Raw genomic sequence first — 72,089 nt, forward strand, 5'->3', positions numbered from 1 at the left:
AATCTCCCCCTTTTTGATGATGACAAAAACATATATAAATGATATGAATTTGCGATCAGAAAGAGCAGACGGCAAAAGACAAATTACACAGCTATAGCATAAGCATGTGAATATGTCTCCCCCTGAGATTAACAATCTCCCCCTGAGATAAATAATCTCCCCCTGAAATAAATACTCGAAGAACTTTAATAAAAGACTTCCCTGATTATTTCGGTAGAGACGATCACATAAGCTTTTGTCTTCAGAGAATTCATAGCTTCTGACTACTGCTTCCATTGGACAGCTTCAGAACTTGAATTTCTTTAGATCCCTAGAACACTCACAGCTTCTAATTCCTGCTTCCATTCAGGACAGCTTCAGAACTTGAATTTCTTTGATCTTCAGAACATTCACAACTTCTGATTCCTGCTTCCATCTAGGACAGCTTCAGAACTTGAATTTCTTTGATCTTCAGAACATTCACAGCTTCTGATTTCTGCTTCCATTTAGGACAGCTTCAGAACTTGAGTTTTCTGGATCTTTAGAACATTCACAGCTTCTGATTTCTGCTTCCCTCGGATAGCTTCAGAGCTTTGAATTTCTACCAACATCACTTCATGCTAGATTTGTATCAGAACATTGTTGAATGTACCAGAGCATCATCAGAGCATCTCTACATCCTGAAATGTTACAGAACAAAAACTAAACGACAAAAGTCAGCATGAACGAGTCAGAACATAAAATGTATTTTAGAACACATGATATGTATCAGAGCCATATAGGCTAAAATAATGTATCAGAGCAAATAGAATTTTGTCAAAGCAAATAGACAAATTTTGGATCAAATTCTATTATCAGTGCTTCTGATTCTGAAGCTTGACAGCACTCAGCTTGCTTCAGTTTCCATAAGCTTATTCTTTTTACAGAATAACGCTTCTTATGGTTTTGCTTCTTGTGTTTGCTATGAAGATTTTCTTCACTTCTTTATACCTGCAAAACACTTAAACCATATAGAACTTGCAGTTCTTGTTAGTGAATGTGTGGGAGCTTTACCCAGCAACTGATAGATTAATCAAATCATTTATCATTTATCTTCTCCCCCTTTTTGTCATAACATCAAAAAGAATATTCTAAAAGATTCAGATGTATAAAACGACAAATAAAATCACTGGAATGTAAAAAACAAAGAAACTTTTCATTGATAATCAAAAGATATTACAAAGGTTCTTATGTTTAACAAGATGAGAAACATTCCTAGCAAATACATAAAAAGTCATCCCAAGAGGAAATGACTACAAAAATTAAAAACAAAACCCTAGCAAGACACATTCTGTGTCAACCCATCAAGAATCCCTGTGGTCTTCTTGTCTTTTCAGACTAGAACCTCCACTGTAGGAGAGATTCAAGAGACCAGAGAGGAAGTGAGGGACAGTTCACAGACAGGGAGCTAATGTTGCAAACGGGCTCCAGTGACTCAAGAAGGTCTTCTTCCTTTGGATAAATGTTGATAACAGCATTGAAGAAGAGATCTGTCTTGAAAGAGACTTGGAGAGCCATCCCAAGATATGCTTCACATCCGGTAACTGAGTAACCCTTCCGTCCGTTCTCATTGAGTTGAAAGGATTCATGATGAACGCTAGGTTTGAACTAGGATTTTTTTTTTTTTTAAAGAGGAAAAAACTTTGTTTGAGCAAGAAAGGAAATAGAAGAGAGAGAGGAAAACTTGATGAGGAATGCAAAGGAACGGAGGATTTAAATAGACAAAAAAAATGAAAAAGTACTATAGAAAAATGTAAGAGGGAAGGAGAAGCGTTTGAAGAGTATTTAAAATAAAATGAAACAAATGATGGATAGCATTTAATGTTACGTGACAAGAGGAGAGATAATAAAGACAGATGAAGTGACTAGCACAGTTACCTATGGTCGGCGTCCCTTCAACTGCACGCGCGCTTATCCATGAACAGTAAAGACAGGTTTACCATCCCGAGATAAAACGTTACAGCTGTTTTGCTTTTAAAGAGGTTCTGAATCAACTTAGACAATGAAACGTTAGTAATAACTGAATCATAATTTCTAATTGATTTTCAATCAGAACTTATGATTAAAAATAATCCACTTTCATTTCAGAAGATACTCATACATAAGAACTTCTCATCTTCTCATTCTGGGCATAAATCCATACTGATGTTCTTCAGAATGAACTTAAACCTATCTTCAGCCAGGGGTTTTGTAAAGATATCAACCCATTGATGGTCTGTATCCACAAAGTTTAAAGATAGAACACCCTTCTGAACATAGTCCCTTATGAAATGATGTTTAATCTCAATATGTTTAGCTTTTGAATGAAGAATAGGATTCTTAGATAAACATATAGCAGAAGTATTATCACAGAATATAGGAATGTTACTCTCATATATCTGATAATCTTCTAGCTGACTCTTCATCCAGAGCATTTGTGTACTGCAACCAGCAGCAGCGACATATTCTGCTTCTGTTGTTGATAGAGCAATAGTTGCTTGCTTCTTGCTATACCAGGAGATCAAATGACTTCCAAGAAATTGGCAACTTCCTGAAGTACTCTTTCTTTCGATTCTGTCTCCAGCATAGTCAGCATCGCAGAATCCTACTAAGTTGTATTCTTTAGATTTTCTGTAAACTAAGCCAACATTAGTAGTACCTTTCAGATACCTTAGAATTCTCTTAACAGCAGTTAAATGAGATTCTCTAGGGTCTGATTGGAATCTAGCACACAAACAAACACTGAAAAGAATGTCAGGTCTAGAAGCAGTCAAATATAGAAGAGATCCAATCATACCTCTGTATAACTTCTGATCTACCTTCTTACTTACCTCATCCTTACCTAGGATGCATGTTGGATGCATAGGAGTTTTGGCTTCTTTGCAGTCTAGAAGATTAAACTTCTTCAGAAGTTCCTTCACATACTTGGTTTGGTGAACATACGTTCCTTCTGATGTTTGATTTATTTGTATTCCAAGGAAGTACTTGAGTTCTCCCATCATGCTCATTTCAAACTCAGCCTGCATAGACTCAGCAAACTCCTTTCCAAGTGTAGCATTAGATGTTCCAAAAATAATATCATCTACATATATTTGACAAATTAAAATATCCCTTTTAAAGGTTTTACAAAAGAGAGTAGTGTCCACTTTTCCTCTAGTGAAACCATTATCCAGAAGGAAAGAACTTAAGCGTTCATACCAAGCTCTGGGAGCTTGTTTCAATCCATACAACGATTTCTTTAGTTTAAAAACATGATTAGGAGACATAGAGTCTTCAAAACCAGGAGGTTGATGGACATAAACTTCTTCATCTATATAACCATTTAAGAAGGCACTCTTAACATCCATCTGATAGAGAGTGATGTTATGTTGAGTGGCAAATGAAATTAATAGACGGATAGATTCTAACCTGGCCACTGGTGCAAAGGTTTCTGTATAGTCAATCCCTTCTTGCTGACTGTAACCCTGAGCCACCAGTCTGGCTTTGTTTCTTACCACTTCACCTTTCTCACTGAGCTTGTTTCTGAAGACCCATTTTGTACCGATTATATTGAATCCATCTGGTCTAGGAACAAGATCCCAAACATCATTCCTTGTAAACTGATTTAGTTCTTCTTGCATAGCAATTATCCAGTCTGGATCTTCTAGAGCATGATCAACAGAAGTTGGCTCGATCAAAGATACAAGACCTAATTGACAGTCTGCATTGTTCTTAAGGAATGCTCTTGTTCTGATTGGATCATCCTTCTTTCCAAGAATGACATCTTCTGAATGACCAGAAATGAGTCTAGATGATCTTCTGACAGATGGTTCTTCAGAAATTCTTAGATTCTCCAGAGAAGCTGATACTTGATCTTCAGATTCTTTGCTTCTGAGAAGCTCTGCTTCTGATGCGTTGCTTCTTGGCTCAACAACTTCTGATACATCAATATCACAATCTGCAAAATTATCAAACTGCTTTGGTTTTTCAGAACCAAGCTTATCATCAAACCTGATATTGATTGATTCTTCTACAACCAATGTTTCAGTATTGTATACTCTGTAGCCTTTTGAGCGTTCAGAATATCCAAGAAGGAAACATTTTTGTGCTTTGGAATCAAATTTACCAAGATGATCTTTAGTGTTCAGAATAAAGCATACACATCCAAAAGGATGGAAATATGAAATGTTGGGCTTTCTGTTCTTCCACAATTCATAAGGAGTCTTATTTAGAATAGGTCTGATAGAGATTCTATTCTGAATATAGCATGCAGTGTTTATTGCTTCTGCCCAGAAATGCTTAGCCATATTGGTTTCATTGATCATGGTTCTGGCCATTTCTTGTAGAGTCCTATTCTTTCGTTCTACAACTCCATTTTGCTGTGGAGTTCTAGGACACGAGAAATCATGGGCAATACCATTTTCTTTGAAGAACTCCTCAAAGAATCTGTTCTCAAATTCACCACCATGATCACTTCTGACCTTTATGATTTTACACTCTTTCTCAGATTGAATCTGAGTGCAGAATTCAAAGAACACTGAATGAGACTCATCCTTGTGTTTCAAGAACTTTACCCATGTCCAGCGGCTATAATCATCAACGATGACTAATCCATATTTCTTCCCTCTGACAGATGCTGTTTTTACTGGGCCAAACAGATCAATGTGCAAGAGTTCTAATGGCCTTGAGGTAGAAACAACATTCTTGGACTTGAATGCAGGTTTGGAGAACTTGCCCTTCTGACATGCTTCACAAAGAGCATCTGATTTGAATTTCAGATTAGGGAGTCCTCTGACAAGATCCAGTTTGTTAATCTGAGAAATCTTTCTCAAACTAGCATGACCTAATCTTCTGTGCCAGACCCACTGCTCTTCAGAAACAGACATAAGACAAGTCACCTTCTGACTCATAAGATCTTGCAGATCTGTCTTATAAATGTTGTTCTTCCTCTTGCCGGTAAATAGGATTGAGCCATCCTTCTGATTTACAGCCTTGCAAGACTTTTGATTAAAGATTATATCATAACCATTGTCACTCAATTGACTGATAGATAAGAGGTTATGTGTTAATCCTTCTACAAGAAGTACATTTGAAATGGAAGGAGAGTTACCAGACTTTATAGTTCCAGAGCCAATTATCTTGCCCTTCTGATCTCCTCCAAATTTGACTTCTCCTCCAGACTTAAGCACCAGGTCTTGGAACATAGACCTTCTTCCTGTCATGTGTCGTGAGCATCCAGAGTCCAGGTACCATGACATGTTGTGCTTTGTCCTTTTTGCAGCCAAGGATATCTGCAATAGGAATAATCTTATCCTTAGGTACCCACATTTTCTTGGGTCCTTTCTTGTTAGTTTTTCTCAAGTTCTGATTGAACTTGGGTTTAACATTGTAAGCAATAGGAGGAACAACATGATAATTCTTAATGTGAGTTTCATGATATTTCCTAGGTTGTGTCACATGCTTCTTAGTGTGTGTAACGTGAAAGCTTTGTGCATGTGATGTGTGCCTAATATCATGGGAGTGGCCAAATTTAAATTGGTTATACAGAGGCTTGTATGATATTTTCATATCATCCACAGATTCAAGCTTGTATGGGATTTCACCCTCATAACCAATGCCTACTCTATTGTTTCCAGACACAGCATATATCATAGAAGCAAGTTGACTTCTGCCTATGCTTCTAGATAAAAAAATTCTGAAGCTCAAGTCATATTCTTTCAGAATATGATTCATGCTAGGAATGGCTTTTTCTGTTTCAGAAGGAGATCCACTGTTTTTGGATAAATTTAAACCTTTTTCCTTTAGTTCAGAATTTTCCAATTCCAGCTTCTTAGTTTCAAATTCAAATTGCTTCTTCAGCTTTTTGTATTTGATACTAAGATGAGCTTTGAGTTCCAGAAGTTCTGTTAGACTGGAAACTAACTCTTTTCTAGATAGTTCAGAAAATACCTCTTCAGAATCTGATTCTGATGTAGATTATGATCCGTCATCTTCTGTCGCCATTAGCGCACAGTTAGCCTGCTCATCTTCAGAGTCTGAATCATTTTCTGATTCATCCCAGGTTGCCATAAGGCCTTTCTTCTTATGAAACTTTTTCTTGGGATTCTCCTTCTGAAGTTTCGGACACTCATTCTTGTAATGTCCAGGCTCATTGCACTCATAGCAGACAGCCTTCTTCTTGTCAGATCTTCTGTCATCAGAAGATTCTCCACGTTCAAATTTCTTTGAACTTCTGACGCCTCTGAACTTCCTTTGCTTGTTCTTCCAGAGTTGATTTAGCCTTCTGGAGATCAAGGACAGTTCATCTTCTTCTTCAGATTCTGATTCTTCAGAATCTTCTTCTCTTGCCTGAAAAGCGTTAGTGCATTTTTTAACATTAGATTTTAATGCAATAGACTTACCTTTCTTCTGAGGCTCGTTTGCGTCCAGCTCAATTTCATGGCTTCTCAAGGCACTGATAAGCTCTTCCAAAGAGACTTCATTTAGATTCTTGGCAATCTTGAATGCAGTCACCATTGGGCCCCATCTTCTGGGCAAACTTCTGATGATCTTCTTTACATGATCAGCCTTGGTGTAGCCTTTGTCGAGAACTCTCAATCCAGCAGTCAAAGTTTGAAATCTTGAAAACATCTTTTCAATGTCTTCATCATCCTCCATCTTGAAGGCTTCATACTTCTGGATTAATGCAAGAGCTTTGGTCTCCTTGACTTGAGCATTTCCTTCATGAGTCATTTTCAAGGACTCATATATGTCATAGGCTGTTTCCCTGTTAGATATCTTCTCATACTCAGCATGAGAGATAGCATTCAGCAAAACAGTTCTGCATTTATGATGATTCCTGAAAAGCTTCTTCTGATCATCGCTCATTTCTTGCCTTGTCAGCTTTACGCCACTGGCTTTTACCGGATGTTTGTAACCATCCATCAGAAGATCCCATAGATCACCATCTAGACCAAGAAAGTAACTTTCCAGTTTATCTTTCCAGTATTCAAAGTTTTCACCATCAAATACTGGTGGTCTAGTATAACCATTGTTACCGTTGTGTTGCTCAGCAGAGCCAGATGTAGATGGAGTTGGATTTGCTTGAGGTTCACCAGCCATCTTTTACTGAAGCGTTTTTCTCTTCCTGAATCTTTTCTAAACACGGTTAAGTGTTTGCACCTTAGAACCGGCGCTCTGATGCCAATTGAAGGATAGAAAAACACTTAGAAAGGGGGGGTTTGAATAAGTGTAGCTTTAAAAACTTGACAGATAAAAATAAATTGCACAGTTATTTTTATCCTGGTTCGTTGTTAACTAAACTACTCCAGTCCACCCCCGCAGAGATGATTTACCTCAACCGAGGATTTAATCCACTAATCGCACGGATTACAATGGTTTTCCACTTAGTCCGCAACTAAGTCTTCTAGAGTATCCTGATCACAACCTGATCACTCCAGGAACAACTGCTTAGACACAAGCTAAGACTTTCTTAGAGTATCCTGACCACCACGTGATCACTCTAATTACAACTGCTTAGGCACAAGCTAAGACTTCCTAGAGTATTCTGATCAACACTTGATCACTCTAGTTACTTACAACTTAATGTAATCAAATAAGAGTTTTACAATGCTTCTAAAAAGCTATAATCACAACAGTGATATTTCTCTTAAAGTTTAAGCTTAATCTCACTAAGATATTACAACAGCAATGTAGTGAGCTTTGATGAAGATGAAGATTCTGAGCTTTGAATTGAACAGCGTTTCAGCAAGTCTTTCAGAATAATTTTGTTCAGCGTTATTAACCTTGCTTCTCATCAGAACTTCATATTTATAGGCGTTTGAGAAGATGACCGTTGAGCGCATTTAATGCTTTGCGTGTTCCGTACAGCTTTGCATTTAATGTTTCACGCTTTTGTCAACTACCTCGAGCCTTGTTCACGCTGTGTCTACTGACGTTGCCTTTAATAGCTTCTAACGTTCCTTTTGTCAGTCAGCGTAGCCTGCCACTTGTACTTTCTTCTGATCTGATGTTTGTGAATACAACGTTTGAATATCATCAGAGTCAAACATCTTGGTGCAAAGCATCTTCTGATCTTCTGACCTTGAAGTGCTTCTGAGCGTGATACCATCAGAACTTCAGTGCTTCTGATCTCATGTTCTTCTGATGCTTTCATAGACCCATGTTCTGATTCTGCTTCGACCATCTTCTGATGTCTTGCCAGACCATGTTCTGATGTTGCATGCTGAACCTTCTGAGTCAAAGCTTCTGAGCGCTGATTTATGCATACTCTTTATATATTTCCTGAAAAGGAAATTGCATTGGATTAGAGTACCATATTATCTTAAGCAAAATTCATATTATTGTTATCATCAAAACTAAGATAATTGATCAGAACAAATCTTGTTCTAACAGCCTCATCTGACAAAGGTATCGTAATGACCCTGTAATATGCTGGGATTACATCTTTATCTGAGTCTTTCGATAATGGCAGTCTTGGTTCCGCAAGTTTCAAAGTTGAGTTGCATTCTTCCACCTTAATTGAGTATTTCACTTGCATGTCTTCTTTGATGAATCATCAATCCTTTACTTCGCTTATAGAATTTGATGCCAAGGAAGTATGAAATGTCGCCTAGATCAGACATTTCGAATTCCTTGCTATTATCACCTTTGAAATCTTCAATCTCTTTCTTGCAACTACCTATTATCAACAAGCCAATGACCTAGAGACATAGTATAAGCAATTCACTCTTGCTTCTTATTACATATACTCCATGCTCAATTATGCACTTCAAAAATTTGTTCTCCCTTAGGAAACTGTCTATCTTCTTATTTCAAGCTCTTGGAGCTTGTTTAAGTCCATACAAGGATTTATGCAGCCTGTACACCTTCCTTTATTTGCCTTGTTTTACAAACCCAACTGGTTGCGTGACATAAACTTCTTCGTCTAAGGGGTCATTCAGGAATGCACATTTCACATCCATCTAGCATATTTTTCAGTTATTCATGTTAGCTAAACCAACAACCAACCTGATTGTTTTGATTCTAGCAATGGGTGAAAAAACTTCATCGAAGTCGATTCCTTCTTTCTGAAGAAATCCTTTTACCACAAGTCTTTCAATGATTCAAGTTACTTCTCCTTTGGGATTCAACTTCACCTTGTATACCCATTTCACATCGATTGCTTCTTGCCTTGAGGAAATTCGACAAATGACCAAGTGTTGTTGACTTCGATGGACTTCAGTTCTTCATTCATAGCTTTCATCCACTTCGAATCCTTCAATGCCTCATCTGCATTAAGTGGTTTGATATCTGCATAAAAAGCATAGTGTACCAGTTCACCCCCATCATCAACTGCATAATGTGATGTAATTACACATTCTTGCAAACTTACAAGCATGTGCCTTATTCTCTGAGATCTTCTTGGGCCTGCTTGACCTCTTACTTATTCTTGTTGAACATCTCTTTCGACTTCACTAGTTGGTTCTTCATGTAAGATTCTCACTGATCCTTCTTGAAAATCTCAGCCCAATTCCATTCCTTAAGTTCATCTATGGCCACGCCCCTGCTGATTATATCTTGCTTGTTCACATGGTCGAATAACTTGTATCCTCCAGCCGAATGATATACTATTAGGATCATTTGACTCGACTTGTTATCAATTTTTCTTCTCAACTGATCAGGCACATGTCTATGTTCTATATATCCAAATACCTTAAAATGACTCAAGCTAGGCTTGACACCATACTAACATTCTTCTGGCATAATTCCTTCTAGCTTCTTTGTGGGCACCTGTTTAAAATGTATGTTGCAGTCGACACAGCTTCGCTCCAAAATTCCTTAGGTAAATGCTTTCCTTTTGACATACTTCTCACCATGGTCATGATGGTTCGATTCTTCTTTTTTACAGTTTCATTCTTCTATGGAGTGTAGGGTGGCACCACCTCATGCACAATAACTTCTTTCTCACATAATGCATCAAAGTCATTCGACACATACTCTTCACCACCATCAGTCCTCGGGATCTTGAGATTTTGACCACTTTGTCTTTCAACCATAAATTTAACCTTGGATAATATCTCAATCACTTTACTTTTCTTCTTAATTAGGTAAGTCCATAATTTTCGACTAAAATCATCTATAAATATGACAAAGTGTTTGTTACCTACAATCAAAACCACTTGGATTGGTCCACATACATCAGAGTATATGACTTCAAGAATTTCCTTCGACTTATTTCCTGCATCCTTGCTGAAGTTGTTATTGTATTGCTTTCCCTGTACACATTCCTCACACACTTCATTTGGAATGTCGATTTCTAGTAATCCTAAAACCATATTTCATCTTTTCAAATATCTTATGTCTTTGAAGTTAAGATGGCCAATTCGATAGTATCATGTCCATTCATCTTTGATAGCTGCATTTGCAAGACACTTGTACTCCATCACATTAATTTCAATCTTGAAGGTTCTATTCTAGGACATAGGAGCCTTTAAGATTATTCTTCCACCTGAGTCGACAACTCTCATCAGCTTGTCTTCAATCGACACCTTGTAGTTATTTTCGACCAACTTCTCTATGCTGAGAAATTTATTTTCATGCTTGGTATGTATAACAAATTGGAATTTATTGACGTTTTTCTATTTTCCTCATAATCAGAAGATCACCAATACCTTCAGCTTCTAGAGTATTGTCATTTGCAAATTTCACCATGTTAGTCATTAAGGGTTTTATGTTGACAAACCAATCTTTCCTTCCAAACATGTGTGATGAGTATCCTGAGTCCAAGAATCATTGATCCTTGAATCTTTCTTCATCTCTTGTTGTGACCATCAGCATCATCTCTTCTTCTTCATGCTTTGCAAACTTTGCATCATTGTCTTGATTCTTCTATTTTTCACGACAATCACTAGAATAGTGACCATACTTCTAACAATGGAAACAAAAATGTGACTTTTGTAAAGTTTTCCACAACCACCTCTTCCTCTACGTGCAACGCCACCTCTTTGGTTGCTTTGGTATGAGGAATTTCTTTGATTCAACTAGCTTCCTTCTTGCTGATTTGGATAAGTCGAACGGTTGTAGCCTCCTCTACCTTTGTTTCTATTCTAACTTCCTTTACATTTCTTTTATTTTGTTGATTGCATCTGCAAAGCCACATCACTCTTCTACTTGCATGTAGCGCTTTCATCCATTCATTGTTCAAGCATCCCTTGAAGCTCTTCCTTTGTTAATGTTGACAAATCTTTTGATTCTTATATGGCAACTACCATATGGTCGAACTTTGGAGCGAAGGACCTCAAGATCTTTGCAACAACTGATCTTGATGTCAACATTTCTCCATATACCTTGATTTGAATCACCAATTTTGTAACCCTAGTGAAGAAATCGGTTATGCTCTCGCTTTCTTCTATCTGAAGCAATTCATACGTTCTTTTGTGATTTTGTAACCCCACCTCTTTCACATTATCATCGCCTCCAAACGATTTTTCCAGAATTTCCCATGCTTCTTTAGCTGATTCAACATCACTCAGCTTTTCAAAATTATCTGGATCAATGCATTTATGAATTATAAAGAGAGCTTTATAATTCTTCTTTTTCAATTCTTTGTGTGCAGTTTTTTCTTCATCTGTCGCATCTTCTTCAAGCGGTGTTACTCCTTCTTTCACAAGATCCCAAAGATCTTGTTTACAAAAAAAACAGCCTTCTTCTGCTTGCATCAATTCTCATAATTCTAACCTTTCAGAATTGGGAGACTCTTCGAAAAATGCCCATTCAAATGATTCATCTCCATCGTGTTTTCGCTTCCCACGAATCGCTCAACCAGGCTATGATACCAGATGTTGGAATTACACCAAAAGCTATGGATAATTCTGAATCAATCTTGATGAATAAGAATCAATCAACCGGTCAAACTCTCTCTTTTTCTTCACTCTTCACTCGAGTAATCAACCAACCTTGATTGCAAGATGATTCTTGCTGTACAATAATAATGGAGGAAGAAGAAAAGAAAAAGATGAATTGGGAATAAAGAGGAATTAGGGTTTAAACAAAATAAGGGGAAGAAGAAAGATTTTTGCATAATTTCTCTCTGCTCTCAAACTCAGGATTTACTTTTTGCAACTACAAAATTTGTATTTTACAACAATAGGGGTTACTATCTATTTATAGATTTTGGGTTTGCTTGCTTCCTAAGTAAAGCCCAAAATACCTAATTTTACTAACACTACAAAATTAGGCCTAAGTCGAAAATCTATGTCGAGGCTAACTCCTTCGACACTTCAACAACTACACAACTCTGACACACTAGGCTATTTTGACACGCCCTTGCTTCTGTCGAGCAACATGCTTCGACACAAGGAATTATAGTCTCAACAAAAATAAGGTAAAAAAGGTAGGAGCTTAGGGTTGAACTTTGATGCAAACATTTGTAATGAGAAAATCATTTGTCTTTCTACCCGCTAGTCGACACCCCTTCATACATATCTTGAGTAGCTCGAATATATGCAATTATAACCCCTTTCTTCTCTAGGGTTTTCCATAAAATCTCTCTAGACACTCTATCATACCCTTTCTTCAATTCAATAAAAACTAATGCAAGTCTTGTTGATCCATCCGCTACTGCTCCATCACACATCGTAGTAGATAGGTCGCCTCCATTGTCGACCTTCCAAATATAAAACCAAATTGATTCTTAGTGACTTAAGTTTTTTTTCTTAATCTTCGCTCAATCACTCTTTTCCGTAACTTTATGATATGACTCATAAGTTTAATCTCTTATAATTTGCACAAATTTGTACATCTCCATTGTTCTTATATAATGGAACTAGAGTGTTTCTTCTCTATTCATCTAACATTTGCTTTGACCTCATAATTTTATTAAAGAGTTTAGTAGGCCACTCAATACATTTATCTCCAACAATTTCCACACTTCAATATGTATGTTGTTTAGCCTAACTGCCTTACTATTGTTCATCCTTTTCAACACTTCCTTTATCTCTTGTTTTTTAATTCAACGATAATAACTATAGGTTTGATCATCTTTTTTAATGTCAAGCCTTCTAGAGTCTGGTGAGATAAAATAGTAGATATATGTTTTTTGCCTATCCTTTATATATTTCTCCTGAACCAAGACTTTGCCTTCTTCATTTTTAACACACTTCACTTGATCCAAATCTCTTGTCTTTGTTTTTCTTTTCTTAGCAAACCTATATATTGATTTCTCTCACTCCTTGCCTCCTAAAGATTGGTATAATCCGTCAAAAACTTAAATTTTTGCTTCACTCACCTCCTTCTTGATCTCATTCTTAGCTTTCTGATATTTTCTCAAGCTTCAACATTTTTACACCTAGACATTCTTGGTGTAACAACGTTCAAACTTGAAAAAATATATTAAAAAATAAATAAACAGAGAAATTATCAAAAAAAATATTTATAATACATTATTAAAATACACAATATTTTATAAATTAATTAAAAAAACTATAAACAATTAAATTTATGAGTTCAATGTAATATTTTACAAAAGAGAGATTATCTAATGAGGATATACATTATATTAAAAAAGGTAAATATATAAGTGTTGATTAAATATAAAAAATACCTTTAAATCTATTTACTTAAGTCTTGTGAGACTATTTTTATTAGTTTTTTAAGATGAAAAAATTTTACTTTTGTGTTTAATCAACACAATAAATTTTTGAAATTTATATTTATCCAAGAAATTCGAATCCTCTCATACCTTTTCCCTCGTGTTTCTATTCTGATTTAATATCAATCATTTTTTTTATCTTTTATATTCTCTCTTTTGTTCTATTAAATTTTCTTTATGATGAATCAACCACTAGAATGAAAAAAAATTAAAAAAATAAAAAGACATGATTTCTACTCAGTCTCATTCACATGCAACCTGAACAATTTCACCTACAATTGATGTCTAAGCAAAGAAACATAATTGACACTTTTTGTTACTTCCTTTTTACTCAAGTAAGAGAACCAATAGCTAGATTGTTTTGTAATGAAACTTACCTTTATAAACTAAAAGTTTCATCTCTAGAAGTATTCTCTATCAATTTTCAACATCATACCTTTCTCAAACTCTGATTTCAAAACAACATATTAAAGTGAGTTTTCTTCATGGTTCCTTTCAAATAACAACTTTTTTCCTCACTAATCATAAACTGGTGTTGTTTTTTGAAGTGTATCCAAGAGTTAGTGTAAGGGTCCCAGAGCAAGAAGACAATGTTTATTCTGAATATGATAGTGGAATTTTATCTCTCTTGAAGCTCATTGAATCCCTACACTTTGAAGGTATTTTATTTGGAAAAAAATTTTAATTTGATTTAGCTATAATCTATATATTTTGTGTCTCTTAAACACAAAATTTGTTAATCTTTGAGAGCAGAAGAGGAGAATCATAATAAAAGTGAACCACCATCAATGTGCAAGAATACAAAAGGTTGTCCTCAACATATAATAACAAGGAGATTCACTCCTTCAACTAAAGGTTGAATTTTACATCTAATCTCAATTTAGCATTTCATCTATTAGTAAATGGAGAAATGAACCATGCATCAATGAATAATGATATTTCAATTTTTCTATAGGAATGTTGAAAAATAACAAACAAGTTAGGGAGGTTCCAAAAGAAAATACAAGACCTAGTTGTGTTATTCGTCCACGCGCTGTCTTATCTAGTCCTGGTAAATACTACATTCGTCTGTATTTATACGATTTTTTCTAGATATTTTATATATGATTATTACTACATTGTTTTTTGTATTGATATTATAATGTTGATGCAACTTGGTTTTAGATAATGATGAATTAATTGGAAGTATAAATGATTTGAAGAACAATATATCCTTAACTAAGAGAAAGAAAGCAGCAAGAGGGACAATGGAAGGTCATGCCAAGGTTTTGGCTAATCAAAGACAAAGCTCCTCCAAAAGCAAAGTGCACATTTGAAACTTTGATCTTCAAATGCATCAAACTCATTTGGAATTTGATTTTTATGGATGCAGTTTTCTAAGTAAGAATGGAGTCTTGGAAGATCATACATGTTTGTCTAGGTGTTCTTGTGTAATTTTAAAATGCTGACCATTTGAAGTTTTTGTCTAGGTGTCTAGTTGTTTCTCAGAGGAATTCTTGCATGGACACGGACATAAAACCTTCTTCTTAATCACAATCAATAGAAATAAGACAACTCATTATGAAGAAGAGAGAAAATTTAAAATTTATTTAAATTTTAATTTCTTTTTTAATTGGATTCATGGGTGGTTGTGATTATGAAGGAAAGAGAAGATTAAAATTTTATTTTTTAATTAATTAAAATTTTATGATTGGTTGTGTGTAAAACTATTTCTTAGGGTTGTATCTACCTAAGAATTTCTCTGTTTCTCATACTGATTATAAAGGGTGCTGGATATATATACCCAAAAAAAAGTGGTTTTGATTTGTGTTATATAACACTATTTTTACATTAAAAAAGTTTTACTAATTTTGATAAACCGTCTAAAAATGTATTGACATATGAAATCTTTAATTGCATGCGCGGATGAATTAATTGAAAAAATTTCAAAAATTTCTTGAGAGTTTTTTCAATTTCTTAAATTCTGTATATATTAATCACACACATTTAAGGCGTTTAAAAGTATTTTTCAAACTCTTTGGAAATCTTTAATCGTTTTTCTCAAACTCATTAACAAATTGATCCAGAAACTAAAACAATTAAGCCCAATGCATGGAAATTGCTTGGACCAGGTCAATTATTCAACGGACAGAATCGCTCGCAGAACTGACCTGACCCATCGAATGTCGTCGAACTCGCAGGCTTCCGTCGCCACCTGACCAGCTCTGGAAAACCGCCTACATGCGGTTTTAATGCCTTGTGTGAACCTCCTGGCTTTTTTTCTCCGGCTTTACGATATCTGCAATATCAAAATAATTTTCTTTTATCTTCATCACTTAAGGTCATAACGCATACTTCATCAATCTCTACTTTGACTTGATATCGTGTTGATGTCAGTTTATCCATCAACCACCTTACAACTCTCTGTCAATTTAGTATTTATTGAACAATTTTTTTATCAATTTCAAGCCTCGCTTGAACATTGATCTTGCCACTTGCATCCACTTTCTACCAATCACCTTTTTCTGCTTTATTAGTCTAAAAAGTCCACAAGTATGATTCTTCAACTATCTTTGACTCCACCTGCTTTTTAATGCCTCCCTGAAGGTCCCTGTTTCTGAGTTTTGCAACCCTTAATCCTCTTTCAAAGCATAACATTCAAGGTCAATATCATCGTCCATTTGAGATGATACAATCTCACACCTTACATTATCACGAGTAAAATGATAATCAAATACTACTAGTATTCATAGTAGAAAACTCCACATTAAACTAAGTATTCTCTGCCATAGTTTGTAAAAGCTTCATCTCATGTCTTTACTCTTCTTCTCATACATTACCCATTAAAATTAATACATCTCTGATTGATGAACTTCGATCCTTTCGGTTTCACTCCTAACAACTCATAACCCTTCTGACCTCTTGAATCACCGTTGAGGACATAATCCACAACTTTATCATCTAGATAAATTAACTTGATTTGATTAATAAGAAAAGTTTTGAAAATCTTAAAAATACAGAAGGTTACAATTTTCCTCCTCTAAACCTCTATTAGATAGAATATGGGTATAGAATGGAGATTAAAATAGACAGTCCCCAAAAATCGGTTTCAAAAATCTTTTCGAAAATTAGAGTTTTATTAAATTGTTTGGCAACGAAAAGTTATACTACATATGTGAATTCTGATTGGGACGATTACACTTATTAACTAAATTATCAAAAAAATAGAATAAATGAAGAACAATTGATCGACTAAAAAATTAACATGTCAATTATGAAAAATTCAGTTCACATTAGGTGTATGACTTCGATTTACTTAATTGATCAAAAAATATACAATTATAGTTGTACATATATAATCACCAAGAAGATTATTTAGAGACTTAGTCTAACACCAACCTAAGTTTACACAAAAATCATTATGAGTTAATAAAGCCTAGATACATGCAATTTCTAAGAAAATGGTAAATCATTGGCATGCAATTCTATTCATAAAATCAAATGAGATAGGGAAAAATAATTAAATATTAGGCACGATATTTATAATGGTTTGGCATCCTTGCTAGCGCTTAATCCAGCTCCCAATGGCAAGCTGTTGAAATTTTGTAGGTCCCCACTATTGACAATTGTTTACAACGTCTTTTAATAAAACCAAATGATTCACGATAATGTTGAAAACTAAAAATAGCTTCGATCTTAATCTTCATTTGTGATGTATGCAACGGCGTAGCTGATTCCCTCAAAGTTTTCACTTGACTTTGATCTTCACCTTCTAGATTCAAGAATTCTTCTCCAAGCCTTCATTTAATAACGACCTTCACCCACTCCTACTGGTCCTTTGCTCGAGTCTTGATCTCTTCGAAAGAACTAGAAACTTCTTTTCGTCCATAGAACCCTTCACTTAGGCCTACTCAAAATTTCTTAGAGAAAATAGCACCTTCTTTTTCCTGCTGGAATGTCAACCCTAGCCATACAACCACAACTTTCTTTGACAATTCTGAAAACAATTTTAGAATGTTGAGATATTAATGTTTTGTGTATGAGTTATGTTGTGTTGTTCAAATTCTATGAACGGTTTTAGAGAGATTTAAAAATATGATTTATATATGTGCTAGAAAAGTACGTTGAAAAATGAAAGAAAATACCCATTTGACTCGAGTCAAAAGAAAATGGTATGATTCGATTTAGATGAGAGAATGATTTGAACGAAGAACTTAAAATCCAAATTCTACGTCTTTGATTCGGGTCATACAACCAGAATTAAAAACCAAAAAATGAATCTGATCCATGATTCGAATCAAGATTTTCTACTATCTGAATCAAAATAGCTTTAATTCTAGCCAAGACAAACTGTGATTCAAATCACAATAAATGAACCAAAACCTGGTTTTCTCATTCAAATATTGATTTGATTCATGCATATCTTTGATTCGAATCATACTTGAAAAATTGAACTTTTGAGAAAAAGGAAATGTTCATTTGATTCGTGAGATATTATAATTAGAATTTATGCATTCATGAAAGTCTTGATTCAATTTTTTCACTATTTGACTTGAGCCACGTTGTATCGACTTTAAACAAATGATTTTGATTTATGCATGCGGAAACAATTTAAGGCTCAACCCTAGAATGTGCAATTATCTAATCGATAGGAGACTAATTTACTAAAACTATAAAATAATAGATAACTAAAAGACAATAAAGAAAACCGAAAACTTATAAGGGAAGATCAACTTCAACCTCCATAAGTTTTTGGAAGTCTATTATTGTAAATGAATACCTACTGAATAGGTAAAAAAATCTTTGGCACCAGCTTTATCCCAAAAAAACTCCATTAAAACTCAGCGGTCAAATGCATTTTTATCACTTGTCTTCTAAAAAACTCATTAAAGTTCTTTGAAACAACATTCAGGCATCCATTATGCCTTGACCTCAAATCCCGTATCATTTTCTTTTCATGAAAATCTTCACAATATTATGATGAATCAACTACAACATTGGAGCCTTCTAAAACAAATTAGCCACATATTCTAGACCTTTTAGCTATTATCACTTCACCATGTGAAATCTTCAACAACACATGTTCAACTCTAGAGTAATAGCCTAAATCATCTAACATGCTTATAAATAACAAGTTTCACGTGATTTGGCACATATATATACCTCACGATGTCAAGAAGAAACTCATGATCATCGAACATTTTATGTATGACCATACCAATACCATGAACCATGCTAGACTTATTGTCACCAAGGTGAGTTACTCCACTTTCCTCCAGCTTTAAAGTCTCAAAGTATTCTTTTCTCTGACACATGTAACAAGATAAATATGAGTCCTTGACCTAACCCTTTTCAATCACCATACTTGACACCCTAATGCAGTACCACTTGCATAACTATCCTCATCGGAGGTAGAAATAATATGAACATAATATTCATTGTCTTCCCTATATGAACAATCCTTCTTGAATTGAGTGGATTTTTGGAAAATAAAGAATTTTAACCTTGACTAGTCAAACTTGTATGATTTTAACATCCTTCTACGCTCATTTCCTCTTCTTAAGACACTCAAGTCTTCATCAATATTTTAAATCTTCAAATATTTCACCTTTGAAAATTCTTTGGATCTTAAAAAGTCGTCTAGACTTCATCCAAAGTAATAGTATCTTACTTGCCACAATGATGAGCATCCTTAAAGTGCTTAAAGGATATGGGTTATAAGCTCAACAAGAGTAGAGCCTTGTCCTCATCATAAATCGTCACCTCAATATTCTTCAAATCATCAATGCTCTTGTGAAGTTCTATTAACTTCTCCAATATAGATTTATTCTCTACCATTTGGAAATGAATAGATTTGCTGTTTTAAGCACAACATGTGAGATAAAGACTTGATCATATATAATGATTAAATTGTTTCCCATGCCAAAGTCGCAATCTTCATCCTAGCAACTTCTCTCAGAACTTTATCATCGAGGAACGAGATAATGGAACTTTTGGCCTTATCCACCATCTCAGCCTTCTCTATTTATGTTAGGCGTACATGCATAAATGCCTCACTTTTCAATACTTTAATACACTCTGCTTGACTTATAATTTCTTGTATCTTCACTTTCCATAGCCTTAAATCATTGTCTCCTAAAAAACTTCTTAATCTCCAATCTAGAACCTAGGATGCTCACTTTTTAATAAAATTCCTTTGCTACACGGTGGGGTGCCACTTATTGTGAATTGAAAGATTCAATCACACCAAGAAATTTGATGTGTGATGACAAAGAACAATGTCAATCAAAATAAATGACCTTCAACAAAGGATAAAGAATTGCTATGATTCACTATACTTCCAAAGGTTATTATAAAATATTACTAATGAATTACAAGAAAATAGTTACTCAAGTTCTCAATAATAAACCCTTATTTTCTACCAAAGTCTTTCCCAATATCTCCAAATATTTATATATGAATCTCTTAGTCGGTTTGTAAGCTTAGCATGTTTTTAAAAACTCTATGTTGGTTCTGGAGTCTCTGTAGTTAAAACTCCATTGTTGATTGAGAAGTTAGCCATTTTAAAACTTCAATCCTTATATAAGGAGGTTCGAGGACAAAGTCTGTTAAAATCTCTCATCATAATGAAAATTATTTAGAAGGAAATCGTTGGGAGAAGAGTATGTCAGCTCATTAGACCAAACCTCTATAAATCTCTGGTATCTTTCTCTCATCCCTTAACTTTTTGCTTTCCAGTTATTTAGTTATGATGTTATTCAATTTTTCCATTTCCGCTACTTTTACTATGTTTGTTTTCCAAAAGAGTTTTAAACTTCAATTTTGAAAAATATTTTGTATTTGAAAATGGTTTTTCAAACTCACATAGTTCATCCTCTCTCCCGCCCCCTTCTTGTGTTTGAAGTCACTTAATCCATATCTATGTCTTGTCTGAAGGACTCAATTTTCTAAATCTCACATGAGGGAACCGTCTTCACAAAGTCTCGTCCGAAGGAATCAACTATCTAAGTCTCATATGAGGGACTTAACTATCTAGGTCTCGCGTGATGAACTCACCTTTACGACGTCTTGTCTGAGAAACTCGCCTTTACGAAGTTTTTCCTGAGAAACTCAACTTTCTAAGTCTTGCCTGAGTTACTTGCTCCAAACTCTATTCGGATGACTCATCCCAAATAATAAATCAAAGAGTTTCTCTAAGGCCATATCATAGAGGCTAAGAGCCGCAATATACTCGAACTAATCATTCCATCATTTAAATAACACTTATTTTAAAATAGAGAAACTATGTACAAAATTTTAATCCATAATTTATGTACAAAATATTACAAAACACTTGTTTTAAAACGGAGAAACTATGTCTCAATTATACTAAAACTTTAATTTTCGTAAAAACAAAATTAAGTTTTTTCAATTAGGGTTAAATATGTTAGTGGTCCTCATAAATATACCAACATTTGATTTTATTCCCCCAAAAAATTTCTTTCAAACAATCCTCCTCCTACTATTTTTCATCTACACTTATGATCTCTCATGTTAACGTCTGTTAAGAGAAGCTAACTTGGCACGCCACATAAAAAAATTTGGTGACACGACAGACACGTGGTAATGTCAGTGTGGCAAAGATGTTATATGGCATTACCACGGGCTAAGATGAACAGCATACTTGAACTCCGAAATAAGAGCTAATTTGTAGCAAATTTAATCTCTAAATTTGTCATTAATTCAAAGACACAATTCTTTAAAAAAATAAAAATCCTTTCATGTTTTTTGGCTTGCACATTTATCATTTTATAAACATCTTTCCTACAAAAATTAGAGTTTTTAGACGTGGGATGAATTAGAAAATTTCTTTACCCACCTCCCTATGGGGGGTCACCCCCAGCGAAATTCCCAAACTACCCCTGCTTCGGAAATGAACTTCCGAAGCGCTTTTTTTTTTAAAAAAAATTCCTTGATTCGGAAGTTCATCTCCGAAAACACCTCATGGGGGGTGCGTTCGGAGATGAACATCCGAAAACACAGGGGGGTGAATTCGGAAGTTCATTTCCGAATTATGCAGAAACTGTGTTTTTTTTTTATGTTTTTTCTTAAACGCAACCGCATTTTAATTAAACGTTACCGGCAAATAAAATAAACAATAGATAGAGTGAAAACACTAATATGATAAATAAACAAAAAAAATACTAATATGAAAATATTATATACAAACCGAAATAAATAAAAATAGTGTGCTAAATATACAATCCAAAATCAAAAAATGAATAAACCCCACCACTACTGGGTGTGCCTAACCCGCTCACCCTGGGCCCTCCTCTGCCGCCTGTACCCCGCCGCACGACCCGCATCAGTGACGATCATCTCCATCACGGCGACTGCCTCTGGTCCGCCCTGATGAATGACACCTCGATGCAACGCGTCCCGCCCAAGCATCTCTATCCGCTGGCAGATCGGAAGGAGATCAATGGCGTGGTCATCCTCCGCCTGCCGGTTCTCCAGGATCTCCTCGTGTGCTGGCCTAGGAGCGCCGGGAACGTCGGGTCTCAAGAGAGGATGGGACACCCGGTAGAACCATGTGACGTACCCCTCCACACTGTGCACTACGCCAAATAAGCTATTTAATAGCACTTTTTTTTGTTTTTGATAGCGCTTAAAAGCGCTATTAACCGCGCCGCTATTGTAAACGTTTTTTGTTTAATAGCACTTCTAAAACGCTATTAAAGTTCCCGTTTTTAATAGCGCTTTTTCTAAAGCGCTATTGAAGTATGCATTTTGCGTGTGTTTTTATGTGATTTTGACAGCAATTTCAAACTAAGTGCTATTAAAGGGCTCATGTTTGATAGCGCTTTCATTAAAAGCGCTAATATATGACCCATGTTTGATAGCACTTTTAAAGAAAGCGCTAATATATGACTCATTTTTTATAGCACTTTCAAAGAAAGCGCTAATATATAACTCACTTTTGATAGCACTCTCAAAGAAAGCGCTAATATATGGTAAACCTTTTTTTTATTTGCTGTACATAAAATCATTCTATTAGTGTGCAAATATAAAAAAACCACATTCAATTCAATACCAAATGACGCTTTTAAGTTACTCAAATATCAAATAACATTTTAAACCAAATCCTCTTATTTATAAATATATCATAACATATATAGAGGGTATTTAGTGTACTTAAAAATAAGAGGGCATTTGCATAGCCAAATTTATAGATACATGCATTCCATCTAAGAGTACTTTAATCCAAATCCCAAAATAACAAGTCATATTCTCTAAATAAAACACCTAAAAAACAAGAAACGACAACAAAACAGCACCAAGTAATTCTCCAATTCTTCACGAACCAAAAGCATCAGCCCACAAGTACAATCATTTAGTTGGCAAAATAACCGCTTCTTGTTTTCCTGTATATCATAGAAGAAATATTGATTATGTATTGTACAATAAAAACTAATTCAAGATATATAAAATAATCAAACATTTAATGTGGGTCTAACAAGTCTTGAACGAATTATTTAACCAAACAAAAAGAAATGTGCGAGTAAAAAACTAACCAAACAATTAAAGCCATTCAATTGAATGATGAAGACCAAAAATTTAAATTGGTGTAAGTAACTCCAAAGTTTCAATGCCATTGTTATGAGATTATTGAGTTGTAAACTAAGTTTGCTACTGGAAGCTTTATATTTGAGATAATCAATGGACAGACACTGTTAACATTTGTGACCACTAAATTTGGTTGTACCTACGAATCATATGCTCATTTTCTGGGTCTTAGTCTGTGAGATAAACTTATTGAATTTTAAAGTGAACTGTAACATATATTAAAACGTTTTCTATATTAATAAGGTTGGAGATAGATTAGTTATGTAAGTGATACTTCACTTACTATCAATTATATATTTTTTGTCTTATAAACAAAAAACTCACTTAGATACAATGGATCATATTATTCTCACTTAACGCTAAATAACAGTTCAATAGTACACATATATATTTAATTAATTGAAAACTTAATATATTTATATGCATACTTACTGCACAAGAAAATGTAAGTAGCTTCATCATTCATTCATCATGTTACAATGTAGAAATCATGAAGTATTTTTTAATGTAATATTTCATATTAGGCCTTATGAATTTACCCATACTAATTATGACTAGTCTTAATTCTAAACACAAATGCATCTCGATCCTTAGAAATTCTTAGTCCAACTTCATAATTGATTCTAAGTAAATTTTGAGTTATAATTAAGCATAAGATCACTAAATTAGATTTAAGGAACAATACCCACCTTAAACTAGTGCTTTAGAGGTTAAAATAAGATTTTTCAAAAAATCTAGGCTCGTGATTTGTACCAAGCAATCTCATGATTTAGATCAAAATCTAAGGAGTGTGTTTTCTAACAGTATGATTCCAAAATGGCCATGATTTATATAAGGTCCTTCCTGACTTGAATCAAACTTCCAAAAAATTAAAAAAAAAAATATTTTTCATCTCCAAGTCCTCACTTAACATGTCATAATACTCTCTAATTTTCATGGATCAATCATACATATTGATAGGCAATTAACACCCATAAATCACAACAATTTCTCATCACAAAGAGATTGAAAGTATCACATAAGACAAAGAAGAGAATCAACTCAAAATTTTTGATTTGGATGTCAGCAGCTAATGAAAAATAATAATAAATTGTAAAATTGAAACTAAAACTTATCAGACTGCTTGAAGCCATGAAAAATTATAATAAATTGTAAAAATTTAAAGTAAAACTTATCAAACTGCTCAGCAATTGAGAATGATTCTTAAATTAATTATTTCTACAAACCTATCATCCACCCAACCATAACCTCTCTCATTTCACTCCATCCTCCAATTCCAATCTACTGAAACCTGCAAAACCATTCAACAACCCCAACATCACACCACTACTCCTTCACTCAACACATGTGTTTTCATAACAGATTATTAATGAATCTAATACACAATAATATATTAACTATATTTAACTTAGTTGTGCTTATAGTTGAGTTAGTTAGCATTGCAACTGTTTTGTATGAAGTAGTTAGAGTCTGTTAGATTTTTAAAACCTTTATTAGTATTGTTTTGCTGAGAGTTCATTATCATTGTATTGTACAACAGATAGTCATGACAGGACAAACTAACCATACTGTAACACCAACCTCCATCTACACATACTCTACCCATGTATATCCAGAATATATGTATTCACAGCCTGTTTATGCACCATCCAAATGCATAACATCTATATATCCACCATCGTATGCACAGTCGACACATGAACCACCACCTGCTAGCAGACCTTCCCACAAACATCCATCATCCAAAGATAAAGGGAAGACTGTAAGTAGTTCTCAGTCTCTATCTTCTCATAGTTATAATCCGCTTGAAGTCCACTAATTTATTACTAACCAAAGGTGTTTTCATAATGAACCACCACCTGCTAACATACCACCTATATTGAAACTTGGAAAGAGAATTGACTACTTCGCAGTGAACCCAATTCTAATTATAGATAAAGTATACAAAAGGGCTAAAGAAAAAGTCAAAAGAACTAGAATCTAAACCTGGAGACTTGGAATCAAATTATTCTTCCGCTATGTCACTGGCAACCAGCTTCGCTCTTCGATCAACAACTTCAAATAAATCTGAGCAACAAAGGAAAGAGAACGAAACATTTAGTACATCACTCCACACCCTACAATGAAACAACACCAAGTAAAGCCGAAAATACAAGTACAACCATGTGCAACATGAGAAAGTAATATAAACATTTAGTACCATACAAGGATAATTTAAGATTATCATGTGCAACTGTGTTTCACTTTTAATATTCCTAACACGTGCTATTTTAGATAGATGAACATGTCATGATTGTTTATATATCAGTTTTCCCAGCCCACCTTCATTGTTGGAGTGACCGAAAACAAGATTACATCGAATTCCATCGTTTAGATTAGAGAACAATACAATGAATCCCACAAAAAATGTCCTAATTTATGCAGTAGTTGGTGAATTTACTATAACTTAAGCTTGTTTCAGAAAAGCAGTGAAGCACTTTACAGCCTAACCGAAATAAATAACAAATTTGAACACACACCAGTGTTGTTTACAAAATAAATCCTTGAAGCTAGTCATGGTAAGAACTAAACTATAACCAATGGAACAATTCATTTAGAAAGGAATTCCAATACAAAATAAGAACAAACTCTGCTCAAAATGGAAAACCAATCTTCCTCCAAAAACGCATAAATCTTCACTTCCAAAACCATTCACCATAAAACCTGCAACAAGCTGAACCATGCTCAGCATAACCATTTCACAAATATCACTTCATAACTATACTTCCAACCTTCTTCATCCACATACAAACCATTTTCATCAACCATTCCTCCAATTTCTATGAGCATTCACTGAAGCAGAAATCCACAACAACAAATTGCATACTCCAACAATTTCAAACTCAATACACCACATGCAGAAACATAACACCATCACCATACTCAACATACCTGCTTCATTCATCTTCGCAAAATTGAACAACTCAGAAATGAGCAACCGCTTCGACACCTCAACGCATAGACGCAGAACAACAACTCGGTACCAACAAATTGCAGATCGAAGCTTCAACAACCATATCGATGCAACCCTACAAATCGTATCAACAACGAAGATTCTCGACAACAACATCACATCTTCATCGGAACTCAACAACAAATCGCATCAATACCACACGACGTTCGTATTTCATCAACCATGATTTAATCAAAACCTTACGTTTTTAAACTTCAGATTCAAACAGAACCAAACATTATTGCAAGCGAAAAAAGCTCAAAATAAAGAAGAATTCATAACCTACCTTCGAAGATTCCGGCGAATACTTCAACTCCGGTACGGTCTCAGGTGGTTTCCTCTTTCCGGTACGGTCTCTGAGCCTACGATTAGAGAAGAGTATGTGGCTGTGTTTGACGGCGTGAGAGAGATTTGACGGCGTGAGAGAGGGTTGACGGCGTAAGAGAAGGTTCGGCGAAAATTTGGCGAGAGAAGGTTCGGCAGAAGTTTGGTGAGAGAAGGTTTGGGGAGAGAAGGTTACGCAGAAGAGTTTTGGGGCAAGCTGAAAAGATTTCCAATGTTGTGCGGGAAAAACCAAAAAAAATGCCCGCTAATTTTTTTTACTAATCTCAATAGTAGCGTTTCTTTATGAAGTGCTAACATTAGGATGGTTAATATAATATTAGCGCTTAACATAAAGTGCCATCAAAATGAAAAAAAATTGTCCAAAAAAAATGAAGAATTTTAATAGCGTTTTAAAGCAAAGCGCTATTTTAGTCAAGCATATTAATAGCGTTTTCATTAAAGTGCTATCTTAGTAGTGTTTAATAATAGCATTTTTCCACAAAGTGCTATAAAAATCAGATTGTCTCTATTTTATAATAGCATCCAAATATAAAGTGCTATTATAGATGTGTTTTTTCCTTTTTAATAGCATTTTATTTAAAAGTGCTATTAAATTAGGCGCTACAAAATATCATTTTTGTTGTAGTGGTGCCAGTCCTGGGTGACCCGCATGCGACGGTACTCCTCTGGTACCACATGATGCTGCCAGTCCTCCCATATGGCAGTGAGCTGCACTCTGGTCACTGTGTCAGGATCAGCCTCGAAGGGTGACCTGGGTATGATCTGCACGAACCCAAACTGCCGCATGCACCGCTCCGGGAGATACCGGACCATGATGTCGGTCCCGCATGTCAACCAGCCTGAATATAGAGCAACCCCGTCGAAGGGGACAACCTGAGCATAGTCGGCGAACGGCCTCCAGGTGACGTCGTCGTGCATCGTGCGGTCCAGGTACAGGCGATATGGTCCCACCGCATCGTTCCCCCTCTGGAGGTCGTATCTGGCGGCCCTGGGCATGGCGTCAACGTACGCAGGATCGATGTGGAAGCCGTGGATGCGGGAGAAGTAGGAGATGATCCAGCTCTGAAACACAAATACGATAATGTATTAAAAATAAATGCGAAACATAAATAAATAAATAAATACGAGAATGTGTTAAAATCAAACGTACCGTAAGCAGAGTGCAGGATCCGACCAACTGCCTCGTCCTCCAGTTGGAGGCCTCATTCAGCTTCTGGTAGAGATATGCCAGAGTAGCTGCCCCCCAGTTCCACTGGTGAACGGTATCCAGGTCCATGAAATAGCGGAGGTAGGTCACGTCGACGTACCTGGCGCTCTTGTCCACAAAGCATGCAGCGCCTACCACATGCATGTACCAGCACCGGAGAGCGCAGCCGCGGTGATACTCTGTGAACAGCTCGTCACCCTCACCCTCAGCCTCGGCAGCCGCGTCCAGGTGGTGCTCAAAATAAGTGCTCAGTGTGGTGAACCGGACATGAGGCCCAGATGTCGTGACGCACTCAAAGTGAGCAACCTCGTGCTCCATGCCCAAGTAGAGCGTCATCCACTCAATGGCCTCCACCCTCTGGATCTTGGAGTGGGTCAACAGCGGCCCCCTAATCGGCAGGTGGAGAAGACACTGCACGTCATGCAAGGTGATCGTCATCTCCCCAACCGGCAAGTGGAAAGAGGACGTCTCCTTGTGCCAGCGCTCCACAAATGCCCCCTGCATGCCGGTGCTGATGGTGGTGTACCCCGTCATGCAGAGCCCGCTGAGCCCTGAACCTCGCACATGGTCGTTAAACCACTCAGCTGCTGGTTTAAACAGACCGAAAATCTTGCGGGCGTGGTTCACCATTTTCAGCGGCTCTCTCTCCTGTTACAAAAAAAACAAATAAGCGAGAAATAAACGGTAAAATTATAAAAAATGGTGACAAATAAACGGCTAAGTTAAAAAAAATACCTCTCCCTCCCAGATCCGTCGAGCGACGTGATCCTGGTAGTGAATCAGCAGGGAAGTGTCAAAAGGCCCTCCCGGAAAGCTATCCACCTCCTGCTCCTCCTGCTCCTCCTCCTCCCCGACTGGAGGGTCAACATCCGGTATGGCCTCCTCCTCCTCCTCATCCTCATCCTCCTCCTCTCGCTGGCGGGAAGAAGATACCCGAGCCAGCCTACTCCTAGAGCCTGAAGCAGATGAACTCTCCACCAAGTCCTGTGGAACGCGGACACGGCGTCCCCGTCCCTGCCCCCGTCCCTGGGTCGACGCCAGCTGCGCCGCCGCCCGCTCGCGTCTAGCCGACGCAGTCTGGGACTCTCTCCCCTGTCAGATGCGTGTTGGCTGGTCTGACATGATCCTGTAAACAATCGAAATCGATTAATATGCGAGACAAATGAAAAAACAAAAAAAAAATGAACTTCTGGTACAGTTCGGAAGTTCATTTCCGAAAACTAGGATGGAGGTGTTTTCGAAAATGAACTTCCGAAACACCCCCACGCAGAGCTTCTCTGCAACCTCCAATGGCAGACCCAAAAACCTAAACCAAATCCATTTTTTTGCCTACTAAACATCCTAATATCAGTACTAAGCTATCTTAATGTCATTTTTTCAGATTCTAAACACCCTAATATAGTTTAATCAAATAGATCTAAAACTTGAAAAAACAATGATAAACTTACCAATTAGTGTTTAATGATGAGTTTGGTTGAGTTTGGCTACTTCACACTTGCTTCTGCAGAAATTTCGCCTATGGAAGTGTTTGATGATGATTAGGGTAAATGATTTGGGGGAGGGGGAGAGTTATGCTTAATCTGCAGAACGCGTTTTATTTCGGAAGTTCATTTCCGAAATTGTAGTTTCGGAAATGAACTTCCGAAATAAGACATTTTTTTTCAAAAAAAAAGGCGCTTTCGGAGATGAACTTCCGAAAACACCTTTTTCATGCATTTCGGAAGTTCATTTCCGAAGTCAGGGGTATAATGGGGTTTTCACCAGAGGTGGACTAGAAGATAGGGAGGTGGCCAAAGAATTTCTCATGAATTAAATACTCCCTCTGAATTTATTTATAAGAAAAAGTTTGTATTTTAAATTTATTGAATAATTAATATATTTTGACACTATATAGACAAGATAAATTGATAAAGTAAACTTATTCTTATATATGACCAAACAAAATATAAGTTTTTTGAAGTATTGATTTTCCATAAAACAAAAACAAAACAAAGTTCAACCACTAAGATATTTAACAATTTCAATTATTATCATCCTCAACTAGTATGTTTTATACAAATGTTTGTTCGTCTCAAACAAACCTCCAATTTTGTCGAAGACGAGAAATTATCAATTCCATACCTATATTACATCTGTCTGTTATACATCCAGCATTTAATGTTATGTTACGGAACAACTTAACTACATAACATATTGATGACTCTTGGAGCCAAAAAAAGGAATATGACAGTACACACAAAAATATAGAAAACAGAACATCTTGTGAAATAATCAAACTGAAAAAACAAAACAACATATAGTATTTCATAAGAAATCTTCCGAGAAAGTTGCATTCAAATGTACTTGTTCTATTTTGGTAAATATTCTCGCTTTATTCGCTCATGACAACGTGGATAAACCCAAAATCACTCATCACTTTCTCTCTCTTTCTCTCCCATTCACCATCCATGCACAATAATGCTGTCATTAACCAACAAAACCGAAACCTATTTCCCTTGATATTCATTCCTCTCTCTTATCCCTTCCTTTAACACAAATGTACTACTCTCAAGCGATTTCTTTGCCATCATAATCCATACATCTTTTGTTTTGTGGTCGCCGGCGCCACCATTCATCGTCGGTATCTGACCCCTCATTCATCTTCGTTTTTGCCTCATGGGCCAACCACCTCGCCGTGAGTCATATTCCGGTCCCTTGTCGTCGACCGGCTTTCCTAAGGATCGTCATTATCATCACCACCATCACTATCATCATAGTTACTCTCATGACCCGCGTCTATTCGAGTTTGTTGAAAAAGAGGAGGCTAATAATTTAGTCTCGCCTTTTGGCAAACTCGAACGCTTGAGTCTAGATGATATTAGGGAGACGGCCTATGAAATATTTTTCACGGCATGTCGGTCGACTCCTGGGTTTGGCGGACGGAATGCACATTCGTTCCATTCGAATAATAATAATAATAATCAGAATGAGTCCAAGCCGAGCCAGGTGGTGATGTCGCCGACGAGTAGGGTGAAGAAGGCTTTGGGTTTGAAGATGTTAAAAAGGTCACCGTCGAGGAGAATGACTTCCGGTGGAACTAGTGGAGGGCCGTCCTCGCCAATCGGCGGAAGCAGCCCTTATCATCATTCCATGTCGTTGTCAAGGCCACGGAGGCCGATGACATCGGCAGAGATCATGAGACAACAGATGAAGGTGACAGAGCACAATGATAATCGCTTGAGAAAAATCGTAATGAGGACCCTTGTTGGCCAAGTAAGTATATATATACACACAACACTATTAGAATAAATTGAATTAGCAATCAAAATTAGAGACGGAGAAAATAACATTTATCTACAACTTTTCCGTCGCTAAATCTAATGACGAAATTAGAGACGGATATTTTTTCGTCTCAAATATTTTCTTGGTGACATTTGATTTTGTTATGTAAATCACTTGCAATCTTGCATGCTATTGTTCTAACTGCATAAAATGTTTTTTGTTGCAGGCAGGAAGAAGAGCAGAAACAATAATTCTCCCATTAGAACTTTTACGCCATCTAAAACCGACAGAATTCAGTGATTCTCATGAGCATCACATGTGGCAGAAGAGACAGCTCAAAGTCCTTGAACTAGGCCTTCTTATACACCCTTCAATCAGCGTCGAGAAAAACAACATGTTTGCGACACGCCTGAGAGACATCATACGTAGTTGCGAGTTGAAACCATTAGACAATGGCAAAAACTCAGACACAATGAGAACACTTTGTAACTCAGTTGTTTCGTTAGCATGGAGAGGTCCAAATGGAACACCAACTGATATTTGTCATTGGGCTGATGGTTTTCCTCTCAACATTCATTTCTACAATTCGCTTCTTCAAGCTGTTTTCGATATTCGGGACGAGACATTAGTCCTTGATGAAGTTGATGAATTGCTTGAGTTGATTAAGAAGACATGGTCCATTTTGGGAATAACAAGGTCAATTCATAATGTGTGTTTCTCTTGGGTTTTGTTTCAACAATATGTAGTAACTGGTCAAGTTGAGTCTGATCTTCTATGTGCTTCACATGTTATGTTGAGTGAAGTTGCTAATGATGCTAAGAAAGAAAAAGAATCTTCTTATCTTAAGTTGTTGACAACAGTTTTGACTTCAATGCAAAGTTGGGGTGAGAAGAGGTTGCTTAATTACCATGAGTTTTTTCCTAGAGGAACTACAAATCAAATTGAAAGTCTTCTTCCGTTGGTTTTGTTGGTCTCGAAGATTTTGGGTGAAGATCTGGTGATATCTGACAAGGAAGGAAGAGAGAAAGGAGACGTTACCATTGTCGATTCATCTGGTGATAGGGTTGATTTATATATTAGATCTTCCATGAAAAATGCATTTGACAAGGTTAGTATTTAACTTATATTTACATTTTCCTTCCTTTCTTATAGCGTTCTTATAAAGCTCCGTCACATCAGCGCCTCTGAAAAAATATGTGTGTGTCTATGTTAGTACCAGACACCAATATGACACAGACACTTGAGATCACATTTACTTTATCATTTCGTCAGATTATTACTGATGTCGATGTGTCAGTGTCTATGTCGTGTCTGGTGTCTGTGTCTGTGCTTGATAGTTAGAAAGAAAGAAAAAAGAATTAGAGATCATTTATAGAAAATTTTGATTGCAGGTGATTGAGGCAGTGAATGCAAAGTATGCTGAAATGCAAATAAAAGGAGAACTAAGTGCAATTCTGATTCACCTAGCTCAAGAGACAGAAGATTTGGCGATAAAAGAAAGACAAAGTTTTAGTCCAATATTAAAGAAATGGCGCCCTGCAGCAGCTTCAGTTGCAGCCTTGATGTTGCACAGTTGCTATGGCCATGTGCTAAGGCAATATTTAAGTGATGTGACTTCACTCACTTCTGAGGCAGTTGAAGTACTTCAAAGAGCTGAAAAATTAGAAAAAGTTTTTGTTCAAATGGTTGTTGAAGATTCTCATGAGGATGATGACGATAATGGCAAAACAGTTGTGAAAGATATGGCTCCTTATGAAGTTGATTCGGTTATATTGAATCTTTTGAGAAAATGGATCGACGAATCATTGTACACCGGAAGGGAGTGTTTCCAAAGAGCGAAAGAAACTGAAGTAAGTTTCGGTTTTATAATTCTTCTTTCTTTCGAAGATTAAGGCTATGCTTGGATTGATTTATTTGAATTAGCGTATGTTTGGTTTCACGGTTGGAACAATTTTGATAAAATTCGATATGATAAGCACTTTTTTTACTACAGACATGGAATCCAAAGTCTAAATCAGAGCTATATGCACAATCAGCAGCAGAGTTGATGAAATCGGCCAAGACAACTGTAGATGAATTCTTTCAAATTCCAATAGGAATAACTGATGAGTTAGTTCAAGAACTTGCTGATGGATTGGAAAGTCTCATCCAAGAATACGTGATGTTTGTCGCAGCATGTGGTAAGTATTGTAAATCGAAAAAGTCAGTTTAATTGCTCAAAGGCCTATTTGGACGGACTTATTTGAAATTATCAATTGATATAAGTACTTCTGAGACTGTTTGGGAGATCTTACGAAAACAATTAACTATGACATGTCAATAAACAAAAACTATGATTTTTTTCAGGTTCGAAACAAAGCTATGTTCCGGTACTTCCTCCATTAACAAGATGCAGCCGCGATTCAAAGATCTCCAAGCTGTGGAAGAAGGCCACTCCTTGTGGTACAAACTTAACAGAGCTAGATCATTTGACCGGATTGAATGAGGGTCACAATCCAAGGCCATCAACTAGCCGAGGCACGCAACGCCTATACATTCGTCTCAACACGTTACACTACCTCCTTGCTCATGTCCACGCTCTTGAAAAATCGCTATCACAAAACCCTAGCCTAGTCCCTTCCACAAGGCATTGCTTCGCAAACAACCTTAAAACACAAAGCAGCAAAAGCGGTACATATTTCGAAACACTAAACTCCGCAATTCCAGCAGCACTTCAACATGTTTCAGAAGTCGCTGCGTACCGTCTCATATTCCTTGACTCGAACTCAGTCTTCTACGATAGCATCTACGTCGAAGACGTTGCCAACACGCGAATTAGGCCAGCTTTGAGAATCTTAAAACAGAATCTCACACTCATGACAACACTATTGATAGATAGAGCTCAACCAATGGCGATGAAAGAAGTAATGAGAGCTTCCTTCGACGCATTCCTAATGGTTTTGCTTGCTGGTGGAAATTCAAGAGTGTTTAACCGGTCGGATCATGTTATGATCCAAGAGGATTTCGAGAGCTTGAACAAAGTTTTCTGCACTTGTGGTGAAGGATTGGTGTCAGAAAATGTTGTGGAGAGAGAGGCTGCAGTTGTGGAAGGTGTAATAGGATTGATGGGACAAAATACTGAACAATTGATGGAAGATTTCAGCATTGTAGCATGTGAAACAAGTGGGGTTGGAGTTATGAGCAATGGACAGAAATTGCCTATGCCTCCTACTACTGGAAGGTGGCATAGATCAGATCCTAACACAATATTAAGGGTTTTGTGCCATAGAAATGATAAAACTGCAAACTATTTCCTAAAGAGGACTTTCCAATTAGCAAAGAGGAGATGATATGCATCGGAGGTCAGGGCCGTAGGACATGCAACGCAATCGCAGAGGGTCCAAGATTTGTCACAGTTAAACCGTGGTTAAATAGAATATCTATTTGTTGTGTCATGGTTAATCTACACAAGGCCTTCAAAAACTTAAGACGGCTCTGCTGACGGTATAAATATTCTTACGCTGTCAACCAATCATAATTATCGAATTATTAAAAAAATACTCGACTTTAATCATATCTATCTAAAAAATAATACAAGTGATATAGTTTATGATTGATCGGTTGGCAGTGTAAGAAAATTTGCATTGAGAGTGCATCAAAAAATTTGCAGTGACAGAATCTGTGCTGAATTGTATATTTACACACAGATATTCTTTAATTTTTTTTGGGAGAAAAAAGAGAGAGATAAAATGGTGTTTTTTTTATTAGTGTATAGTTTGTTAATATTGCATATAGTCTATGAGTAGCATGTATAGCTGGAATATGTTACCAGCAGTTAAGCTGCTATTAGTCTAAACTGCAGATTACAGAAAACAGAAAGAAAAATGCTTCTTTTTTTCTTTCTAATTTGTGTGAACTATAAATGGCTTTATGAAGAAAGTGTATTGTTAATAATGCTTATTACCAAAAAAAAAAAAAAAAAATAGACCAAACTTAAAAGATTATAATTTAGTCTAATTGTTACTAAGCAAGATTATATTAAGAAAGAAATCATATTTAATTCATATTTAATTTAATCTTACTTAATTACGTAGAGATGAGACTAATTTAGATGAAAACCTAATTTGTTTGTGAGTTTGGAGGGGAAGGGAGGGAAGGGTTTTGAAAAATAAAAAGGATTGAGTAAAATGAATAGAGAGATTTTGGTTAGAAGGGTTTTTAGGATTTGCTTTTATACATAACACCAAAAACTCTTTAATTTGGGTGATCTCAAAATTTGTATTAAATGAGGATTTTTTTTAGGGTTTTAGAAGGCTTAGACAAAATAATCAAATATAATTTATGTTGTTATAGTATTTCAAAAACTAAAAATATATAAATGATAAATACTCTTTTATCATTCTAAACAAAATATTTTTTAAAAAAATGTTAAAGATTTCTCTATATTTTTTTAAAAAGTCGTTTTTCGAAGCCCTCACTTCCCCTCCCCTCTAAACTTGAAACAAAGCCTAAGAATCTGTTAGGATTTGCATGGAATTTCCGATTTGTGCTTGGAGATACATGATGGCCACACCGATTCCAGCCATCATCTCAAAAGCAAAAACGTTCACTCAAACAATATGTAAATCTTATAGAGATGTCGTGGGACAGGCTCCATGTATCGAAAGTCTTCCTGACATGGTTGTGGTCTGGCGGCGTGTCACGTTGTAATGCACGCAACGGCGGTACAAATGTATGTGGATGAAAGAGTTTCCGCTTGAGGGGAGTATAGTAGATGGACTCATACTTAAGGGGGAGATTGTTGTGCACAAGTGTGAGTTGTTATTTCCACATTTCTTGGAAAAGTAGAGGTTGCAGCACTTTACAAGTGAGATGACTCATACACCTATCACATTAAGGTTTTGGATGAATATGTGGTGTCTCTTCCACTTGTGTGTTGCTCTTGACCCAATGTGAATGCTCCTCATGATGACCCAACAGTGCCCAATCAATTACCATAACCATTATTGAAGGGTGATGTAATAAGTATTCAAATAACTCAAGAGAAGTATCACAAAGGGGTTGAAGAATGTCAAAATCATCTCCATGGAAAAGTGGTAATGGGAAAAGGTAATACACAATGACTGCAAAGGATTTAACAATGAAGATGAGAAAACTTTGGCACAATTTTGCATCTTGAAAATTGGTTCTGTTGGGGAAGGGGTTCTTTGGATTCCGATTAAACTCAACACAAGATAAAAGAAAGGCTTAGTTGTTAGGAACGTATAACCTTAAACTGGATTTGTTAAGATTATCGAAGTGGGAACCAGACTTCAATCAACCTATTTAGAGGCAACCTCTCATGAAAACTTCGGTGTGTTTATATGACCTCCCCTAGGAGTATTGGAGGCCACACATCTTGTTTGAGAATACATGGGAATCGGAACTCCTTACATGCTTGATGACACAATTAAAAAATCACACCTCTGGGCACTATGCAAGGATCCTGGTAGACATCAATATTTTTCAACGATTATTTAATGAAATCATGATCGAATGTGAAGGATACACTTTTTACCCGGCAATGGTGTATGAGAAACTATCCAAATATGGCATTGTCTAATTCGTCATATGGTGGTCATTATAATGGAGAGAGGATTGCGACAAAAATTTTACAATATGGATTCTATTGGCTTTCTCTGTTTAAGGATATTCATGAGCATGCCAAAAACTGTGACAGCTTCCAAAGGACCGGAGGAATGTCTAAACGAAACGAGATGCATTTGCAAAACATGCTTGAAGTTGAAGTTTTTTATTGTTGAGGCATAGATTTTGTTGGTTTGTTTTCCACGTCATTCTCAAATGAATATATTTTGGTAGCATTGGATTATATTTCAAAGTGAATGGAAGTGATAGCATCACTAAGACCTGACGGCAAAATAGTGATCAATTTTCTCAAAAAGAACATCTTCACTCGTTTTGGAACTCCTAGAGTATTAACCAGTGATGGAGTGTCGCATTTTTGCAACTCTCAGTTAGCAAAATTCCTTGAACATTATAGCATCATGATGAGTGCCAAAATGTACTTATTTTGTGTATGTAAATAGTGGCACTTATCGATACTTTTGTTAATATCGTTTGAATAATTCCCTATTTTGTGTATAAATACGTATACTTTGTGAATAGTTGTATTTTCATATACTTTTATACCATTTGATAATTTTCCTTTGTTTTTATAGGTATTCATGCTTATTGGAGCCTTGAGGAATAAAGTGTCAAAGGCACGGCTTCGATTTCGCAGTTTTGGTGCAAGCCCGCTTAGCCACCATCAAGCGGACTTCCACAGGCTCAAAATAAGGATGATCAAAATTATCATTTTGGTTTCCATTAATTCATTATTGGATAGAGCATTGAATAAGTTTTCCAACGCTTCGAACCGGACGCAATTCGGAGTTACGGTTCTCAAGTTACGGCGAAAACAAAAATTCACTTTTGCTGTCAGCCGCTAAGCGAGATCCCTCCGCTAAGCGGACCTGCTAAGACAGCAGCTCGTTAAAAGGGGCCAAAAACACAATTTTTAGGTTATGTTTTGGGGTAATTGTTCCCAAATCATCAAACCTTCATTCTTAGGGTAGATTAGCTTAGAAAACAACTTCGGAGGTTGCATTTGGATGAATGGGGTGGATTGAGCGTCGAACGGAGCTGACAAACCGGGAGATTTTCGGTTCATTTCTCTTCTTCTTTGTGTATTTCTCTTTAGTTGGGTTTTGTTTGTATATTTACTTGAACCTTATGTATATTTACCGACTATAATGTTATGTTTAACTTGCTTTACAAATCTGTGTTGATGTTGTTCTAGATTTTTGCTATATGCTGGGGATTTGGGTTGCTTTAGAGATAAACTTCTTGAATCCTTATCTAGGATGATAATCTGTTGGTTCTGAACTCTAGAGATAGATTTAGAGCTAGCATTCATTGTGGGTATCTGTACTCAATGCTTTCGTGTTTGAGCGGCGCGCGAGAGATCGCCGACGCGAGAACACGGATTTTCTCGTGACTTCGCGTTAGAGATAACCTTAGTTGTGAGATGATCTCGTTTGTGCTCCAGAGATGGACGCTTATGTGAGAGATACGTGATGACATAGATGAGTATCGTAGGTTGAGTATAACGGGTTGGTAAGTGTATGTTTGTGAAGAGTGAATATATTTACATTCCTGATAAGTTATTTCTCTTCTAAGAATGTGTTTATTCTTTTACTGTCTATATCTTTGTTTACTTTTTGCTCATTCAATCCCGAGCTCGAAACCATAGAAACTATTGAATGGCATCTCTCCATTGTTAAGTGCCAAATTGTGTTACTTTTGTGTATGTAAATAGTGGCACTTAACGACGCTTTTTGTTAATACCGTTTGAATAATTCCCCGTTTTTGTGTATATTTGTATCGTTTGTGTTTTGTTACGTTTTCGTGTAAATATATACCGTTTGATAGTTTTGTTGTCTTTTTGTAGGTATTTATGCGTGTTCGAAGCTATGAGAAATAAAGTGTCGAAGACACGGCGGCGAACACGCGATTTTACCAATTCATCGGCGGACAAGGCTCAAAATAAGGATGATCAAATTCATCAATTTGGTTGCAATTTGTTCATTGTTAGATAGAGCATGGAATAAGCTTTCCAACGCTTCGAACCGGGCGCAAATTGTAACACCCCTTTTTATACCCCAAAATATTTAACATATAATCAGAGAATAACATGCATATAATTCAAAAGGGCGTCACATCGATGCTTTTAGAAGAACTAAAAACAAAAAAAAAAAAAAAAAACGGATAGCATTTATCTACACAGCACAATACTCCTGGTCATTTTAATAACACTCAATATCAAATCACAATTTAACCTGGATATGCATTCACAGCGGAAAATATGATACTCATGTGATTTATAATGATTCATGTCCCATACCATGATCATACATCGACTAATAATCTCAATTCAACATAAAACTTAATCAAAAGGTTTGGCTTGTAAGCCTCTCAAAAAGACATGTAACCAATAAATAAGTTCACAAGTCATAACATAATTCACACACAAATATAACATGAGTTCAATACACCTAGTCTACCCAGTGTTACATGACCAGAGCATCGACTCACTACCTAGTCTCCAATAACCAAGGAAGAACCTTCGGCTAGGTTACACACGGCTACTAAGCTCCAGAACCTGCATGTCGCCAAACGAGGGCAACATTAAAACAGAAGGGTGAGAATACGAACCATTATGAAGAAGTATAACAGAATATAATGGTTAAATCAACAATTCAAGTAGTTGGTCATACTATGTAAAACAGGATAGATAATAGTAATCAACGCATATTTCACATATTATCGAGTATACAACAAGCTTACATAGTATAATATTTCAATTCTACTATTATATTCTCCATTAAGTACACAATCATAATTCACACATATTCACACATTTAATCAAATATGTATTCAAACTTCACTCGTTTCAATTATCAAACTCATATACATATCACAACTACATCAACTTCACATAATCCATTATCGCATAATTTTAATGTGACTCAATGCAAGATATGTGACGCAATGCATGTGGTACCGAATTGTGAACCCAAAGTTTCACCGCTTTCCGATTCAATATCTAGAATCCAAGCCACACTTCCGATCCGGACAAGACCAAAGCCCACCAAACGTAAACATATAGTTTACCGCTTCCGATTCACTTTAGAATCTAAGCCTCGCTTATGTTTCAAAGCAAACCACCTATGTTTCAAGGCATCCATGATATGAATGTATGTACAATGTTAATCAACCATATGCAATTAAGATCATCTCTACCATCTTAATATTTAGCATATCACCATAATTCACTCAATGAATCATTCCACAATATTGTACACAACATTCTCATCACATAAGCATTATTCACATATAATAATCAACACACAAATCCAATCCACTATTTTTAATTAATACTAGTCATTAATATTTATCACATGTGAATTCCTAATTTATCAATTATATAGAATTTACTATTTTTCGTAATAACTACTAAGTCATTAGGATCATGCCATCTAACTATTCATAGAAAATTCAACCTTAGGACAATCCTATAAACATACTCATTTATTAATTAGTATGTGTGTTCCTCACATTTCATAAATGAGTGTGATAGTATTCACATTTTTGTTTTATTGAAGGAAGCTAACACAGTCGCATTCCTTATCACTAAAATATATTGATGTCCACGTTTTTTGTTTGTCCAATGGCAATGGATAGTAGTTGTATCTACTACTAATATGAATTCACGTTTTTGGATGACTAACAGTACATCACAGTAGCATATTCACTTACTAGAAAATGTTGGTTCAGTTGCCATGTGACCAAAACTAATATCTATAGCGAGTTCTGTCGACTAAAGTAGGATGGTGACTCATGTTTTCATTTTGGCCAATGGACCTAGCATCCAAAATCTTATGATTGCGCTACAGTGTAGAAGTACTACAAGTGGTCCATTAAATAATGGTATGCATTTATGCATCTGTCAGGTAATACAACCTTTGCATTTATCTAAAGTTGATTTGAGGAAGCATAAGGTTAGTGTATGTATGCCACGATAAGTCACATCATAGGAATAGGCACACATCATGAAACAACCAAACATGGCCAGGTCATACATCCCTAAATATATATATGTTCTCTTCTAATCAAAATTCGGAACAGGGTATGAAAGGAATTCCAATTTCGTTCTCCATGTGGCTAGCTACAGTAAGTAAGCATAACATCCATATATTGCCTTATCGCTACAGTACCGGAGTAATATTACATTATCATTTGATTTAGCTGCCAGTAGTGGTAGCACTACTATATAAAAAGAAATAGAAGTATATCTAGCAAATTAATGTATCAGCATATTAATGAATAAAGGAAAATAATTAATGAGACATGTATGCTTCAGTATGGCCAACCGCTAGTCTGTCATGAATGTATGCTATCCATAAAATTGGGTGGTCATAATAACTACATGTAGTAATTATCGCTACAGTAAAAAAAACATACTACAAGTGGTTCTTTTTACGGTACCCAATCAACTAGTGGCTACAGTGTTTTCACGTTTTCAAATTAATAATTGCTGGTGGCCCACGTTTTGGTTTGGTCAGTGGCTAGCAAAGTGAGTATATTTGTGGTTCATGTTGAAATTGAATAAGAGTAAACACCAGCAGTAAGTAAAATACTTTAATGAAACAAATGAGAAGGAAACAAGTAAATTGAAAACAAGTACCTACACAAATCAAATGAAAACAATGAAATGAACAGTATGTTTCGGATGATAGCTTAAGTTTCTAATTCGTTTTACAGATTCTTCAATATAATGTTGGAAGTCAAAACACCCATTCCATAATATTTATTCATGAACAATTTATAAGGATAATCTACCAATTTACCCCATTATACTAGCCCATAATGATTAGGGATTCTCCCCCTTACCTCTTGATTTCTCCTCCAAAACCCTAGTTCCTCTTCTTGTTCCTCTCCTCCACTTCTATTCTTCAAAAACCAGCAAAATGAGATAATGATTCTTCTACACCTCATTTTCTCTCTTTCTATCTTTATTTATTATATTGGGCTTCAAATGAATAACACCTCCTAATTGCTTATAACCCCAACAAGTAGGCCCAATTGAAAAAATAGAGTAGTCAAATGAATAATTATGCTTCAACAAATAATATTATTTCCCGATTAATCCAATTAAATCCGACTTTGTCTCAAATAAATAAAATCCAATAATAATATTATTTCTAATATTATTTCTCTACATATTCCACTTTATTAATTCTCCGATTAACCGTATAAATTCCAACTTCACTTAATAATCCGAACATATTTCTCAATAACACCGACGATCCAATTAATTATCAAACTTCGTCCAAATTAAGTAAATAAATCCTTATTTATTTAATTAGTCAAATAACAAAATTCGGGCTGTTACAACTCTCCCCCACTTAAAATATTTTCGTCCCCGAAAATTCCGTCGACACAACCATCTCAACACCAAAACCACATTCACTCTCTCTCTCTCTCTCTCTCTCGATTCATACCAATACAAAAGGCTCTACACATACGACCACACAAAGCTTCAAAAGATGTCATTCCAATATCTGAAGAAGATACCATGCAAATACACAACTTAGCAAGTCTCTCCATCGAATAATCCATCTTTATCGGAATAAAACGAGCACATCTCGTCAACTATCCACACTGACCCAACTCACTTCACAATTACTCGATGCCTCGACAATCTCGAAACAAAATCCATAGAGATACTATCTCACTTCCACTCTAAAATAGATAACTGTTGCGCCAATGAAACCGTTCCTGACAAATCCAACTCAAACACACAATTCCGGTATATCACTCTTCACACTTTACCACTAAACATTTCCTCAAATTTCGATACATCATTAATACCATGATTAATACTCAATTCATTACGATGTTCCTCATCCACAAATTCTCTTTGTCCGAATTCAAACCATCAGGAATACAAACTTGATCACAACATCTCATGACACCATTCTCGACAATCCAAAAGTGACTACTTTTTTCTTGATTAATCAACATCATCTTGTCAACCAATTGAAAAATCCAATTTCTAACCTTCTCAAATCTTGTCAAAATATTCCAAGTAGGCTTCAACATACAACCTTAACACAGAAGACGTTGCTTCACAACCAAACTCAACTCTCTAAATCGTTCCAACGATTTCTAATTCTTGAATCCTCAATATAACTTATAAAATTATTTTCTACTCAATGCATCGGCCACAACCTTCACTTTTCCAGGATGGTAATTCAAACCAAAGATTAAAATCCTTCGAAATTCTACTCGTCTTGTCTACCTCATATTCAACTCTTGTGATCACTCAACACATCAAACTTTGATCCACACAAACAATGCCTCTTACACTCTAAAACAAACACAAAGGCAACCAACTCCAATACATACATCGAATAATTTCTCTTATGTATTTTAAGTTACCTTGAAGCATAGTCTACCACTAATCGATATCTGCATCAACACACCTCAACTCGAAATCCCATATCCAAGAAAAAAATTCACTCCTTCCAACCAAAACTCATACTCAGAAAGCTTTACATAACCTCCTTCTCTTTTAGCACCAACAACATAATCCTTAAATGTTCAACATGATCATCGTCGCTCTTAGAATCAAATGTATTCAAGAAACATTACCTCATAGAACCTCTTCTCAACCAATTCCTCAAATCTACTCTTCAACTATTCCTTAGTCGCTTTACACGCGACCAAGATAGTAAGAGAAGTTTATCTCGTCCAATACGATCTCGTCTTCTATCAACAATAGATTAAGGGTGATCAAGTCCTCAATTTGTCAATAGACGGTCGACAATCATAATGAAACATAAACCATCGTTACTAAACCATAATAGTTTTCCTTCAGAACTCGCACTCGAAATCACTTAAAACACAATACCCAAAATCTCTCTTAAACTTACAATTACTTGCTTCAACTCCAACCAGTTCATACCAAAATTCTCATCAAATTGGTCTAGCGGGAAAACAAATTAAATCAATCCCAAAATCTCTACCCAGATGCTCAACGGATAACTCAAACACGTAAAAGAAATAGAAACAAAGCCACAGCAGTTGAATCAATAACTACACTTCCATGCATAACAGATAAAACATGATCCCATCTTATATCACAATCCAAAAATGAAATAATGCGTTTCACCATTATCAATAATAAAGCACGTACCTCATATTAACTTAACCTTAGAAGTAGTCTCAGTACCACACAACGCAAACACTTTTCCTTTCGCTTGATCCTTTTTTGGCTTATCGCACATGGCACAATTTCCTCCTTGCTCACCACAGCTGTAGCAATTCCTACTTGAACCAACTCCACAATCAACAGTTTTGTGACCCGTCTCGCCACACCTGTAACACTTAATCGGAGTAGAAGCTCCTCCCCCACTTGGCTTCTTGCCAATACCAGATTGTTCCCTCATGTCATCATACGATTTCTCACAGAACTGTTCTCCTCCTCGTTTCAACTGTAGAAACCTCACTTCTTTCTTTCCATGGACATCTTCTGGAAAATAGTTTCCCAAAAATGCATCACGGAAAAGAGTCCAAGTAACTTCAATACCTTCTATTTCAAATCTCCGCACAGTATTACTCCACCAAACATCAGCTTCTTTTATCAGCATGTGAGTACCAAACTGTACCATCTGTACATCAGTACAACTCACGACTTGAAAGATCTTCTCAATTTCTCTCATCCATGCGTGCGCTTTGTCCGGTCCATACCCTCCTTCGAAGATCGGTGGGTTGCACCTTCGAAAGTCTCCAAACGCACGGAACTCATCCTTTCCTCCATAACCGACATTCTCTTGCGACGCTTGTCCAATCGCACCAGTCCACCTCATCATTTCCTCAACATTAATGTCAACATCCCTTCCTGTAGTCATCATCCTAAACAACCATACAAAACAGTATTGATCGTGTCAGATACACGAATCAAATACAATAGGATAAAAGACATTAATAACTTTGACCAACTGGTCGACCATGCTCTGATACCACTAATGTAACACCCCTTTTTATACCCCAAAATATTTAACATATAATCAGAGAATAACATGCATATAATTCAAAAGGGCGTCACATCGATGCTTTTAGAAGAACTAAAAACAAAAAAAAAAAAAAACGGATAGCATTTATCTACACAGCACAATACTCCTGGTCATTTTAATAACACTCAATATCAAATCACAATTTAACCTGGATATGCATTCACAGCGGAAAATATGATACTCATGTGATTTATAATGATTCATGTCCCATACCATGATCATACATCGACTAATAATCTCAATTCAACATAAAACTTAATCAAAAGGTTTGGCTTGTAAGCCTCTCAAAAAGACATGTAACCAATAAATAAGTTCACAAGTCATAACATAATTCACACACAAATATAACATGAGTTCAATACACCTAGTCTACCCAGTGTTACATGACCAGAGCATCGACTCACTACCTAGTCTCCAATAACCAAGGAAGAACCTTCGGCTAGGTTACACACGGCTACTAAGCTCCAGAACCTGCATGTCGCCAAACGAGGGCAACATTAAAACAGAAGGGTGAGAATACGAACCATTATGAAGAAGTATAACAGAATATAATGGTTAAATCAACAATTCAAGTAGTTGGTCATACTATGTAAAACAGGATAGATAATAGTAATCAACGCATATTTCACATATTATCGAGTATACAACAAGCTTACATAGTATAATATTTCAATTCTACTATTATATTCTCCATTAAGTACACAATCATAATTCACACATATTCACACATTTAATCAAATATGTATTCAAACTTCACTCGTTTCAATTATCAAACTCATATACATATCACAACTACATCAACTTCACATAATCCATTATCGCATAATTTTAATGTGACTCAATGCAAGATATGTGACGCAATGCATGTGGTACCGAATTGTGAACCCAAAGTTTCACCGCTTTCCGATTCAATATCTAGAATCCAAGCCACACTTCCGATCCGGACAAGACCAAAGCCCACCAAACGTAAACATATAGTTTACCGCTTCCGATTCACTTTAGAATCTAAGCCTCGCTTATGTTTCAAAGCAAACCACCTATGTTTCAAGGCATCCATGATATGAATGTATGTACAATGTTAATCAACCATATGCAATTAAGATCATCTCTACCATCTTAATATTTAGCATATCACCATAATTCACTCAATGAATCATTCCACAATATTGTACACAACATTCTCATCACATAAGCATTATTCACATATAATAATCAACACACAAATCCAATCCACTATTTTTAATTAATACTAGTCATTAATATTTATCACATGTGAATTCCTAATTTATCAATTATATAGAATTTACTATTTTTCGTAATAACTACTAAGTCATTAGGATCATGCCATCTAACTATTCATAGAAAATTCAACCTTAGGACAATCCTATAAACATACTCATTTATTAATTAGTATGTGTGTTCCTCACATTTCATAAATGAGTGTGATAGTATTCACATTTTTGTTTTATTGAAGGAAGCTAACACAGTCGCATTCCTTATCACTAAAATATATTGATGTCCACGTTTTTTGTTTGTCCAATGGCAATGGATAGTAGTTGTATCTACTACTAATATGAATTCACGTTTTTGGATGACTAACAGTACATCACAGTAGCATATTCACTTACTAGAAAATGTTGGTTCAGTTGCCATGTGACCAAAACTAATATCTATAGCGAGTTCTGTCGACTAAAGTAGGATGGTGACTCATGTTTTCATTTTGGCCAATGGACCTAGCATCCAAAATCTTATGATTGCGCTACAGTGTAGAAGTACTACAAGTGGTCCATTAAATAATGGTATGCATTTATGCATCTGTCAGGTAATACAACCTTTGCATTTATCTAAAGTTGATTTGAGGAAGCATAAGGTTAGTGTATGTATGCCACGATAAGTCACATCATAGGAATAGGCACACATCATGAAACAACCAAACATGGCCAGGTCATACATCCCTAAATATATATATGTTCTCTTCTAATCAAAATTCGGAACAGGGTATGAAAGGAATTCCAATTTCGTTCTCCATGTGGCTAGCTACAGTAAGTAAGCATAACATCCATATATTGCCTTATCGCTACAGTACCGGAGTAATATTACATTATCATTTGATTTAGCTGCCAGTAGTGGTAGCACTACTATATAAAAAGAAATAGAAGTATATCTAGCAAATTAATGTATCAGCATATTAATGAATAAAGGAAAATAATTAATGAGACATGTATGCTTCAGTATGGCCAACCGCTAGTCTGTCATGAATGTATGCTATCCATAAAATTGGGTGGTCATAATAACTACATGTAGTAATTATCGCTACAGTAAAAAAAACATACTACAAGTGGTTCTTTTTACGGTACCCAATCAACTAGTGGCTACAGTGTTTTCACGTTTTCAAATTAACAATTGCTGGTGGCCCACGTTTTGGTTTGGTCAGTGGCTAGCAAAGTGAGTATATTTGTGGTTCATGTTGAAATTGAATAAGAGTAAACACCAGCAGTAAGTAAAATACTTTAATGAAACAAATGAGAAGGAAACAAGTAAATTGAAAACAAGTACCTACACAAATCAAATGAAAACAATGAAATGAACAGTATGTTTCGGATGATAGCTTAAGTTTCTAATTCGTTTTACAGATTCTTCAATATAATGTTGGAAGTCAAAACACCCATTCCATAATATTTATTCATGAACAATTTATAAGGATAATCTACCAATTTACCCCATTATACTAGCCCATAATGATTAGGGATTCTCCCCCTTACCTCTTGATTTCTCCTCCAAAACCCTAGTTCCTCTTCTTGTTCCTCTCCTCCACTTCTATTCTTCAAAAACCAGCAAAATGAGATAATGATTCTTCTACACCTCATTTTCTCTCTTTCTATCTTTATTTATTATATTGGGCTTCAAATGAATAACACCTCCTAATTGCTTATAACCCCAACAAGTAGGCCCAATTGAAAAAATAGAGTAGTCAAATGAATAATTATGCTTCAACAAATAATATTATTTCCCGATTAATCCAATTAAATCCGACTTTGTCTCAAATAAATAAAATCCAATAATAATATTATTTCTAATATTATTTCTCTACATATTCCACTTTATTAATTCTCCGATTAACCGTATAAATTCCAACTTCACTTAATAATCCGAACATATTTCTCAATAACACCGACGATCCAATTAATTATCAAACTTCGTCCAAATTAAGTAAATAAATCCTTATTTATTTAATTAGTCAAATAACAAAATTCGGGCTGTTACACAAATCGGAGTTACGGTTCTCAAGATATGACCAAAACAAGATTTGCTGTTCTGTTGAGCGCGCTAAGCGGGCTTGACCGCGCTAAGCGGGCTCTGGGAGCATTTTTGACCCATTTGGCAGAAAGTTGGGCGCTTAGAGCGGGTTTTTGGCGCTAAGCGCGGTCTGGCGGTCTAAGAAAAATAAAAAGCAGCCCGCTTAGCGCGGTGGGCGCGCTTAGCGCGGTCTGCGACTTCAGTTTTGGTATATATGTTGTAAAATCATATTTTTTAGGTATGTTTTGGGTATTTTTGAACCCCAACTCATCCTAGGTCATTTTTGGTAGATTGAGCTTAGAAAACAACATTTGTGGCTTGTAATCGGAAGATTCTTGGTCGGGAGCTCGATTGATCGTGATTGACACCGCGAAAGATTTGGTTTTCTCCTCCTCCTCTTCTCTTTGTAACCATTTTTGTTGGGTTTGTTTGTAAGTTTACTCTAAACACATGGATGTTTGTTACTCTTTGTACTAGTTGTATAATATATTTGCTTTACAAATCTTAATCGGTGTTTCCTTGATCTTTTTGCTTAAATGCTCTGGATTTGTGTTGTTGCAGACATGGACACCATAGATCTTGATTAGGGGGATATCTGTTAGCTTTTGATTCTAGACATTGGATTAGGGTTAACATCCACATAATATCTGAGTTTAATGTCTCTGTGTTGTTCGATCGGTGGAGACATCGTCGAAAGAGCAATATAGTGAATTTCCGTCGGTGTTGCAGACATGGACATTGATGTGAGGGATATGTGGTGATTCTGACGAGTATTGTAGATTGAGTACGGCGGAGTGATAAATCTAAGTTTGTGAGGAGTAGTTTAGATTCAAACCAAATAAGCTATTCTTTATCAAGAATGAATTCTTTTTATGTTCATATGTTAATTTTTACTTGTTTGCTTTCAACCCATTTTAACCCAAACTCAATACCATAAGAAACCGTCGAACGGCAGTTCGGTATCACCAATCTCTGTGGACTACGATACGATATAACCTATATCACCCGGTAATAAATAATACCTATTACTTTTTGCTTGCCGCTTTACCGCTCCAACAAAATGGCGCCGTTGCCGGGGATTGGTGTTTATATTGAATTCGCATTGCGATAGTTTCTTTAGTGTTGAGTTTTGTATATATCGCACATATTGTATATTCTCACTTTTTTTATATTGATACTTGTATATGTTTACTATACTTGCACACGTTTTCTATATTTGTAAATTTGTTATATCATTGTTTGGTTCCTTTCACGTTTGCTTGTGTGTGGTTAGGAATAACCGGGTGGAAGTGACTTGGAGGAACGTTCTTAAATAACAGGCGTCGAGCTTACGACGTAAAACAAGCATGTTTATTCTTTTTAGTTTATGTTTAGTTTAGACAATTTCATCTGGTTTTTTAGTTTGTGTATATTAATAGTTGTGTGTTTGTCTTTGAGCTTGTTTTGAGTAGCTTGAGGAATTTGAGGTGATTTTCCAAGTTTGATCGTTTCGACTTGCGAGTGTATGGTAATGATTTTGTTAAAGTTTTGTACACGTTCAAGGTATGTGTTTATCGCTTTCTAGACTTTAGCATATTTATGATACTTAGGCTTTTTACAACTTTTATGCCATTCATTCTTTTGTATACTTGTTCATTTGTGAATCACTTTAGTTCCCACCTTTTTTGTGAGGTAGCTGTCCATTATTTACATATGCTGGAGACCACAACTCTTGTTTTAACTGGATTTTATTATGTTAAATCTTTTGTTTGTATTGACTTTGTGAAAGCATGAAAATGATCAAGGCATTTTGTTTGATTTTGAGCACAACTACCTTAGCCATATATTCATTTCACCTTGTGAGTGTGTGATCTTTTGTTAACCCCTTTGAGCTTTTTGTCATTATCCATTTCTCTTTTTGAACTTGAGAATTAGTTCGCTTTTTGGTGGATTTTGATTGTTGTTTTTTTTCTTGAACCCTCAACCTCTTGTTGTTGTATGAGTTTTTACCTTGCCTTAGAAAGTTGGGAGTATTCATTGTATAACGTTGGTTGAATTCAAGTTGGGGAGAACATTGATTATGTGCTTGTTTGGTTGGTTGAGTATGTGTTGAGGAAAAGAAAAGAAAAAAAAAAGAAAGAAAAAGAAAAAGAAAAAGAAAGAAAAAAGAGGAAAAGCTTTGAAAAATAGTAAGACAAAAAGAGTCTGGAATAAATTGTGTTAATAAGTGGTGTGTTTGGTGTAACACTTGGTGTGAAAGAAGAAGTGGATTGAAATTGTATTGTTTGAAACTTTGTGGAAGTTATATCTCCCTTAGAATTAGGCAAGTTTTTGTTTCAATTAGCTTTAGGAATCATCCCTTTTTGTTTTCCCGACCACATTACAACCTTGAAAAGCCCTTGTGATTTATGTTTTCATGTGTCGATGTGAATTTTTTTTGAGATGAATGCATAATTTTGTCTATTGTTTGTAAGATTGTGGGTGAGTGAAATTACCTCATTTTGTGTGTTTGTCATCTACCGATGATTTCATTTTGCTAGGTGTGATTCATTTGTGAACTTGTATTGTTTTAGAATGTTTGGTATATTATTTGTACTTTGCGTTTGTTTCGTGTTTATGTAATCGTCCTAGTTTAAGTGGTAAGTATTTACTTTGTGTGTACCGTTTTGCATTTGAGTCATACACTTGTCCGTTTTTCAAAACTTGTTGTTGCGTAATTGCTTGAATATCGCTTTTGTTTCCTTGAGTTAGTTGATTCTTGTTTAGGGACAAACAAGTTCAAGTTGGGGAGAGTTGTTAAGTGCCAAATTGTGTTACTTTTGTGTATGTAAATAGTGGCACTTAACGACGCTTTTTGTTAATACCGTTTGAATAATTCCCCGTTTTTGTGTATATTTGTATCGTTTGTGTTTTGTTACGTTTTCGTGTAAATATATACCGTTTGATAGTTTTGTTGTCTTTTTGTAGGTATTTATGCGTGTTCGAAGCTATGAGAAATAAAGTGTCGAAGACACGGCGGCGAACACGCGATTTTACCAATTCATCGGCGGACAAGGCTCAAAATAAGGATGATCAAATTCATCAATTTGGTTGCAATTTGTTCATTGTTAGATAGAGCATGGAATAAGCTTTCCAACGCTTCGAACCGGGCGCAAATCGGAGTTACGGTTCTCAAGATATGACCAAAACAAGATTTGCTGTTCTGTTGAGCGCGCTAAGCGGGCTTGACCGCGCTAAGCGGGCTCTGGGAGCATTTTTGACCCATTTGGCAGAAAGTTGGGCGCTTAGAGCGGGTTTTTGGCGCTAAGCGCGGTCTGGCGGTCTAAGAAAAATAAAAAGCAGCCCGCTTAGCGCGGTGGGCGCGCTTAGCGCGGTCTGCGACTTCAGTTTTGGTATATATGTTGTAAAATCATATTTTTTAGGTATGTTTTGGATATTTTTGAACCCCAACTCATCCTAGGTCATTTTTGGTAGATTGAGCTTAGAAAACAACATTTGTGGCTTGTAATCGGAAGATTCTTGGTCGGGAGCTCGATTGATCGTGATTGACACCGCGAAAGATTTGGTTTTCTCCTCCTCCTCTTCTCTTTGTAACCATTTTTGTTGGGTTTGTTTGTAAGTTTACTCTAAACACATGGATGTTTGTTACTCTTTGTACTAGTTGTATAATATATTTGCTTTACAAATCTTAATCGGTGTTTCCTTGATCTTTTTGCTTAAATGCTCTGGATTTGTGTTGTTGCAGACATGGACACCATAGATCTTGATTAGGGGGATATCTGTTAGCTTTTGATTCTAGACATTGGATTAGGGTTAACATCCACATAATATCTGAGTTTAATGTCTCTGTGTTGTTCGATCGGTGGAGACATCGTCGAAAGAGCAATATAGTGAATTTCCGTCGGTGTTGCAGACATGGACATTGATGTGAGGGATATGTGGTGATTCTGACGAGTATTGTAGATTGAGTACGGCGGAGTGATAAATCTAAGTTTGTGAGGAGTAGTTTAGATTCAAACCAAATAAGCTATTCTTTATCAAGAATGAATTCTTTTTATGTTCATATGTTAATTTTTACTTGTTTGCTTTCAACCCATTTTAACCCAAACTCAATACCATAAGAAACCGTCGAACGGCAGTTCGGTATCACCAATCTCTGTGGACTACGATACGATATAACCTATATCACCCGGTAATAAATAATACCTATTACTTTTTGCTTGCCGCTTTACCGCTCCAACATCCATCTCTGTGGACGATAATTCCCGGATCAATATTTCCAAATCTTTTTTGTTGCTTGCCCTATACTGCATTCAACACATCATACATAAGGTAGCATCGCCGTATCATCCACAAACAAACGGGCAAGCCGAGGTCTGTAATAGAAAGATTATAAAGATCCTTGAAAAAACTATTTCAGCATCAAGAAAGGATTGGTCTATAAAATTGGATGAAGCATTGTGGGCATACCGTACAGATTTCAAATCACCGATAGGTCTCACACCTTTTCAAATGGTTTATGGTAAAGCATGTCATCTTCCAGTGGAGTTAGAGCACAAAGCGCATTGGACATTGAAGCTCTTGAATATCGTGCTATGGCAATAATCTCTAAGAACCAAGCATATAGAAATAGACTGTCATTATGTAAGGAACGAGTTACTTTATGGAGAAATCACCACAGATTTTGTCAAATCTTAAGACTAATTGACTGATATATTCACTAAGTCTCTTAAGGGTTTTTGAATGGATTATATTTGTAACAAGTTTGGCTTATATGACATATATGATCCAACTTGAAAAGAGTGTTAAGAAATTATGTTAATATTTGTATTTAGAATGTTTCTAATGTTCAAACTCGTTTCTAATGTTCAAACTCCGTAGTACTAATCAAACACGCGGTTTTAATCAAATGTTTCTCACTTTTTTCAACAAACTCAAATTGAGTTACAGCCATGAAAGAATAACTCAAGGCAATTAAGAAAAATAAAACCCGAGAACTAACACATAGACTCTAATCAAGACTACTGGCAAGAGGTTTCTCCCGAGACCTAATTGAACAGCTTTGAATTTTTAAATCAAACAACATCATCCCCTTAAAAACAAAACAAACAAATCAAATCATCATTTCTACAATATACATATATCATTTACAAATTGTAATAACAAAATTCAATGTAACTATAATCATAATGTACAGTACATATACATCTATGAAACATACTATATGATACAATTATCTCTAAACAAAATTTAAAACATAATATATCCAACAATCAAGAATCATGCATGTGTCACACAAATAAAGCCCTAGCTAGCTTTTTGATATCTTCCATGCATGGCCAGCAACATTCATTTCCTTAATGGGACAATGTGTACCACCACTTCCTGAGACAAATGAACATCCAGAAGGCCCTGAAGGAGTCACAGGACCCTTATCAAGAGCCTGCAACTTAAGCTCTTTCCACTTCTCTATGTTCAAAACCCTACCACCAAGGCTTGGTCTCACATACATTATGGTAAGAACTAAAAGAAGTATCAAAACAATGTTGAAAACCCTCATGGTGTATTGAATCCAATTTGAGGCTTAACTTGTATATCTTGTTATAGAGGTTGTTGTTGGTATTTATATATATTGGTAGGTAGGTGCATGTATCCAATTTTGAGGCTTCACTTTTGACTAATATATTTTATTGTTAATTGAAGTTTTTTGACTAATGACTATACTATAGGTGAGATTTAAGGATTAATATTGAAAGTTTAGAAAAAATTATATGTATATTTGAATTGGTCTTTAATTTATGCGTGTTAACTAAGTTTTTATATATATGTTGCTCAAGAAATTGAATCAACGGTTTTGTTCGTAAGTGATTTTCCACGTAACTGATTCAAAGAATTATATATTTGTACTACACATAGTAATAAAATAATTATTTAAATTAATATTTTTTATCGAATTGTCCTAAATAATTCACCCTTATCTACAATTCATTAAGTACTTAAGCTCATCATTTTTTAAATAAATATCTCTCTGTATATCAAATTATAAGTATCAATATATATTGAAAAAAATTAAGTCTTACTTAATTAATAATAAAGTCTTGTTAAAATTTATAAAAGTGTCACATTTTTATAAGAGGGTTTTATAAGATTAATTAAATATAATATAAAAAAATCTAATATGCTATTAAAATCTTTCAGCATCGTCTTCCATTTATATTCATATTATATTAAATTCAATAGAGCTAAGTCTGAGAGTTAATTGAAAAGACTAAATCTCCGTCCGATAATTGATTGAGACCATTTAAAATTTATATCCATATATAAAACCTATTAGATTGATCGAAAAAGATAGAGTTTATACACATTCCTCTTCTTACAAATTGATTAAATAGTGAAGGAAATCAATAGTCAAGTTTGAGAAATTTCTTGGAACTAAGGTATAGAGAAATATTGTAATGTGAAAAGTGGTCAAAGACTTAGGCAATATGGCATATAGAGGACTTTGATATCATACAATCACAAGAGCACACGCAAGAAATGACTTGCATATTAAATTTTAAATAATCAAATCTAAGTTTGTTTCATCACCATATGAAAATCTTAATTACCTTGGTCAAATCCTACCAAAAACGTGTATATTCGGGATATAGTTAATTATAGGCATGGTCGGGACTAAGAAGAACAATGGGATCAATGACAATATTTAAACATGCATCTATCTAAATATCTAATCATATTTATTATTAGATATTTGGAGAGAGACTTTAATCTAATAGAATATTGTCATGCTATAATGCAATTTAATTAAATATATATAAAATTCTATGTTGATATCACAAATTAAAAAAATGGTCCTGCTACCCGGGCACTGGATAAGAAGCATTAAATGAACTTTAATTGTAATAAAAAAACTATAATTAAATATAATTAATTATTAAATTCACTAATTAATTATTAAATTCACATTAAAAAATTTATACACTTGAAATTAAATGAAATTCGAGGTTAAAATATTACAATCTCATTTCAATATCATTAAAATATGAGAATAATTGTAAAAAAACTAATAGTATTTTCTAAAATTAAAAATCAGTAGGTATTGCAAATGAAATATGCAGCAACAATTAACAATAATAAATATAATAATTTATAACGTCTCAATTTTTTTATGGTTTAGAAATTTTCAATTTTTTTTGTCTTAAATAACACTTTTTGTCTTAAATGACACATTTAATAAACTCTTTTTTTAAGAATATTAATGGATCCAAAATGTAATTAATGATCCTTGACGATTGCCCTTTAATATATATATATAATATATATATATATATATATATATATATATATATATATATATATATATATATATATATATATATATATATATATATATATATATATATATATATATGAGGAGGGATCAAATTACACCCGAAGAGTTACACCACGAGTTACACTCGTTCAATAACTACATCTCGAATTAATATTTTTTAAATTCAACCGTTGGATTGAAACATAATATCATATAGATCATACCTATAAAGTTTGAGCTTAATCTATAATGATTTACTATATCATCAAGATATCCAAAGATTAACGTCAAAATGAGCTTTCATATAACGTTAATTTTGATGTAATTCAATGACATAGTAAATATATATATATATATATATATATATATATATATATATATATATATATATATATATATATATATATATATATATATATATATATATATATATATATATATATATATATATATATATATTGTAAATGTAATTTAAAGAGATAACTTCCATATTCAATTATATATAGTGATCATTACAATCATAATTATGACGCATATATGATGGCCGATGAAATTTGTTTATGGTAGTATATTTACCATTAAGAATTTTACTCAACAACCAGTAGTTTTCAACATAAATAATGAAAGTTGTTGTAATATTTGAATTAGGATAGTTACTTTTAGGGGAATTATAAGATTTAAGTCTATAATAATACTTTTACCATCAATTCATAGGTCCTTGATCTTAAATCCCGCAAGTAGGGAAGGAGTATCTTGGATATTCTCAAAAATATGATGTTTTGAGAGTCATGGTTGAAACCAAACACTAGTATATCCATCTCTTATACAAAAAATAACTCATATTTCAACATATCAATAACCTTTAGAATGGATTTTCATGTAGGCGATCTTTTTTTATCGAGGAACATATTATATTTAGAAAGATATTTATCTTCCAAAAGTGAGACCCTGAGTTTATGTGGTTCTATGTGCTTAACAGATTTTCGATGATGCTAAAAGAGAATAAAATAAGATATCATATAATATATAAATTTTTCCATATGAACTAGCAGTAAAATTTTGGTGTAAAAGGTTATTCGGTTGAGCATGTGATAAAAACTCAAAGTTGATAGTGGAAATATTTCAAGGTGTTGTCCTTGGGAACTGAACGTAAGCTTCATAGTTTGAGACCAAATCAAGATTAAAAAATTGTGTTGCTTACTATCCATTCTTCTTCTTCTTTTTCTTCTGCTTAAAACCTTTTAAAAATTTCTATATTTTATATAGTTTTTGAAAACTTTTTATATCACAATTCACCTCCCTCCCTCCCCTACCTCTTATTTTTTGAAATCACTTTGTCAACAGTTTGTTCTTTGATTGCACTTAGCTCCAAAAAAAATCTAACATATCCCTAAAATACCTAACTTTCTAGTATTAATAATCTTGTTCCAACCAACCATATGCGTAGACTAATATGTCTTAGCATGTCAAACAAAATCCCTCACATCTTTATTCATGGTGTCATAAACATATTGAGAGTTTTAAAGTTACATTATCATAGAGTTCCAAGGAATCATTTTTCCTTGTGCTACTGTATTTCATTTTGAATCCTAAGTATTTTAATATTGGTTGATATATTTCATACCGATGAACTTCTCAAAATCATCTTTAGTGGCTTGACTAGCACTTTTAGAAGTGTACGCTCTTGACTTATCTAGACTTACTTTGAGCCTTAAAATGAATAAAATCACCTAAAAGGTTAGCAATGAACTATGTTTGATACATTTTTCCTTCATAAATATTAGCACATCATCTATAAAGAACAAGTGAAATAATTTAGAACCATTATGATTGGTATATAGAGGTTATCAGTGACCCTCCTGAACTGCTTTATCAATCGAATCCTCAAGTCTTTTCATGCAAAAAAAAAACAAAAAGGTAAGGATATAAAATATCTCCTTGTTGAAGGTCGTATAATGGTTTAAAGTGTTCAGTCATACTCCCATTCCATAGAAAAGAGACCTAAGTAGAGAGATATTGATCATGGTCAAAGAGATGATATCATAAGGAAATCCAAAATAATAAAGGGTTTAAGTGTGATAATCGTAATATATTTTGTCATAATCCTTTCCTTTTTTTATAAGCAAATGGACTTATATTAAAAGAGCATAAGAGGTGCTAACCCAAAAGCATACAAAGAAAAGGGAGATGGAAAAAAACAACTACCACCCTCACCAACCAACAAAAACTAGACAACCCCAATACATGATGCGGGATTAACACACCAATCCGACCAAACAAGATTGTCACCCACTTTAAAGAAAGTGATAACCCATTTCCAAGTTAACAATTTAATCTTTACCAAAGTATCGATATTGACCAACACTCCCCCATTAAAGAGAATTTCATTCCTACAACACCAAAGACTCCAATAAAAAGCCAAGTCGAAGATCCATCTAGTGTTCACAGCAAAAAGAGACTTACAAGAAACCTTAACAGCAATAAGACGGCCAAAGATATTACCCGAAATAGAGGAAACATCATTACGAAGCCAATCTAAGAAATTACTCCACCATCCTAAAGTGATCGAACAATTTCCAAAAAGATGATTTGTATCCTCCTCCGCCAACAAACACAAAAGACAAACCAAATTATCCGGGTCGAATAAAATACCCCGAGAAGCCAAAGCCTTCCTAGTGGAAATCTTATTCAAAAGTAACCTCCATTCGAAAATTGACACCTTATTCGGAATCTTGGTTTTCCATAAAGAAGATAACTCCTTATAAACGTTTTCATCCAAGCCATAATCATCTCATAAGTTGCCTTAATCGAAAAACCAGTAGGATTCTTCCACCAAACAAACAAATCCGAAACTCCAATCACGGGCTGCACTGAATTGATAAGTCTCAATAAATCCACAAGGGACTCCCCATTATCATTGTAACACCCCGATATCCGCTGCACGCATCAACCGTGTCGGCCAACCGAGCATGTTACCGGCTTAATCAATAATCCCCCTAGGTCCGCTTCTCGGCTGCCCAGGAAATATTGTTTTTGCCTCCCGCAGGAATCGAACCATGTACCTAGGGGTTAAGTACATATTCATAGCAATTCCTGCTACCAATTGACCATATGGTCAATTGGTAGCAGGAATTGCTATGAATATGTACTTAACCCCTAGGTACATGGTTCGATTCCTGCGGGAGGCAAAAACAATATTTCCTGGGCAGCCGAGAAGCGGACCTAGGGGGGATTATTGATTAAGCCGGTAACATGCTCGGTTGGCCGACACGGTTGATGCGTGCAGCGGATATCGGGGTGTTACATTAAAAAGGCGCAGCTCAATTGGTAGCAGGAATTGCTATGAATATGTACTTAACCCCTAGGTACATGGTTCGATTCCTGCGGAAGGCAAAAACAATGTAACACCCCGATATCCGCTGCACGCATCAACCGTGTCGGCCAACCGAGCATGTTACCGGCTTAATCAATACTCCCCCCTAGGTCCGCTTATCGGCTGCCCAGGAAATATTGTTTTTGCCTCCCGCAGGAATCGAACCATGTACCTAGGGGTTAAGTACATATTCATAGCAATTCCTGCTACCAATTGACCTACAATCATCATCAGAAAAGCCTTTGCGAAATTTAATTAACCAAACCCAAGAACCATTGTTCCAAAATTCGTTGTCACTAACCTATTTAGAAGAAACTTCAGCATACAAAAACAAAGAAGGAAACCGGTTGCAAAGCGGATACCCTCCCACCCACTGATCTGCACAAAAATCAATAATCTCTCCATTTCCAAGTTTACAAGAAACAGATGAAGGAAACCATATTTCTTTTATGTATCACCAAATTTGAAAGCATTGTCCTCCTAATATCATTGGACCTGCAAGAAAGAATGTTAGTCCATAAAGAATTCTCCTCAATAAACATCCTCCATCTCCACTTACTAAGCAACGACAAATTAAACTTTCCGCAATGTTTAACTCCTAAACCTCCTTCATTTTTCGACAAACACACTTTATCCCAATCCTTATTAAGATCAAGTTAATAAATAACATCACCTTGTTTCTTCTTATACTTAACTTGTTTCTTCTTATACTTAACTTGTTTCTTCTTATACTTAAGCATATGGTAAATAAATTCTTAAAGAATAATGGCATTATCAGTTGTATCTCTACCTGGAATGAAGCTATTTTGTAGAGGGCTTACGATCTCAAAGGATCATCTTATGGTGATTCACCAAAATTTTCTAGTGGTTTACTAGTCATGTTACACAAGCTTATACGCCAAAATTCTTTGAAAGTGTGGGTTATCAATTATCAGAATCATAAGAGACTCAGCTACTTGAGGATCTGAAAAAGTAAATCTCACAAATTTTTAAATATCATCCCTAATATATATCCTCCCATAATATTTTAAAGAAAATGAGTTGGATTTTATTCAACGATAAAGTTCTTAAGTAATGGGAATCATACTCTTGTATTTCTTATGATGTTGAAGGGGAACCACCACCTTAAAATTTTATTTATTTTTATCATGGATAAGTAAGAATTCCTGAGGAAATTTAGAGCTACAAAATTTTTAATCTGATAAGGGTGAGTAAGATTCAACAGTAAATGCTCTTGTACTCGACTCAGTAAACATTTTTTCATTATAATTTCATACAATTTATTAATAGCATACTTTAAAAAATGACTGATTATGAATAAATTCCAACACCTCAAATTTTAGTGAATTGTTATCACCATTTTTGGTCCGTAACATGGAATTCCTTATTTTTATAACACTCAAATAACATAAACTTTGGCGGAAACAAACATAATCCCAAAAGATCATGGCATGTATAAATTCATGGAAAGCTGGAAGGAACCAAATTACTCAGAAACACTCTTTACAAAATGTTTTCTTATCAAGGGATTACAACCTCGCTCCAATCCTAAATAGACCCAACAATTTCCTTAAACACATTATTACATTCATTCATGATCATTAACTTGTCGGCAATAGATATCATCCTTCCCTCTATTGACCATTTGAAGGCCTGAATATAGTATAACCATTGACACCGCATGTCAAATTCGAGTAATCTTGATAGTAAGGGTAACCATCATTGTCTGGATTTCTCATGCCTAGATAGGATAGATCAGAACCAGCCCTTGGTAACCATTGGTTTGGAACCAACCCATCTACCTTTCCATTTCCATTTCCATATGGTAGTGCACTTGCATGTGGATGATAATCCCTCGAGTCGAAATGTCCCCCGGAGGAGCCATACCCTTGTTGAAACCCAGGATCATGATAACTTCGAGATCTCTCAAACCTACAACTCGTTGAGGATCCCAAATCATCATTTGTATCCAAATCACCTGGAAATGTGAACTGTCGATTTAGCAGATGTGGTCCATCATTGAAGGATTGGAAGACTGAACTTGTCCCGGCTGTGTTTCCGATACCATGCTCATCATCAAGCAGATCATTAATGATATCAAGGTGAGGAAACTCATCCGCCAACAACCCTTGGTTTTGACGCCTAGATGTGCAAGCTTGAAACTCATTTGCCATGTGGTCCAAAGATCTACTGTCTACTGGCCTGAACAAGTCGTGGTTTTGAACATCATTGAGTCGGGATGATGGTTCATAGTGCATGCTTCTGTTGGCTTCCCTTTGAGAACCCTCCATCCACTGTGGTCCATTTTGCAACACATCGCGAGCAATCATACCAAAAGGAACACTAGACTGAGCAGCAATAGAATCCATTTTGTCAGAGCTCTGAGAAAGAAACATTGCTGATGATACTAAAGGTTGTTGTGAGTAGCTTGAAGATGGATTTACTCCTGAACTAGATGTGGAATGAGCGAAACTGGTATCTGTTGAAGCCACGTGATTCCCCATCATTACATTTCTGTACGACTGAGGAACATAACTATGAGTAGCAGGTGAGGGATCAGGACCCAATCGACCAGTTGCACTTGCTGAGCGTGAAAGAGGCGGAGCTGTTTGAACCACAGAGACAGAAGTAGTTGGCTTGGGACCACCAGGAACCAGAGGAGCACTGGAAGGCCTTGACATCATAGCCACCTGCGTAGTAGGTTTCTCAGTTGGTCTTGGAGGTGAAGTCTTCTGGCTTTCTGTTTTAGGAACAATCGTTGCTTGTGATGCAGAAGTTAAAGATGAGGATGTATCTTTACTGGTCTGTTGTGAGGGACTTAAAGATGTTCTCTTGACATTAACAGGTGAGGGTAAGTTTCTAGGAGGACTCCTAGGCGAGGAAGGCCTTACTGATGTCATATCTTTTTGTGGACTCACAATATCAACGGGTTTTTCAACATCAACTTGCTCTTTAGTGCTCTGTTTCTTTTGTAGTACAAGAACTTCCTCTTCCTATTAAGTAGAAGAACAAAGCCTATTAAATAAGGTTCAAATTGTAATGGCACTAAAGAGGGACGTTAATTGAAAAATATACATGATTTATGAAACAGGGCAGCAAGTAAAAGGTAAAATAAGTAGAAGGACATATTTAAAAACAATAAACATGAAATCATTAATTTACAGCAACGCCATATCCAAGCTCCTACCTCCCTTTAAGAGAAAAAAAAAAGTCCAGGTTCACATAAAAGCAACAGATCTTAAGTTGTTATTAAAGCAGCACGTGTAAAAAAACACAATGAAAAGAATGAAAAGGCACAAAATGTGAAAATGAGTATGTTTACACAAAGCTCCAAATACTAAGGCTTTTCCTTAATGTTAGAGATATAATATAAAAAAACTGTGTCGTCAGTCAAAAGCTTAGTTGGTTCATGAAATGGAATCAAAGCCGCTATAACCTAGTTAGAACTTAGACCTTGCCGCCCCACATCTTCTAATAAAAGTTAAATTTTAGCACATGTTTTGTCCAAACACAAGTACAAGACTCTTCCACGAGGATGCAAATTTGAAGTATAATAATAAACCATTTGTGTATTCACCTTACAGCTTAAGCTTTTAGATAGATAGTTCATGACAGGTAAAAAAGAAACTGGGAAGATTCAAGTATAGCCAAACATGAGAAAGCAGCATGTAGCATGAAAAACGTTGAAAACAAGAAAATCATGAGGACGAGCTTTAAGAAAAAAGATAACCTTTCTGACAACAGGCTTGTCGAGCCACTTCAACCGATCCTGTAAGCAGATTGCACCTTCAGACTCAGATTCACCTACCTTGCCATTTCCAGACCTGTTAATATCAACAGCATTTGCAGCTGAACCAGATGCCTGACTGTCTATTTCAGTTGTCCAATTACTCCCATTACATGATGCTTTTATCCGGTTCTTACCTCTACAGATATGAAGTGGCAAAGCATATTACTTCAAAAGAAACAACTATGGCATTCATCTACATGAAGGAACAGTAAAAAAAATAAAAAACTTACTTGCTAGGCGACTTTTGGACTTTGTAATTTGAAAAGGAGTTCCCTTTGTGGGGATCATTCATCACCACTGAAGGCAACGAATCAGTAGAGCATGTCGAAGAACTGTCATCCACCACTGAACTGCTCCTTTTCTCAGTCAATCCATTTTGCACAGGCGCAAGACCGGCTATACCATTGCTACTCGCCTCAGTTGAAGGATGAACTTCTGATGCATCAGTATCCCAATTAACAGGACTTGCATCTCTTTCTTCTGAATCAGGTTGAGGCATTTCATCAACTCCGATCATAGAATCAGACACATCAGAAACAACTTCCAGGGCATCAAACTTTTCATCTAGAGCTTGAACCCCATCCATGTTAGAATCTTTTTTCTCATCAGAAGCATCGTCTTGCTGTTTGTCATATACAGCCACAATAGGCCTATCCTCTCTACCTTTATCCTTTCCTTTTCGATTGTTACGTTTCTGTTTGGCCTGGAGTGACAAGAAACAACTGTTTGTAAGCTGTTAAAAGGGAAAACCAAGAGCTACTCACTCATGCCCCATGTATATGAAAAAACAATGTCCTTTAATCCCACTAATAGCAAGCATGCTAAATGAAAGGGAACATTAAGAAAGAATCACAGAAATTATAGTCACTAAATTGCTGGCAAAATATTTCCAATGAAGGAATGATTAGCCAACTGGTTTGTAACCTAACCTAATTTATGGGAATGCAATATACATGTACATTAAAACAGAAGAAAATCAATGGAAGTGCAACCTCATAAAAAACCAATATGCCAAAACTTGATGTTTTAATAAATTACAAATGCGTGAGTAAAATAATATTACAAACTCCAAGAGAGTTATAAAGATGTTTTGACACAATGAGGATCATTGAGGGGTTAAAGACATAATTTGGTTGCATCATTTTTAATTTTTCTGCAGTAGATGATTGAATAAAGGTGAAAAATTATCATATGTTTTTTAAAAAGATGTAATGAAAAAAACTTCTCAATTCATATATATAGTGATTATCGATTGACCTTTTATAATTTTATTCATATTTGAATAAAAATATATATATATATATATATAGAGGAGGGATATTCTTACTCCAGGAGTAAGTTTAAAATACTTACTCCAAATCATAACCTTTGATTTTCATTAATCTAACGGTTTTAATTGATCATTTAATCTAATTATTTTTGGAAATATTTATAATCAATCAAAGCCGTTAGATTAATGAAAATCAATGGTTAAGATTTGGAGTAAGTGTTTTAAACTTACTCCTGGAGTAATAATTTTTCTGCAGTAGATGATTGAATAAAGGTGAAAAATTATCATATGTTTTTTAAAAAGATGTAATGAAAAAAACTTCTCAATTCATATATATAGTGATTATCGATTGACCTTTTATAATTTTATTCATATTTGAATAAAAAAAAATATATATATATATATATGAGGAGGGATATTCTTACTCCAGGAGTAAGTTTAAAACACTTACTCCAAATCTTAACCATTGATTTTCATTAATCTAACGGCTTTGATTGATCATATATATATATATATATATATATATATATATATATATATATATATATATATATATATATATATATATATATATATATATATATATATATATATATATATATATATATATATATGTGTGTGTGTGTGTATTGGTGTCAATGTGTGTATTGGTGTCAGTGTCCTATGTTATTGACATTTACATTGTTGGTGCCTCCGTGTCGGTGCCAGAGTTTGTGCTTCATATATGTCGCTTATTGTTTTGATTTTACATATGACATTTAAGATGCATGTTCTGTAGAGGAAATCAAGTCACTTAATCTTGAGCTTGTCAGAAAATCTTTAATCTTGGAAAGATGATTACATAAAAACCCAATACAATATCAGAACAACCAGAAAAGGCAGTACTTATGTGAGAACAACTTTAGGATATAAGATCCCTTGATAATAAATATACATGCCAGACCTGTTTCTTCTTTGACTTCTTTTCCCTTTCACTAACTGCACGTTTTGCTTTCTGTTCAGTTTCAGCCAGCCAGGCTGCCTCTTCTTCGCGGATGAGTTCTTCTTGTCTCTTCAGAGCAACGGCTTCCTGGTAAGAAACCTCAATTTTATTGCTGCATCCATTAAGTAAATAATTAGGATAACCTAATTCATTCATAGCCTACACAGTCAGTACTTACAGGTAAACAAAGATTAAAAAAATAAGCAGAGCAAACATAATAAAACAGATTGCATACCAAAATAAAGTTTAGCAGGCCTTATTTTATCATTCATAAAGTCAACACCTCGTATAAAAACTACACAAGGTTGCAGGATGATAACATTTAACAAAGTGGGAAGAAAAAGTGATGCGGCCATTTAAATTTATTCCAAACAAATGATGCTGCCATTTGGATTTATTCCAAACAACCAACTAAAAGCAACAGAGAGAGCATCCTTCTGGCTCAACTTAAGTTTTAGAGGTGAACATAATTTCACATACAGATTCAATATAGAAACCTGAGATATAGAAATTTCCATTTAGACCGCAACAGACATTGGCTGCAGAACCAAACATGCTCTTTGTAATGGATGACCTAGACAACTTTTCTTGGCATAATGAGAAATCAATCATATAGGCCCAAGCTAACTTGCCCGGTACATGCAGCTACTTTGAACAGAAAATGGCTAACACTCACCATATGAAAACCTAATCCTCAACGAAACGCAATTCTTAATTTTTTTTACATTTGAAGTGAAAGCACAACCAACAAATATAAAATATATTATAACTAACTGAAGTGAATTAAAGGATCCCACTTCCCACCGCTCATTGGTTCATTACCAGCAAAAAAACATTTAGAAATGCAAAAGAGCAACAAAACTGATTCAGGAGATAGAATGAACTAAAATCAAGAGGTATGTAACTGAGTATTTAACCAAAACTAATTGAATATGATACCTGAATATATGGGCAAGGACAAATATTTCCAAAGTCCTGCGCCCCAATTCTGTGAGACGCCTTTCATCACGCTCTATAGAATCTTTATTGAAGTCCTCCCCAGAGTTTCCATCCTGCCAAAAAGCAAACAAGGTTCTTCTCAACGAAAGAGTTTTGAAACTGCAAAACCAAAATCTGTCATATCCATTGACTAACTTACTAGTACTACTAACAACTTCCCAGACGACCAAGAATACCATTCTACGTGTGCATTATATGTCCATAACCATAACTAGAATATACTTGTACAGTTTTAAATTTTCATTATAAATACTTTATCAAAAAAAGTATGTCCAAAGAAAATATCACTAAAGCATGAAGTAAATATATCTACAGAAACATAGGTAGAAAAGATAGCTTGAACATATCTAAATTCAAATTACAGAGGAAATATTCAGTTAAAGGAGACATTGCATAAATTTCCCATGAAGTACATAATAGGATTTTGCAATATCAGAATTTTTGGAAGCTCTTGATTATTGTTACGGTTTGTTATAATTGAATCCCATAAATTCTTACCATCTATTTGCCTTTCTTTCCCAAGTCTTCCACTTTTGAACCAGCATTGAAATTTAAAATAATCAAATGGTTCTCTAAACATTTTTACCATGTAACCAAATAATTATATATGGAGCACAGGCACTTTAGTTTAACAGAGGAACTTGCATGAGGTTTCTTTGTATTTCAACAAGGACATCGAGTAGATTTTTTTCAAAAATTGAAGGGGAAATTTTTATTAATTAAAATGGCACTAATGGACATTTCACAACAGTCCCCAAGAGAATTAACTTTGGACTTTGTGACTACAGGACCTTAAGTAGATTTATCATTACACATTTACAATATAACTCAAATGTGTTGTAATGAAAACTTATGCGTCTAATATCTACAAGTATCACATATCATTAAAGAAATATTTCTAATTTGACAGTCCATATGAATCTAACCATGACGTGGGGTTTGATATTCAACAATCACTACTTATGGGGGCTAAAGGGTAATGAGCCAGATCAGTTAGAATTCGGTGGTTCTCCCTTCTAACCGATTTCTGCTCTTTTGAGTTTTCAGCTTTGAAACTAATCCATATCGATAATATAAAATCCCTGACTAAGAACACAAGAAAATGGGAAGGAAGAACTACTGAATCAGATACAGTGAACAGAAGACTAAACTCCTACAAACAGTCAAGCAAATCCAAGAAACAGTGAACGTTGAACACGTAGCAAATAAATAACTCTCCTCTCCTCATAGTAAAATCAACTTTTGGGCTACAATTTGTCATTTAATTAAAGCTCGACAAACAAATAACTATGCAATCATTATACCAATAGAAAATATTTCTCACCTTTGTGCGATTTTGAGGACCCTTCTCATCTTTTGGAGGGAGAGGTTCAATAGCAGCCCTCTCAAGTAACAATAGAACATCATCCACCAATACAAACATATCTTTCTCAGCACGAACAATTGGAGCTGGCATTTCTTCAGTATCCAACAACTTTACCCTACCTTTCTTGCACTTAGTCTGGCCTTCAAGAGCCTTCAATCCACTATATAAGGAGTCCATTACCAAAGTAGAGGTCACTTCTTTCTCTATAAAGAAGTGTTTCACTACTACTTTCAAAATTACATCTGTTTTTTCCCTAGACATGCGGCGCCTAGAAGTTTGATCAATTTCTCGCCAAAAAGTACAAAAGCTGCAAATATTGCAAATTCATATTTGATTAGGCAACAAAATTAGAATTAAAAATTTCAAGATCAAGCCATAAAGAATCCTAATATAGTAATATATCAAATAGCATAAACAGTTTGTATCCCTATTAAACAAAAATAACAAGACAGATAGAACTTCAGATATACTATACAAGTAAAACTTCAAATACATAAAAAGATCCATAAGACTACACAAAGTTGCCTAGAATGAATCTCACCATGGTCTCATTACATGATTAACCTACTGCATTGCCCTTCTGTAATGATTTCTTTCCTTCCATACATGACTAACATTATTCACTTTCCTAGATTAAAGGAAAATGAACTTAAATGATTTAAAACTTCAAGCAATAAATTGCTAATGCTCATGGAGCATGAGAAGATAATAATATAAAGGTCCTCACGGTTTAGGTTACACTTTTGAGCGAGATAAAAATAACAGCGAACATAAGGAGATAATTTACATCTATGTATAGGCAATACTAATGAAAACCAAATACCTTGACCACCTAGCTTTATCCTCTATCAGCTTCCCGAGCTTGCTTCTTCTCTCCTCCACAAAACGCCGGCAAATTTGTTCTACATTTGTCAAATATACCCTAACAAGTTCTCTCCTATACTGACAATCAAGGCAGCGGAAAGGCCTGTCAGCTTTTTCCCTGTGCGTTAAAAAGATATATATGGTCATACGTCTGATTAAAAGCTATTAAGCACACTGCAAAATATAAAAATAATCTAATAAGATCTAATCTAACAGTATCACAGTTTCAGCAGGGTAGATGTTATTTCGTAACTAAGTATTTTAAACACCAGAAGCAGGAGAAACACACTAACAGACAACCAAATGAGCCAAAAGACAACAGTCAATATGCTTTGTACATCTGTTGGTGGGAGTTTTACACAGGTTGTGCGGAAATATTTTAAACACGCCACAGAAAACCTTTCTATGCATCCAATAGGATAACATTATTCAGCAAAATAGCATTTTTTTAAGGAGAAAAAAATAATTTTAAAGAAGCTAACTTTAAAGGTTCTGAAAAAAGAACCCAAAATGTCTGTTTAAAACAGAAATTATTAATAGGCAGTTTCTACGGTGTAAACGATAAAAATGGGCCATTAATGCTCCCCATACAAATAACCATCAGAACACAATAAAATAGCAAATGATTTAGGTATGCATTGTTTTAGTAAATGTAGATAAATACTAAGCTAAAAAATAAGCAAAAAAAAAACGTCATGGAGAATACCGTTGGGTTAAAAATTGACAAAAATGGATTCCGAGGTTTCTAATCCCAGAAATGAATGTAAAAACAATGACATGAATGTATCCATTACTTACTTCACAAAAATATATTGACAAGTTTTCAACAAAAAAAAAAGAGTATCTTTGTTGCTAGCTATCAGATTTCCTATAAACTACATTTAGAAAAGGAACATAAACCCTTACTAGTTGATTACAGAACACCCGTTTTCTTCTTTCCAGATTAGTAACAAATGGAGTCAGAATCGCATTTAAAATAACTTTAAGGGCTATTAAAATGTATACAGGGAAGTGTTTGTAATATTATAAATTTAAAAAAAAAAAAAAACATAGAACACCTAATGACTTGAACTTGAGCCTTTATTATCAGATTGTCAGAAGTGTCAACGAAGCCGTCATACACCTTCGAAAGTTCCATAAACTTTTTCCATCCCCAGTCATGCTCCTTCTTCCAAAATCGGTGCAATGTATCTAAAAATATTCAGGTAAAATAGGTTAACAATGCTGTTGAAAAATAAAATGTAACTCCAATAACACATGTAATTATTTACCAACAGACCAGAATATTTTGATTTCTTGGGGTCTTTGTTAACCACAGCTATTGTAAACTGTGCAAAATGACTCCATCCTGCATTACCCACGAAAAGAGGGGAGAACATAAAAGAAGTCAAGTATTGTGGGATAAAGAGTAGCTAGCAAAACGAACAATCATTAATGTAATGTCAAAATTCAAGAACCAAACCTGGAAGAAGTTTATCATGATTAGCAACACACAGAAACAAAGAGAGATGATTGCAGACATCACAACCTTGTGGATAAATTAAAATATACCTGCCACATACCATACCACAATTAGGTCAAAAGCGACAAAAACCCCAACTATAACATACGGCATCCATCAAATCTTAAGGAGTGTCTCAACAAACTATATGCAAATGTTAGATTTCAACACCAACTCGGCGTGGGGCATGTTGATTATGTCATCATCATGTTCTACTTTTGATACATGATACACCTTTCAGTCACAAAGTATGGGAAACACTAATCCAACCAATAGTTTCCCCTCTCAACAGAGATATGTTGGAGATGATTGTAATTCATCAACGTTAAAATATGTTGAGAATCATATATTTATTCAGACAAAAACATGAATGACAAAAGCTGCACTTATAAACATGTATTTTCATAAGAATATCCAAAGTCACATACCACTTGTAATTGCCAACTTCAAACGCATTACTACGAAGTTCCCTTTTGGTAATCTGAGAAAACTTTTCTATCTTCCAAGTATATTTCCCATACAACTCAGATGGTTTTGGTCCTATGAAGAGAAAAAGTTAAATTAGATTCTAAACGACATTCAATAGAAAGAGGATTCTAACAATTGCAAATTCACCACCATCATCGTCCTCGTCGGTATCCCAGTAAGGAGGTGAAGTCGACGGAATTCCATTCTCCACCTGCTCAGAAGACCGCCACTCTGCCAACGCTTCACCAGATTGACAACGGTGCCCACTAAAACTTCCCTCCACAGACTTTCCCGCTCCTGATTCCTCACTCGCAATCCCAGCCATTCCCTGATCAAGAACTATTTCACTAACACTCTTCTTATAACAGCTGCTGGATACCAAGCACAAAAACAAAGCTCCAAAATTAACCCCTTAAACCCCACATTGTATCATAACATAGTCAATCATTCAAACATTTTGATTAAACATTTCAAATACCGTCACAAGAAATGCACTTACAATTGATTAGAAAAAAGTCAACTTTTATCACTAACAAATATAAATAATGAAAAAACTGAAACAAAAATTGAGGATAGCCTAAAATAAAGAACATAACTTTATTTCTAAATTCTAATATCTCTCTTCAATACCACTGAACCCAAAAACCCAACTTAAAAAATTTAACCTAAAAAACCCATGAATAAAACCCTAAAATAGAGATTGAAATTTAAAAATTTAAAAATTAAAAAATTAAACCTAAAACCAATCGAATAAATTCAAACAATCCCAAAGTAAACCAAAAAAAACGAGATTTCAAAAAAAGGTTATCCAGCAAATTGCATGAAACCATAAACGGAAAACCAAAAATTCCAAGTAATAATCAACGCCGGAAAATCAACAAAGATCTCCGGCAACAATTCCCATGAAAACCATTGATCGAAATAGAAGAAATGGCGCAGAGGCACATATAGAAAACCCCTAATAGAATCAACAGTAACAAGAGGAATTGAAAAAGAGGAGTGGAATCGAATGGATCGAAATTAGGGCATGCGAACCTGGAATCGAAGGAGGAGACAACAATAGCGGCGTGAGAATCCGGGGCTCTGAGATTTTAGAGAGAGAAATGAGAGGAGAGAGAAAATTGATAGAAAGAGAGAGACAGAAGAGATGAACAACGGAGAGCAAAGGCATAACCAAAAAATGAAAATTAGTATTTTATTTTCATTTTATTTGTTTCTACTTTATTTGTCTTTATTTTAAAAAATTAAAATTTGTAGATTTTCTTTGTTAGGATTTTTTTTTATAAAATAATATAACATATTCTGATAATTAAATGTGGATGTTGAAAAATAATAATTTGAGTTGTAATGAGGAATGGAGTTATGTGACATGAAAGACCATTTAAATCATCACCATCCATTATAAATGTGAGAAAAAGTTATAAAGAAAATTAAGAATTAAGGATAGAGCTAGAGATAAACAAGAAAGAAAAAAATGGGAGGATTCATTTCCTAAAAGGTATTCAATAGGTTTAAATTATAGTTATAATCGATGATGTCAACTCTAATTTGGTGTAAATTGAATTTTAAAGAGGTTAAGAATGTGTTATCGTATCTAAGAGATAAATTATAGTTATAATCGATTATGTCAACTCTAAATGGCCAGGATTCATTTCCTAAAAGGTATCCAATAGGTTTAAGAATGTGTGCATGAGCTTGCAAGATATGGAAGAACCATGCAGAGTGGTATTCGAATTTTCCAGGAACCTCCTGAGTTTTTGCAGAAACATTTGAAGTTTGATCTTGACGGTATATCCGTGACTAGTGCTGGCGTAGGGTAGTTGTTCTTTTTCTTGGGCTTTGGCCCTCCATCTTACCAAAAAAAAATATTATCTGTAGTAATTTTTTTGTTCCATGTACTCTAGATTGTTGTTAGCTTTATTAATATGGACATTGAAGTCATACTGAAATAGAAGTTACGCACATGTGTGCATAACGGATGATAGAGACAAATGTGTGTTTTGAATCAATGAGTTTTTTTATATGTGAACAGGTAGTAGTGCGTCTGACATTTTATAACACGTTTATTAATGTGTTTAATTTCATGGATGACGTCAAATTTCCTTTATTAGGCTAAGCAATTTCGTATATTTCATATTTGTTGTACGGAACTTAATGGTAAATGACCAGATTCTTATTTGTAGTTGGCCTCTTAGGGTCATGTCATTTTACAATCTCCATGTGTAACACCCCAA

At 35.1% G+C, this 72,089-nt stretch overlaps 4 protein-coding genes and 1 long non-coding RNA gene across 8 annotated transcripts; 2 read left to right on the plus strand and 3 right to left on the minus strand.

Annotated features, from left to right (window-relative positions):
* The first annotated feature begins 14,017 nt into the window (after positions 1-14,017).
* Positions 14,018-15,386, plus strand: LOC131625825 (uncharacterized). Of its 2 annotated transcripts, XR_009290962.1 has the most exons (6): positions 14,018-14,078; positions 14,155-14,265; positions 14,360-14,461; positions 14,562-14,657; positions 14,771-14,986; positions 15,076-15,386. XR_009290962.1 is itself a non-coding variant. In XM_058896651.1 (5 exons), coding segments are annotated over exons 1-5 (462 nt in total). In that variant the 5' UTR covers positions 14,018-14,077; the 3' UTR covers positions 14,923-15,386. The 2 variants fall into 2 exon arrangements, 1 of the variants encoding a protein (XP_058752634.1); XM_058896651.1 differs by having other exon boundaries at positions 14,771-15,386.
* A 6,949-nt stretch (positions 15,387-22,335) lies between these two features.
* LOC131625826 (uncharacterized) lies at positions 22,336-26,802 on the minus strand. The gene is made up of 3 exons (XR_009290963.1): positions 26,470-26,802; positions 25,178-25,258; positions 22,336-22,989 (listed from the first exon to the last, which is right to left on the minus strand). It is a non-coding gene; the product is annotated as an uncharacterized LOC131625826 (long non-coding RNA).
* Positions 26,803-30,201: 3,399 nt separating this feature from the next.
* LOC131625835 (protein unc-13 homolog) lies at positions 30,202-34,929 on the plus strand. The gene is made up of 5 exons (XM_058896664.1): positions 30,202-30,987; positions 31,223-32,104; positions 32,388-32,846; positions 32,990-33,176; positions 33,343-34,929. Exons 1-5 carry the CDS (start codon positions 30,391-30,393, stop codon positions 34,323-34,325), a joined length of 3,108 nt encoding a protein of 1,035 aa, XP_058752647.1. The 5' UTR covers positions 30,202-30,390; the 3' UTR covers positions 34,326-34,929.
* A 3,926-nt stretch (positions 34,930-38,855) lies between these two features.
* Positions 38,856-44,574, minus strand: LOC131625827 (uncharacterized). 2 transcript variants are annotated; one of them, XR_009290964.1, is made up of 2 exons: positions 41,467-41,783; positions 38,856-39,175 (listed from the first exon to the last, which is right to left on the minus strand). XR_009290964.1 is itself a non-coding variant. In XM_058896652.1 (2 exons), the coding sequence occupies exon 1, from the start codon at positions 44,490-44,492 to the stop codon at positions 43,776-43,778; it is 717 nt and encodes a 238-aa protein (XP_058752635.1). In that variant the 5' UTR covers positions 44,493-44,574; the 3' UTR covers positions 38,856-39,175; position 43,775. The 2 variants fall into 2 exon arrangements, 1 of the variants encoding a protein (XP_058752635.1); XM_058896652.1 differs by lacking the exon at positions 41,467-41,783 and adding an exon at positions 43,775-44,574.
* Positions 44,575-60,046: 15,472 nt separating this feature from the next.
* Positions 60,047-71,043, minus strand: LOC131625836 (TNF receptor-associated factor homolog 1b-like). 2 transcript variants are annotated; one of them, XM_058896666.1, is made up of 13 exons: positions 70,891-71,043; positions 70,006-70,223; positions 69,816-69,927; positions 69,349-69,437; positions 69,166-69,234; positions 68,945-69,077; positions 67,846-68,004; positions 66,981-67,329; positions 65,597-65,709; positions 64,619-64,769; positions 62,636-63,108; positions 62,346-62,541; positions 60,047-61,608 (listed from the first exon to the last, which is right to left on the minus strand). In XM_058896666.1, exons 2-13 carry the CDS (start codon positions 70,178-70,180, stop codon positions 60,250-60,252), a joined length of 3,378 nt encoding a protein of 1,125 aa, XP_058752649.1. In that variant the 5' UTR covers positions 70,181-70,223; positions 70,891-71,043; the 3' UTR covers positions 60,047-60,249. The 2 variants fall into 2 exon arrangements, with proteins under 2 accessions (XP_058752649.1, XP_058752648.1); XM_058896665.1 differs by having other exon boundaries at positions 70,003-70,223.
* Positions 71,044-72,089: the final 1,046 nt, after the last annotated feature.

Source organism: Vicia villosa, unplaced genomic scaffold (assembly GCF_029867415.1).
Source record: "Vicia villosa cultivar HV-30 ecotype Madison, WI unplaced genomic scaffold, Vvil1.0 ctg.000244F_1_1_3, whole genome shotgun sequence".
Lineage (NCBI taxonomy): Eukaryota > Viridiplantae > Streptophyta > Magnoliopsida > Fabales > Fabaceae > Vicia > Vicia villosa.

What these genes read in the sequence shown, in the direction of transcription:
- LOC131625825 (XM_058896651.1), top strand. An exon ending in ATTCACTCCTTCAACTAAAG is followed by an intron (nt 14,462 to 14,561) that starts GTTGAATTTTAC and finishes ATTTTTCTATAG; the next exon opens with GAATGTTGAAAAATAACAAA. An exon ending in CGCTGTCTTATCTAGTCCTG is followed by an intron (nt 14,658 to 14,770) that starts GTAAATACTACA and finishes ACTTGGTTTTAG; the next exon opens with ATAATGATGAATTAATTGGA.
- LOC131625835 (XM_058896664.1), top strand. Translation starts at nt 30,391, where the DNA reads ATGGGCCAACCACCTCGCCGTGAGTCATATTCCGGTCCCTTGTCGTCG. An exon ending in TGAAAAATGCATTTGACAAG is followed by an intron (nt 32,105 to 32,387) that starts GTTAGTATTTAA and finishes TTTTGATTGCAG; the next exon opens with GTGATTGAGGCAGTGAATGC. An exon ending in AAAGAGCGAAAGAAACTGAA is followed by an intron (nt 32,847 to 32,989) that starts GTAAGTTTCGGT and finishes TTTTTACTACAG; the next exon opens with ACATGGAATCCAAAGTCTAA.
- LOC131625827 (XM_058896652.1), bottom strand. Translation starts at nt 44,492, where the DNA reads ATGATGACTACAGGAAGGGATGTTGACATTAATGTTGAGGAAATGATG.
- LOC131625836 (XM_058896665.1), bottom strand. Translation starts at nt 70,180, where the DNA reads ATGGCTGGGATTGCGAGTGAGGAATCAGGAGCGGGAAAGTCTGTGGAG. An exon ending in GTCCTTGCCCATATATTCAG is followed by an intron (nt 64,770 to 65,596) that starts GTATCATATTCA and finishes TAATGGATGCAG; the next exon opens with CAATAAAATTGAGGTTTCTT. An exon ending in ACAAGCCTGTTGTCAGAAAG is followed by an intron (nt 61,609 to 62,345) that starts GTTATCTTTTTT and finishes TCTACTTAATAG; the next exon opens with GAAGAGGAAGTTCTTGTACT.